Consider the following 60067-nt stretch of genomic DNA (forward strand, 5'->3'; position numbering starts at 1 on the left):
AGCATGCAATGGAGCTTGGAGTGATCGTACGAGAAAAATCAGAATTAAGTGGAGAAAACATTTAATGATTTTAGGTATGTCGAACATCCCTCATTTCTGAGGCTATAGCAGGTGAATTGTTATTAAACAGTTTTAAATGCCTTTCAATTTTTGTCAAAATTTGTCAAAATTAGACATAAACTTTACACTAAAACAGCTTGTTGAAAATATATTGATTTCAAGTTGGTAAGAGTGAAAATGCATTGATTACGTGCCTGTTGTGACTTATTGTATTCCATAAATACTAAGTTCTTGTTAAAAATTACTTAACTTCTCGAATAGTCGAAATAGGTTGAAGTTAGTAAATGTAACTGCTGTTCAGAAAAGGGAAAGAGAAAAGGTGAGAGGCATTTTCTTAAAATTCACTTTGAGGAAGTGGGTAACACTGGCCAGTATTTTATTGCCCGTTCCTAGTTGCCCTTGAAAAAGTGGTGATGAGCTGCCATTTTGAACTACAGTCTATGCTGTAGGTTATCCTGCAATACCCTCAGGGAGGGATTTCTAGGATTTTGAGCCAGGAGCAGTGATATATTTCCAAGTCAGGGTGGTGAGAGGCTTGGGGTACTTGCAGTGGTGGTGTTTCCATGCATCCTTGTCCTTCTAGAAGAAAGTGGTCGCTGGTTTGAAAGGTCCTCCCTAAGGATCTTTGGTGAATTTATGCAGTGCATCTTGTAGACAGTACACACTGCTAATGAGCATTGATGGCGGAGTGAGTAGATGCTTGTGAATGTGGTGCCAATCAAATGGGCTGCATTGTTGTGGATGGTGTTCAAGCTTCTTGAGTGTTGGAGATACATTCAACCAGGCAAGTGAGGAGTATTCTGTCACACTCCTGACTCGTGCCTTGTATATGATGGACAGGCTTTGGTGAGTCAGGAGGTATGTTGCTCACCACAGTCTCTGATCTGCAGTTGTTGCCATTGTGTTTATGTGGCGAGTCCAGTTAACCTAGCATCAGTGATTGAAAACACTGGAATCTATTCTTGAGAGTCTCAATTTTCTGAAATCATAATATGGTCAAAGTCATCATAGTTTTTTGAAAAGGATATTAAGATTAACAAATTTATCAGAATATTGTGGATGTATCCAGTAGGATAGCAAAATGGGACTAGCGGCATTTGATAAGGTGCCGCATAAGTATCACTTATACAAGGCAAGGGTGTGCGCAGTTGGTGGCATGTGTTAGCATAGCTGGAAGGTTCTTTTCGCATACAAGAAGCAGAGTAGTGATGATCGATCATTTTCAGCTATTTGTGGTGTGTGACAAGGATTATTGTTAGGGTTTCAGCTACTTACAAATGATATTACTTGATTAACGAGACCAAGAGTAATGTCGCTAAACTTTTTGATGATACAAAGCTGGGTGGGAATGTAAGCTGAGAGAGGACACAAAGAAGCTGTGAAAAGATACAAGAGAAAAATTTAACTTTGCAGTGGCCTGAGAGTATCAATTTTGGACCATGATTAATCCTGCAAAGGTGTTAGCGAGTCGCTGTTCTGACTCACTCTTCAAAATGAGTTAAGAAGGAAGCTCCAGGATTTTGACTCCATTACAGTGTAGTATCAACAATATACTTGCACATCAGCTTGGTGCGTGACCTGGAGGGGAAACTGCATGGATAGTGTTTCAATTATTTAGCTGGTGGAAGTTCTCGGTAGTTCGAGGCTTTGGAATGTGCTGTTAAAGTAACCTTGGAATTTTGCTGCACTGCATCTTTCAGATGGTTAACACTTCTGCCACTGTGCATTGGTGATGGAGAGAGTGAATAGTTAAATCGAGCAGGTTGCTTTAAAGGCAGACTTGCATAGTGTCATACAGCACGGAAACAGACCCTTTGGTCCAGCTCATTCGTGCCGACTGGACATCCCAATCTGACATAGCCCCATTTGCCAGCATTTGGCCCGTATCCCCCTCAACCCTTCCTATTCATACACCTATCCAGATGCCTTTTATACATTGTAATTATACCCACTTCCTCTGGCAGCTTGTTCCATACACAATATCTTCTGCATGAAAATGTTGTCCCTCAGGTCATTTTTAAATCTTTCCCTTCTCACTTTAAACCTATGTCCTCTAGTTTTGGATGCCCCCACCATAGGAAAAAGATCTTGTCTATTCAGTCTATCCACGCCCCTCAAGATTTTATAAACCTCTATAAGGTCACCCCTCAGTTCTCAGATGCTCCAGGGTAAAAAAAAAGCCCTAGCCTATTACCTTTCCCTTTAGCTCCAACACTCCAGCTCCAACAACATCCATTGTAAGTCTTTTCTGTTATACAGAAGTTAAAGTCTAACAGCATCCTTCCTTTAGAAAGGTGGCCAGAATTGTACGCAGTATTCTCAAAGTAATTTTGCCAATGCCCTTTAAAGCTGCAACATGACATCCCAACTCCTATAAGTCTAGGGCGTGAATTTGCATTTGCAGAATTGTATTTGTAGATGCATTGTTTTTTCTCAAAAAGTGCACAACCTGCAGGCAGTCAATCCAAATAACATTTTATAAATTCCTACTTTGGAAAAGGAACCAGTCTGTTTCAAGGTTGGGATGCAGACAGACTCTAACTTCAGACCTTTTAATATATTGAGCTGCCACCTTTGCTTTGTTATAAAACCTTAAGTTATCTTGAGAATGTGACTTAAAAGAAGTTCTGGGATTTACATACTAATGAACCGAAACCTGCAACCTATTCTAAAAGTTGAAAGACTTAATAGCAATTTAGATTTGTTAATATATCATTTTAATTGCATGACACTAATCTTTTGCTATAAATTGTGTCTTATGATGCTGCCCCACTAGTGAAGGAGCAGCACTCTGAAATGTAGTACTTCTAAATAAACCTGTTAGACTATAACCTGGTGTGGTGTGATTTTCAACTTCGTTCACCCAAGTCACTGGTACCTCCACATCACAATCTTAGGACAAATGGTGGACCAAGGCACTCTTGTTCTTTCAAACAGTTTGAATTTTTAAAAATTCTCTCTGCCAGAGGATTGTGGAAGCTCCATCACTAAATATAGACATAACTGCTATAAACAGATTTTTAATTTTGGGGATTAAGGGATATGGGCAGTGGGACAAACTAACATTGAGGAAGGACACCAATCACAATCCTACTGAATAGCAGAGTAGGCTTGAGAGTGTAAGTAATCTACTCCTATTTCTTCTGTTCTTAAACTGACTGTCTTCACTTTAGTTTGTATTTCTAAACAAAAAGTTGAATATTGAAGGAACGAAAAGCTGAATTAATAGTGATTGACAAAATGAAAAAATTCCAAGTGACAAATGAGATACATGGATAAAAGAGTTCCTCACCCTAATCTGATTGCATTTTTTAAACATTGGTGAAAACGTTAAAGAATGTCAGAGGAATGTGTTGGAGCAGCAGCAAGCAGGAAAATTGGTTGTGCTGGACAGGTTTCTTACCTTGCTGCACCAGCCTTTGGGAGAATGACAGAATAGATACAAAAGTTGTTAAGGTGGGGTGAGGTGGGAGTGTAAGCCAATCAGTCTCTATCTGCATCTACTGGTTCTACAGTCTTTCACATTGTCTGTTGTTTTCTCCTACTCTCTGTTCCATCGTAATGCCTGGAAACTTTTCTTGTGAATTTTGCTGCCTGCCCACCCTTAATCCATGTCTGCCCTGTCTCCCTGCATAAAAGTTGTTCTTCCTTTACTTGATGCAGTGCATCAGTTTGATATTTTGAAGTTTCTGTTTCTGCCTTGAGTTTTGCTGAGAGTTGCATCACATCTCTGCCTAATTTCTACACTCTTTTTGCTTGTATCCTCTGCACATCAGCTATCCTGTCGGTGCCATTTCTCCTTACTGCTTCAGCAAATCCTTCACAGTTTTTTGAATTTCGATTAAATCTCCCCCTTAATCATCTCTGTTTTAAGGATAACAACTCCAGTTTTCTCGTCTCAACAAAACTGAAGTATTTGTATAATCCTGGTAAATACCTTCTCAAATACCTTGACATCCTTCCAGAAGTGTGGTGCCCAGAATTCAATGTATTATTCTGAGGCCTAACTAACATTTTTAAAAGATTTGGCAAAACCTCCTTGCTTTTATACTTGGTTTTTATCTACAGATTCAAGGGGCCAGTGATATCCATCTTCTTGATTTTTGTTTTGAAAATCTCTGGTGTCTCTTGTACATTTTAAAATTGTACAGTATAATTTGTTTTATCTCTTTTTCCATCTTGGGTATATCACTTCGCAAATCCCTGCATTAAATTTCATTTGCCACAGTCTCTACATTTTGATAATTAATATATGTGCACCTGCTGATATTATTTTCATTGCTTGCTGTATTTCCAAGATTTGTGTAATCTCTAAGCTCTGAGATTAATTTTTCCACTCCCGTACTCCAGTTCAGGATATAAATAATACCAAAAAGAACAGTGCTCCTTAATATTGATCCATAGTGGTACAATATAGGTTGTCACACACCTTTTGACTTTTGGCCAATTTCATATCTACACTGCTATTGCTCCTCAAATCCTTGGACCTGAAATTTATTCAAGTTTTAATGTGGTACTTTATTAAATCCCTGCTGAGAGCTTGTGCACACAACCCTAACTACTTCAACCCTCTTCACGATTCATGTTGCCAAATACCTTTGTTAATTGTTAGTCATTTTATTTCTTGATTATGGTATGTCATCTTTTCTATATCATCGACAACAGTGATTGGCCTGTAGTTCCTGGTTTATATTTCAATTTCTTGAACAGAATTGAGACATTTACTGTTGGCCAGTTCTCTAGTACCACAGCCAATGAAGGGATAGATGCATGTTGTGGAATTTTGCTTCCCCTCATTAAAAAGCAACAGTGGCACATCAAATTAAACAAGTGAGATAAAGGAAATGTTAGAATACATTGCACATTGTGAACAGAGCAAATTAAATGGCTTTTTTTCCCACTTCATGCTGTCTTGCAGTCTTAATTGACTTACAGCAATATTGACTGCTCTAATTTATTGACAAAATGTCCTAGAAATTATTTGGGGTAATGAAATATGCCAGCTTATTCCCTTGATAGAAAATTGTTTAAGATTGTCCTTCTTTTCTGTCATCCCTAAGAGAGCTGACCATGTATATGATCGTAATGTTGCAGCGCTTGGAGTCTGTCAACAGAAATCTCTCATGTTCCTCGTACTGAAGCTTGAAATGATTACTGAATAGTTTTGCGAATTAGTATTGCCATACATTATGGAGCATGTTGGAACAAGTAATTATACAGTGCCAAGTCAGCAAAAATGTTTTCAAAAATATCATGGGCACAAACTGAAGTCAAAGAAGTTGTTTACTGAAACTGTAAGACATTTTGTTTTTAATAGAAACTGCAAATTGGGTTTAGGGCCTCATTATTAAAGTGTGAAATTCAAAATTACATCATCCAAAATGTTGAGCCTATTCCACAATGAGAGATCCCACAATGCAATCCAATGATAAGTGCACATCCTCTTCTGTCGTGTGTATTTAGTCTCAATCACTAACAGTGCCCCATTTCTCTCGATCCTGTTGATAGGCTGCATTTTAATAAGTGAAAACTAAGACTGCATCTGAGCTTAGTTTTGCACATGGCATTGGAATGATTACTGTAGACTGTGGGACTGGTGATTCTCTGACTAGAATAAATTTGATGCAACACCATTGATGTACAGATCACCCTTAAGCGACGATCTGAAAGCGTGGAATGTAAAGAACATACAAATGAAGGAGCCTCCTCTTTGGAGGAATGTACTTTTGTGGAAAGAGGCAGGTTTGATGGATCCCAGGCATGTCTAAGATGGGATATGTCTAAGAATTTTCTTTCTTAGACATGTCCCGTCCTGAACTATGGTTTGGTGCAGAATTAAAAAGGCTTATTTATTGACATACCGCTATTTAAGATGGTTATTACTGTACCTTTCATGGAAGAAAAGTTATACAGCTCATCCACCCGAGAGAATCAAACTACTTCAATTAAAATAGTCAAAAAGAGCTCTGAAGAAGTTGATTTTTTCTTAGAAACTCAGGGCAATCATCATAGTCTGAAAACCAAATGTTTTTTCATTGATCTTTTCTCATTTTAAGCAGTTTACCTTGAAATAGGGAACAGGATGTTCTCTCCGAACTCCAGACTTGGGTCTCTACTCCTCCCTGTAACTGGAATCTCGACTTCTTGACCAGCAGACAACAGCCAGTAAGGATAGGCGACACACCTCCACAATGATCCTAAACTCGGGGGGGCCCAGCAAGACTTCATATTCAACTCTCATACACACATACAAAACTGTCACCAAGTTGCGCACCAACTGCATTTACAAGATTGCTGACAACGAATTAGATCAGTGCTGCGGTTATTAGCCTAAGGTGCTTTACAGTTATACCAGATGGTTTTCTTGTGTCCCACTTTACTGGAATAAAGTATTGGATTTGAATAACTGCATTCCAGTTTTGTTTTCTGAAAAATTAGGCTGGATTTGATTTGTGCACTTGTAGTACAGTTCCCCAGAGGTCGCTGTTGGACCATGCTCTTGCTCAAATATAGACTTTGCTGTACAGAACACAGTCAAGACATGAAATCTGTGAATTTCAATTGATTGCAAGGAGTTTGGAATAGGTGGACAAGTGGAAGATGAAATTTAACCAAGAGAAGTATGAAGTATGGCAGGGAGAATGTGAAAAGGGAATGTAAAATTCTAAATCTGTTACAGGAACAGATGCACTTAGGCATATATTCGCAAATCATTATAATGGCAGAATAGCTGAAAGGGCATTTATAGAGTCATCGAGATGTACAGCACGGAAACAGACCCTTCGGTCCAACTCACCCATGTTTACCAGGTATCCTAACCTAATCTAGTCCCATTTGGTAGTACCTGGACCATAACCCTCTAAACCCTTCCTATTCATATACCCATCCAAATGCCTTTTAAATGCTGTAATTGTACCAGCCTCCTCCAGTTCCTCTGGCAGCTCATTCTATACATGCACCACCCTCTGCATGAAAACATTGCCCCACAGGTCCCTTTTAAATCTTTCCCCTCTCACCCTAAACCTATGCCCTCTAGTTCTGGACTCCTCCACCCCAGGGAAGAGACTTTGTCTATTTATCCTATCCATGCCCCTCATGATTTTATAAACCTTAAGGTCAGCCCTCGGTCTCCGATGCTCCAGGGAAAACAGCTCCAGCCTATCAAGCGCCTCTCAAGCTCAAATCCTCCAACCCTGACAACATCCTTGTAAATCTTTTCTGAACCCTTCCAAGTTTCAGAACATCTTTCCAATAGGAAGGAGATCAGAATTGCACGCAATATTCCAACAGTGGCCTAACCAATGTCCTGTACAGCCGCAACATGACCTCCCAACTCCTATACTCAATGCTCTGACCAATAAAGGAAAGCATACAAAACGCCGCCTTTAGTATCCTATCTACGTGCAAATACTTTCAAGGAACTGTGAACCTGCACTCCAAGGTCTCTTTGTTCAGCAACACTCGGCCTTACCATTAAGAGTAGAAGTCCTGGTCTGATTGCTTTTCCAAAATGCAGCACCTCACATTTATGTAAATTAAACTCCATCTGCCATTCCTTAGCCCATCTGAGGTAACCTTCGCTGTTCACTACACCTCCAATTTTGGTGTCATCTGCAAACTTACTGTATCTCCTATGTGAACATCAAAATCATTTATATAAATGACGAAAAGTACTGGACCCAGTACTGATCATTGTGGAACACCACAGGCCTCCAGTCTGAAAAGCAACCCTGGGCCACCATCCTCTGTCTTCTACCTTTGAGCCAGTTCTGTATCCAAATGGCTAGTTCTCCTGTATTCCATGAGACCTAACCTTGCTAATCAGTCTCCTGTGAGGAACCTTGTCGAAAGTCTTACTGAACTCCATATGGATCATGGATCAGTGGTGCTGGATAAGCTAGGGGAGGGTGGGGGTGGGGAGAGAGTAGCATAGAGTGCAATGGGGCCACCTCATCCTAGTTTCAAACTTCCAGCTCCGCACTGTCCCCTTGACTTGTCCGACCTGCCTAGCTCCTTTTCCACCTATCCACTCCACCCTCTCCTCCCTGATCTACTCTCTCCCCACCCCCACCCTCCCCTAGCTTATCTCTCCACGCTTCAGGCTCTCTGCCTTTATTCCTGATGAAGGGCTTTTGTCCGAAACGTCGATTTTGCTGCTCGTTGGATGCTGCCTGAATTGCTGTGCTCTTCCAGCACCACTGATCCAGAATCCATATGGATCATGTCTGTCGCTCTGCCCACATCAATCCTCTTTGTTACATATTCAGAAAAACACAATCAAATTCATGAGACATGATTTCCCACGCACAAAGCTGTGCTGACTATCCCTAATCAGTCCTTGCTTTTCCAAATACATGTGAATCCTGTCCCTCAGGATTCCCTCCAACAACTTGCCCACCACTGATGTCAGGCTCACTGGTCTATAGTTCCCTGGCTTGTCCTTACCACCTTCCTTAAATATAGCCAGCATGTTAGCCTACTGCCAGTCGTCCGGCGCCTCACCTGTAACTATCGATGATACAAGTATCTCAGCAAAAGGCCCAGCAATCACTTCCCGAGCTTCCCACAGAGTTCTAGGGTACACCTGATCAGGTTCTGGAGATTTAACCACTTTTGTGCGTTTCAAGAAATCCAACGCCACCACTTATGTAATATGGACATTTTTCACAATGTCACCATCTATTTCCCCATATTCCATATTTTCCATGTCCTTCTCTACAGTAAACACTGATGTAAAATAGTTGTTTAGTGTCTCCTCCTTCTTTTACCGCTCCAAACATTTTAATAAAGCATGCAGGTCTGTGGACTTCTTTAAAGTAGGGAAATAGTTCAAAAGTAACAGTCATGCATGAGATACTGGTTTAACCTCAACGGGAGTGTTATGGATTGTTCTGAACTGTATATTCTCGGTGGAGGTGAAGAGTTAGAGAGGATATTCATGAGAATGGTTCCAGGAATGAAGAACTTCAGTTACGTGGAGAGTTTGTTGAATTTGGAATTGTTCTCCATCTAGAAGATAAGTGTGAAATGACATTTGGTAGAAATATTGAAAATCATGAGGGGACTGGATGGAAGCCCCATCAGAAAGATCGGGAACCACAGGACGCAGATTTTAAGACAATTGGTAAAAACAGCTATGGAGGGTGATTCTACCAGGCATTTGAAAAAGAATTAGCTCATTATTTAAAATGGAAATTATTTGCAGTGCTGTAGGGAAATAACACTGAAGTGACAGTGGCACACTGTTTGAAGAGAGCTAGGCACAACAGGATGAACGATGGCCTCCTGTGCAGCAGTCATGGCTCAAACATTTTAAACTGCCCTTGTTATCTTTAAATATATCCCTTGTAAATATGAGATAATAAGGCTGCCAGCGACCTACAAAGTTAGGGTTTTTATTTCAAATTGGAACTGTGAAGATTAAAGTTGTGCTGTTGATAAGATTAGGCAAATATTAGGCAAATAGGCTGATTAAGCAAATATTGGTGCGATTTGCCACATTGTCGAACAGATGTCAGTATTGTAGATGTACTGGATTTGTGTGGCTTGAGATATCACTTGTGCTATCTTCACTACAGCCAACTGTGGTTGGGCCATAATGTTTACACCATCCAGTGCTTTGTCATTTTCTTCATCTCATGACACCAAAATAGAACATCTATTTGGGACTACTTGCAGCTGCAAACCATGCTTCAGTCTTTTGCGCTCACTTGCTGAGTTCCATCATTGAGGTTAGGGATGCTTGCAGAGATCCCTTTTCCCCTTTTATTATTGAATTGTCCACCACCATTCATGACTAAGCATGGCCATGTTACAGAGCTCAGACATGATCCATTGTGGCCTCACTTGGCTCTCCCTATAGCGTGCTGCTTCTGCTTATTGGAATTGATGTAGTTCTATGTTGTAACTTGACATGGTCATTACCTCATTTTCATTTCCTTTCTAGTGCCGATACTGATACAAAGTATTGTTGCTTTAAGCTTCCTTTTAGACTGCAAGTCTGTCCGAATGTTAGGATAAGGTTCAGGGTCAGCAAACTGAAAATTGCATGGGCAGTGTGAGAATCTGCGACCTGGTGGTTTTGCTGGAGGTTACTTTGAGTTACAACGAGCAGAAGTTTGTCTGTAGATGTAGGATGCTATGATACCCTTTTTGCTGTTGCCTCCAGAGGCTATTATAATAATAGCTTTTATCAATCTAGTGTCTAGCTTAAAATGAAATTTAATCACTAAATCAATAAGGAAGGAGCAAATACAGTATAAAATGTGTTCGTAGATAAGTAATTTTTTTTTGCCTTGCATATTTGGCAAAGTATTGTTTAACCTGAGTGTCGGGGAAACTGAGTTAGAAGAATGATTGAGAGACTTGATCAGCCTTGACAACACAAACTGCAGCACCTGTGAGCTGGTGAGCTTCAATTTAATTAGCAATTCCGTATTGGATTTTAAAACTTCTGTGTTGTCCTAACATGCATTCTAACTTGAATTTGCAGGCTCCTGGTGGGATAGCAACACCGCAAGTTTATGGTCAACTGCTTGCTTTATATCTCCTACACAATGATATGTGAGTATGGAGTGAAGAGGTAATAACACGGCAAATCTGTATAACTTATTTATATGTATCCACTGGGAGTAAATGCTTGAGCAAGATTTGGTGCCATTAAGGTTTCAATAAAATATGGTGAATAGTGAAAAGATTTTGTGTTGCGTCTAATTGCACATTGTATTTGACTGGGAATTGTTAACTTCCTGTTTTTAAATTTGGTGTGTGTAATTCACCAATCAGTCCTTATATCTAGTGTTATATGGCACGACGATATTATCTGCAAACAAAACCAAAAGTGCTGATGGTTAACAGGTCATTTAGTTGTGACTGTTTGAGGTGAGAACAGCATAACGATCATCATTAACATTTATGATTCTTAGTGGAATGTTTCTCTGTACCATGTTCTTGCTGATACTAGAAATAAATTTAGTGCCATTTAAAAATAAAATCTCTTGGGATGTGAGTGTCACTGGTTAGGCCAGCATTTGTTGCCCATTCCCAATAACCTTTGAGAAGGTGATAATGAGCCATCTCTTAGACTGCAGTAATTGTTCTGCTTTAAAACTGCTCTTATTACCCTTTGGTTCAGCTATCCTAATATTTTGGATTTCAATTTTTTTTCTGTGTGCCAGATTTTACTATATTAAAGTTATTATAACAAATACACACAGGTTCTCCACCCAAGCTTTGCAAACTTTCACTTCTTTGTAGCTGCAGGATTTTGTTGATGCCTAATGTCAACAGACATTATTGTGCCTAATGACACAATTGTGATCCATTCCAAAGGCAAGTAATTGTATTAAGAGATGTTTAAAGGTAAAGTTAAAACTGCATCAATAATACTTAGCACCCTGGCACCACAAAATTCCAAGAATATTATTGTTTGGATTTTGAACTTGCACAACTTTGAAAGTATATAGAATTGATAGTCAGTTCTGCATGTTTGTAATTGGTGTCCAGTGCCAAAAGCCATATTGGAATTTTCAGGTATATCAAATTTTAGCTCCTGAGTTCATAATAAGGAGAGCAATTACACTTGATTTTCAGTATTGGTGTTTCCAATGCTCAATTTTTCAGTCTTTTTAATTGCTGATGATAGCAGCAATTATTGGTGTTGGATGTAAAGTGAATGACTTGCGAGTCCAGCATGTGATTTGCAAAGTTTGTTTATAGTTGTAGTTATATGTCAAAAGCTAACTGTTACGACACGGTGTAAACCCCCATGCTTAATTTAACCCAGCAGCAGAAAAGATTTATCCTGTGTAGTAACCTGTGAAAATTCGAGAGTCCAAGAACTATTTGAAGTAAAAATTAACAACTTTATTTCTTCAAGTATAACAGAGAATAATTAACTAACAACTGTTTACAACTCCTTCCTCTAACATATCTTTTACTTGCCCCTCTACAATACTGGGATGGAAATGTGTTGCTGGAAAAGCGCAGCAGGTCAGGCAGCATCTAGGGAACAGGAGAATCGACGTTTCGGGCATTAGCCCTTCTTCAGGAATGAGGAAAGTTGGTCCAGCAGGCTAAGATAAAAGATAGGGAGGAGGGACTTGGGGGAGCTCTCCCCAGCCTGTCTCAGTCAAATCCATCAAATTCAGCACCGCCTTCCTAACCTGCAATCTTCTTCCCGACCTCTCCGCCCCCACCCCAGTCTGACCTATCACCCTCACCTTGACCTCTTTCCACCTATCACATTTCCGACGCCCCTCCCCCAAGTCCCTCCTCCCTATCTTTTATCTTAGCCTGCTGGACCAACTTTCCTTATTCCTGAAGAAGGACTAATGCCCGAAACGTCGATTCTCCTGTTCCCTGGATGCTGCCTGACCTGCTGCGCTTTTCCAGCAACACATTTCCATCTCTGATCTCCAGCATCTGCAGACCTCACTTTCTCCTCTACAATACTGGTCTGATAAAAATCCCGATTAAGATTTAAACAACAAAGCTGCTTATCTCAAAACCAGGCAGCTTTCGGTTCTCCTCTGTATTCCTGTCTTTTCTTGGGGATTCTGCTTCACAGGTTACTGATTGATAAAGGTACCTTTAAGAGAGCTATATTTCAGGCAGTCTTTTTACATGCTGGTGGCTTGGCAGTTCTCATCTCAACTGTTCCATTTTCCCCAGTCTTATACCCCCAAAGTATCGGATTGAGTCGTTGGCTTTTAAGATTGTCAATATAATAAATTCAAACTTGATTAGAATCTGGGTTTTTTGGGGGGTATAATTTAAACTGATTGGCTGAATTCAAATTTGTTTTGTCTCATAGCAACTCAGCAGTGCTATCTGTTTTGAACCAAATGTTACATTGTAAAGTCTCCAGCACTTGGTGTGCTTGCCAAGTCCTTCACTCTCTCAAAGGTACAGTACACTTCTACACCTTCATAACATAATCTTGTTAATTATTATTTCAAGGATACTGTGAAGATGTTGCTGTTGTAGGCCAAAAGTGTATAGGCAACTGCAATTGTCCATTATGCAATTGGCTCGATATTATCAGGGATCCCCTTGGCTTAACTTCTTAAAAAATTCAGATATAGTGTTCTGTTCTCTGTACACTTCTTTGGTATTCCTGGCTACAAAAAACCCGTTAACATTTTAAGAGTAAAATCATTATGTAATTCAGCTGGCTGTTATTGATAGTGCTGATCATTTGGGAGAGTGGGACTTCTATCAAAATTTTCTCTGAGGGAGAGTGGTACTATCCCATATAGCCAGAGATTTTGACTTTTCACCCTTTCTCTTCTAAAGTATTACATTGGCGGAATCTTTCAGTGGCTGTGCTACATATTCTTTTTAATCAAATTAGACAAATAGTCCCAAGTGAATGGTACTTTGCACTTATGCAAGATCAAGATCTTTTTTTTTTGGAACAGTGAGTTTCTTCCCCATATTATTTCCTTAATCCTGACCAAGCTGTACTCCTTTCTGTTTTTTTTTTAAATTCCTTCCCTGACCCCTCAAGATTAGCCAACTGCATTTAAGATTCATTGACATTTTGTGTCTGTTAGGTAATGAATTGATGTTGAACCTGTTCCAGGCTTCCATTATACAACCTGGCCAAAAGGCATGAGAGTTTTTATTAGCAATAATAATAATATTGGTTCTTGCAATACCATTTTTCAAGCAGTAGATTTTCAAAAATGTTCCACAATTGTACAATGTTTAAAAAGGCTATAGGATTGTGAACTGGCATAGATAAGTCTGGAAACCCCTAAGGTAACTTTGATCTCTTCAAAAGATAATAACTCGTGAAACTCCATCAGTAACCTCTCTTGCCTATGTTTTGATGGACTGTTTCCATTTTACAGTTCACTAATTTGTGCTGAGGTTATGTCCATATTAAATAGCTGCCAGCAAAATAAAACTATGCTGAAATGCCAAATGGAGAAATATATTTATTGTTCTCTTGTATTTTAGAATATGGACATTCAGTAAAACTGTCCTCAGTCTGAATCCTAATGGGGGTGTCTCGGGACTGAGGGAACTAGGTGGGAACCTTTGATTTAGGTTCATTCTGTGTTCTGGAAAATAATGCTTTGTCGGTGCAGAAAAGTCTGCACAAGTAAATATTTCCAGATGAAGCTTTTGGGAAATGTATTCTTCATCTGAAGCTATGGGGAAATTTGCACATACACCCCCACAGAAACAGAAAACATCTACATTTTAATATTTTATCTGTCACCATAAGTTGTGTTCACACTTCAATTAATTTAAAAGTACACTTTAAATATCTCATGGAGGCCACTGTCCTGATTGATGCACAGTTAAGGCCACTGAAATGTTATACCGCATAACCTCCATTTATAACATGAAGCTGCTTGGAACTTACCTTGAAATAATGATTAATTAGTTAAACATCTGAATATGAAAACCCATTAGTAGGGTTGTGGGGGAAGGTCAGGGGTAAAGGCAAATGAGTTGTCTTGCTGAATGCTTGCATGGATACTATGGTTTGGATGGGTTCTGTCTGTATTGTAAACATATTCTGCTATTGGTTCAGAACACTCCATTACCTTGTTGGTCTGCTCTATATAAAGGGATAATGTTGATTCTAATACAGAAAGGTGAAATTCAGATCTGCAACTAACTCTCAGCTTTCAGGGGTTTTGAAATCTCAGCTAGGTGCCATCTCTGTTGACTCAACAAGTTATCTTCGTTTCTCCCACCCTGAACCTCTGAATTTTGGTGATTTTAAGCACCATTCTCAGCTTGCCTTTTTTTTGCTGTCTGCCCTACTACTTTACCTCTCTTTCATGTAAACTTCACAGCCTATATTCACTTAACCTTACTATCTTATGTGGCCTCACTTCTCCAAGTATTGATCACATGTGAGGCTGTCTGTAAATATTTCTTTTGTATCATTCGAGCATAATCTGCATCTGTCTCCAAACCCTTTCGCTGCTGTGTTTGCCTCAAGAAATGTTTCACCCAGTTCAATTTGTTCTGCATTCCAGATTTTTGTTTGTCTAGCCTTTGGCTGTTCATTCTTGACACTATTTCTGCAGCTGCTGGTCTGTTCAACCTCACTTACACAACCACCGTTAATGCCCCATTTCCCATTTAAGCCAGTCTTCTCAGCCTAATCCACTCGTGTGGCCGCACTGGTCTCGCTCAGTCAACCAGTCACCTATTCATCTACTTCCCCACTTAAACATTCAGACTGGACTTTGTAGCTTGCTACATGGCAGCTCACAATACAAAAGGAGGCATGTCTTGACTCTTTCCCCCAGCTCCACTGCACTCCATCTAATTCCCCAATGGATTCTGTGCATTTTTGTGACAGACCAGATCAAAAGAAATGAGGAACGAAATGTCTGCAAGGGTAATTCAATTGGTCCCACTCGCTTGCCCCATCTATGTAGCCCTGTAGGTTTTTTTCCTTCAGAAAGTGAACTTTCTTTTGAACACCTCAGTTGAATATGTCATCTTCAAACTCTCAAGGCACTGTATTCCTGGTTCTAAACATCCATTATGTGAAAAAGATTTTTCTCTTGTTGCTTTTGTCATTTAAAAAGTGTTCCATTGCTGTTGACCCTTACACCAGTGGGAGCGGTTTCTCCTTATCTACTCTGTCCAGACCCCTCTCCACCTATCCAGTCTCGTTTACATTCTCCAAGGGTAATAGCCCAGTATTTGCCAATCTGACCACATACCTGATGTGCTTCAATATTTTTAGAGAATATGGTTGCTTTCTGTGAATTCAAAGTATTTTTATACTCTTGGAAATTCTCTAAAAATGAAGTTTGCAAGGCTCTGTTAGTCATTGACTTTTCACCACTGATACATGAATTCCAGCTCTTTGTCCAGAAATTTCATCCGTTTGCTTGAATGAGTCCATTTAAAAGCATCTATATGCCCTTGTAAAACCACTTTATAGTGGTCTTGGGTTCAGAGCAGAACTACATGATTCACAATGCATGCGTAGTCTTCAGTTTTTGTTTCCTGCTGATAATCTCATTTTGCTTCTGAATCTGAAATGGCTCTTAAACCAAAATGAAATAACTATGCCTTTATTTGGATAATTAGATAATCTTTGGATGTAAGAATTTCAGTCATTAAAGAAATTATTTCCATTAATTATTGCAGGAATACTGCACGGTACCTCTGGAAGAGGATACCTCAAGCCATCAAAACTGTGAGTAAATAGTTTTAAGAACATTGCTTTCTATATTGTTTCCTTCGGAAGCGTGAGATGTTGAGTGTTAAATTGGGTGTTGCAAGTGTTGAAAAGAATGGTAATAGATTATTTTATCCATTTGGGAAATGTGGGTTTTTCTGGTAAGGGTATTTATTGAGGAGAGAGTGAGGTCTGCAGATGCTGGAGATCAGAGCTGAAAATGTGTTGCTGGAAAAGCGCAGCAGGAAACTGGTGAAATCTGAGTTAATCTCTTGTGGTTGGAGGGTTCCTCGGCGGAAGATGAGGCGCTCTTCCTCCAATTGTCGTGTTGTTGTGGGGTATTTATTGCCCATGCCTAATTCCGTTGAGGAAGTAGTGATGAGCCATCATGTTGAATACAACTGAATAACTTATTGGACGTTTCAGAGGTCAGTTGTGAATTAGCCACATTACTGTATAACTGAAGGCACAGTTTGCCCAGATGAGGTAAGGACATCAGATTTTCCTGAAAATACATGTGAATCAATTGGGTTTTTATAACAATCATATTTGGACAACAGTACTGATACTAGATTTTTGTTCCAGTTTTATTTCATTAATTGGATTTCAAATCCCTGGCTACTGTGGTGGGATTTCAACTTGTGCTTTTTTCTCAGTAGTCCAATCATCTGAATTAATAGTTCTGTAATATAAACCCCTGTGGGATTGTATCAACTTCTATATAATATCTCATTTCAACCAGAACAAAGTTGCCTTTGCGACATGTTAAACCTAAAGTATTGACTGGAATTGGATCAGTCCAATCAATTGGATTGCGTCAAGTTACAACATTAATTTAGCTTGAAAGTGCATTTATGTTTTGCTTGAAACATTACACAGAATGTTACTATGCAGTTAACATTCTATTTATTCCTGTATTTTCCATTCCATCTCTTTATTTCCCCCAGTTGGTGTTTCATTTACTCAAATTTCAAATTCAATCATTTCAGAGTAAAACATCTAAAATGTGCAAGCAATGCAATATCTGAACCAACTAAGTCATTCGAATATTTTTAACTAATTTTGACCACAGTCCATTGTTGCACAATAATGAAAAGTAATGGGGAAAAAAGGGCAAGTAATGGTGGGAGGAATACTCTAGTATGTGGGGCTCACGGCAGCTTGTGGCACAGTGAGGGCATTTGTGAGGAAGCAAAGCATCATGGAGCCTTAATATCTGTGGCATCACCTTAAAGCTGATTATATAGTCTCGATGTGGTACCTAGCCTTGATACAGATGAGTTTTCATGAAAACACTTTAAGCTGAGGAGTCATAAGATCATAAAATAAAATAGCAGAATGAGGCCATTCAATCCATCGAACCTACTCTGCCACTTGACCATGGCTGATGTGTTTCTCAACTGTTTTCCTGCCTTCTCCTGGTAACCCTTGATCTGCTAGTCAAGAACCTATCTTTCTCTGTCTCAGATGCACTCAATGGCTTGGCCTCCACATCCTTCTGCAGCAGTGAGTTCTAAAGAGTCAATCCTTGTATTTCGTTGTTAAAACCTTTATACTGTAGGTGTGATTTTTATAAAGTGTATCATGGAATAATTCCTGAGCTGTCTCTACTCGTGATTCTGCATCCTTAAGACCTCCCCCTGCCCAATCCAGACACAACTTACTACTTCCACCACTGACTGTCATAAACTCAGTTACGCCATACGGGAGGTTTATGTTCAGAATATGCCAACTGATCCTGTCAGGTGCTGGAATTATATCATCATCACATCCATGCCTAGGATTTCCCCTCTGTGCTCATAGATCCCAGGATCCCTACTCATCTCAGATTTCTGAAGGGCCTATACCATGCTCACAGACAGCGAGTTCTCTGTATCAGTGATCTTCCCCAGTGCGTTCACCTTCTTCTGCTGTTTTCTGCCTCGTGTGATTCTGCATGTCCACAATGTCCTTTCTGGTCCAACCCATTTCTGGAGCTCTTTACATGAGTGATCTCCAATACTTCTAGATCATTGATTCCCCACTACTCAGCGCACCTGGATCTTGGGGTGCCCCTGTTGTTCTCTCACTCTCGTCTCCAAAGGTGTTGGGGGGGAAAAAGACAAACCTTCACTTCTGTCACACTATAGACTCCTCTGTCTTTTAGTTTAGCCAGTACTCAGGTCCTGTAGTAGTACTATCTGAATCTTAATACTTTGAACTGAAAACAAAATTTGACATCAATCATTTGTGAATCAATTCCCTTAATAAATAGTGAAAAAGTAGAATATAGAGTAAATTGGCAAGAATATAAAAATGGTTTGTAAGAATATTTGCCAATATATAAAAATTAGACTAGGTAAGATAAATATGGATCCTTTAGAGGGAGAAAGAGGTGCAATACCTATGGGCCATGTGGAAATGACAATGATATTGAATGCAGAAAAAAGTATTTTTCTCAATGAAAAGCAAACCTAATATATCCAAAATAAATGATAACCTATAAACTAGTAACAGAGTAATTAAGGTAATTTTACCAACAGAGAAAATGTATTGCAGCAGTTTAAATACTACAAGACAATTTAGCACAGCCAATTCACCTAACCTGCATATCTTTGGAATGTGGGAGGAAATCTGAGCACCTGATGGAAACACATGCAGACCAGGCGAGAACATTCGCCCAAAGCTGGCATTGATCCCAGGTTCTTGACCCTGTGAGGCAGCAGTGCTCAGCACTGAGCCACCATGTCACTCTGAGCATGCACTTCTTCAGAGAATTGCTCTTCTACGTAGTTTCCATCTTGAACATCACCATTGGTTTGTCTTTTGTCATAGGACGTGTATGATTGTGCAACATTAAATCTATTGTTACTGGCTTGTTGTCTTCACTGATGTTATTTGCTGTCCAACTTTCGTCACGGTTTGGCTGGGATGACAATATTGACAGCAATTTATTCATGTTTCCGATACAGGCTAATCTCTAACTCTTAGCAATTTATAATCGAATATAAATGAAATTGCAAAGCCATCGGGTTGCGCTGGGAAATGCTGTGAAATCTTTGTCTTCTGTTTCAGTATAAAATGATTTCACTTTATAAACATGTTACCACCATTCACTGCTAGCTTTGAAATTTGCAACACCTAATTATTTTTTTCTTCTCTCAGGGCTAAGGTTCTGATCGACTTGAGAGAAAAATAATGTATTTGTTATTGATCTATTTTACCACTTCATTTTCCAACTATGGTCACATTGCTAAGCTTTTCTCTGTTTGCCAAGATTAATCTTGGGCATGTGCCTAGTTTGCTTTCAGACCTTCTTTGAATCTCTAATGTAGCTGTCGTTTATTTTGAATTCCTAGCTGCAACACAGTTGTCTGCTCTACAATCTCAATTTTTAAGTTTGAACAGGGTTCTATCTGTTGTTCTTTCATGGTAGTGTTACCATATTACAGGGTGGAATTCCATGTACCTCTGAGGTGATAGCCTTGATAATGAATGTTGACATACACAGATGTGAGGAATTGAAGAATCATCAACAATGGTGTGCTATTCAATGAATGAGAATGCTGGTTCCAAGGCAAAATTGGTTTCAATAATGAGCAAGTTGTAAGAAGAAAGAGTTTGGATTTTCTTTGGTTCCAAAGTCAATGTTCATCTAATACATATAACCTGAACAAGTATCTAAGTTATTATGGAAAGAGGCAGAGAGTAAAGTCTTGAAAGATTGCTGGTGATGCAAAACTAGGTAGAAATGTTGGCCACAATGAGGACACAGAGGCCACAAAAGAATATAGACATTAAGTGAGTAGACAACAAGGTTGTACATGGATTATAATGTGGAAGTAAGAGGTTTTTCACCTAGATCCTACTAGAGGCTACCCAGTCTGATTTGTTTTATTTATAATTTCTTTAAATACAGTGAAAAATTGCAAAATCTTTTAAAAAAGGTATGCAGTTTGTAGATGTTGACTTTCAGGGAGACTATCTACAGGGAACACACACAGCATACGGGAACACCACGCAATTAGAAAGGCAAGTTAATGGTATGTTAGTCTTTATTGTCAGATGATTAGAATACAAGATTAAAGGAGTTTGCTCCTGCTCCTAAATCATATGCTCATATCTAGAGTCCCAGAGATCCTTGTCAGGCCTATTAAACCGTCTATCTTAATGCTTAATACTTGGCCATCCCTGTGGTCAATCTAAGCGACATCGGTGGTTAAAGGGATGGCTCCAGCAACTATCCCCCAGACCTGAAGAACAAAGATTCTACCATTCTGGGATGGTTTCTGCAGCAAACCACAGAATTTCTTAATTGACGCTAACTGCCTTGGGAGCAAAAAATCAAGGCTAATGCACAGAACTCAGGTCTGACTTCAAGCATCACTTATTTTCTGTAGCTATCTGAGCCACTGTAGGAAGCCAGAAAGAATTAACTGTTGCAGTAACCCATGTTCTAATGATAGGCTGCAATGGCGAGTTTTCCCATCATTTCTAATGGAGCATTAGCTTAGAATCATCGTACTTTCAAAGTATCCTTCCTGAATTGGTGAGAGGCATTTAAGTACAAAATGTGGTCATTTTAATTCATCCCTAACGTTGGTCAGCACTGTACCTGCTATTTCATAAACTGTCAGCTTGTGGAGTGGCTTCATGCAATACTGTCAATCTCAAACGCCTTCTCAACTTGACGAGGTTTCAGGCCAACTTATTTTCCCACATATCGCAAACAAAGCACTCCACGTTATGTCACCTTGGTATTTATTTTTGTCCTTTGCTTATGTTGCAGGCTAATCCTGAGCTTGGTGCAATTTGGTCTGTGGGACAGCGTATTTGGCAAAGGGATTTTCCTGGCATTTACACTGTCATTAGCTCTCATCAATGGTCTGACACCATCCAGCCTATCATGGAGGAATTGAGAGGTAAGATCCTTATCATTGCTTCAGAATTGAAGTGTTTTCAGCAGGGACTAGGAGATGAGAAATTTAAGGAAGGAGGAAATGTGCATTCCACTGAGGAAGGATAGAGAATATGAAATCCATAAACTGAACTTTGATACAACCGGTTCTGCTATAACGCACGTTTCTTCAACGCGAATTGGCTACAATGTGATTGAAGAATTTAGACCACTATTTGTAGAACGTAAACTTTGCTTACTTGTCTTAGCTATTCTGGTCCCCTTGGTTTAAAGGATGCTGTTATTACGCCATGCGGGAACAGAACTACCACGTTATATCAGAACAGACTGTAGTTTTATTTTTGCATATCAGATCTGGTTTTGTGGAACCAAAAAACAAACTAGCTGCTCAATGTTTTGTTGAATCATAGGTGATTCCTGGCAGTTTGTGGAATGACTTCATTTTGTGCTGTTAGTGGACTTATAATGTAGAGTAGCTTTTGTGTGGGATGTGGACTGGATAAAAACAGAGTAGGAGAAGGCCATTTGGCCCTTTTGAGCCTGTTCTGCCATTCATTGCTATCATGGCTGATCATCCAACTCAATAACCAACTCCTGTTATTCCCCCATATGCATTGATCCCTTTAGTCCTAAGTGCTCTATCCAACTCTTTCTTGAAATTATGCAATATTTTGGGCTCTTAAAGTAAACGCAAGAACTGCAGGTTCTTGTGATCTGAAAACAGAAATAGAAAGTACTGGAGAAAGTCAGAAGGTCCAGTAGCATCTGTGGAGAGAAAGCAGAGCGAACATTTCAGTGACCCTTCAGACTAGAAGTAGCTAGGAAAAGGCTGGTTACATATATATTGAGGATGGATGTGGGTGGTAAATGAGGACCAAGAGGATCCTATCAGTGTTATGGGAGGGAAGAGAAGAGGTGAGGACAGAAGTGTGGAAGTGGATTGGACCCAGCTGAGAGCTCTCAACCAAAATGCTGGGGAATCCTTGATTGAGGAAAAAGGTGGACATTTCTGAGACAGAAGGTAGTGTCATCAGAACAGATGTGAGAAAAATTGAGAAGTTGGGGGAATGAAATGGAGTCCTTACACAAAATGAACTTTGAGGATGTATAGTGCAGGTGACTTTGAGACTCAATAGGTTTATAATGCATATTGGTAGCCAACCTATCCCCAGAAATGGAAACAGCGATGTCCAGGAAGGGAAGAGTCAGATGTACCAGGTGAAGGTGAGAGCAGGGTGGAAATCGGAAGTGACATTGGCCAATTTTTCCAAACCTGTATGAGAGAGGGAAGCAGCACCGATGATGCCGTTGATGTGCCAAAGAAAGAATTGTGGGGAGGATTTCATGACCCATTCAACCATAACTGGAGTCCACACCAGCACCCATGGCCACGTGTTTGATATGTGGAAAGAGACAGGAATTGAAGAAGAGATTGTTCAAAGTTAGGGCGAACTCAGCAAGGTGGGGGCAGGTGATGGTCAATGGGTTTGGTTTAGGTCTTTTTCCCAGGAAAATGTAAAGAGACTCAAGACCATCCTGATTGTGTGTATGGGTGTGTGTGTGTGTGGGTGGGTGGGGGGAGCATGTAAAGAGAGTGCTTTGGTAGCAAATTCCACAGGCTCACACTCTGGGTGAAGAAATTTCTCCTCATCTCTGACTGAAATTGCCCTATCCTGAATCTTTAGCTGTGACCTCTTGTCCTGGACTCCCCCACTCTTGGGAACATCTAACCTGTCTAGTCAGGCTAGAATTTCAGACCTTTCTATATAGGAAGTGGTGCTGCTCAGTTATTCCTCTGTACAATGCGAGATGGATCCAACATTGCTTGAGGTGGACTTATGTTATGGAGGCGATCGCATGCTGGTGGGGGAGTTCCGTGTGCTGCGGAGTGCCTGATTCACTGTTGGGAGTGGGTTTGATGTGCTGTAGAATGGCTGATAAGCTGTACTGGCTGGGTGTGATGTGTTGGGGAGTGGCTGATGCATTGCTGGGAATGGGCTTGCTGTGCTATCAAATGGAACTGAAGGTGTGAATCAGCAATATAAGCAAATGCTGTAGCGGTTTGTGTAGGGATACACAACGAGAAATGTTTGTCTGGCCTATCGGTCTATCATTTGATGCTATCAATTAGCATTTAATCGATCTTCCAAGGGAAATGGTAGCTGCATTTTATTCTTAATCCCTAGAGTTAATGAAACTAAACTGTCATTCTGTATCACAACTGGTAGGTATATGGGCTTTTGTTGCAGTTACGTAATTCATTCTCTCTTCATCTCCCTCTTCCCCTGCCCCGGCCACCGTCCTACACACTCCCTCCTTGCCCTTAAAGTAAACCATGTGTTTGTTCTGCTTAGTGTTGTATTAGCTTAGTCAGGAGTTTTTGAGGAAATTCCATCATTTTTTTCTAATACCTTAAATGCAATCTGAAGTGACTAAATATACTCTAGCCGTAATGAATGATTTCCATATCTTTGCATAATGTTTACTCACACTCTGGTTACATCTCCAGCAGCTGACAGCATGATGTGCTGCAAGTACCAAAAAAAATCTTACTCATGCTGATTTTTAATTGATTTGTTTGCTCCCTTCCTTGTGAGATTCTGATCATCCAGTGTAGTTTTTCAGCCGTTGGGGACATGTAAGTCAAACATATAAACTCAACACGCATATAACGTCTTGCACCACCTGTTGAAAACCATGACCTATTTGTCTGTGTTTAGTGACCCCAGAGCATGCATGTTGTGCGCTGCTTAAATTTGTGTTTGGTTTAAAAATCCATTGCATTATCCCTCCCCCATTGCCATTTCCCCTCCACAATCATCATTCCCCTCACTCAGTTTTGCACTTCATCCCAACACATATGCAATGCAGCTCTTATGTCATGTTGCATTGGGTCTGGATTTGTGCACGTGTGCATTTCTAGACAGCAAGCAGTTGCCTGTGCTTGTGTGTGTGGTCAGACACTGCCTTATCCCCTAGGTGTTTTACCACCTTCTTGTTTGAGGAGAGTGTCGTGTTTTGTTAAAATCTCAGGATGCTGTTAACTGTACAAGTTCCATTGACTTTATGGTCTGTATGTTGAGTGGTCTTGGATAAATATGTCTCCACATGACCTTTGCCTCCTGGATCATTTTGGATTACTTTTGAGAGTGGAGAGAAATTCCCCAGAAAATTTTATTTTTCAAAATTATTTCAAGGTTTATTTCCATGCGTGTCTGGTTGGTTAGTGATAGGTGTCAAAAATTGTAACATTGCAATGTGGAACTGGCTTGATGATTCATTTTGTTTTAAACTTGTATATAGCCTCCCGGGTTATCCCCAGGTTTTTTTCTTCTCTATAATTCAGGTCCAGCTGCCAACATAATTTGGGTATTGTGGCCACCAGACTGCAGGCCAGAATGTTTGAATTTCATGATGCAACCAGACTGAATATGTCTGCTCTAGTGTGTGTTTGACCTAGAGTCTGTGTCAAGGATTCGGGCATGAGTCCTTCATCAGGATTCCTGAAGAAAGGCTCATGCCCGAAACGTCGATTCTCCTGTTCCTTGGATGCTGCCTGGCCTGCTGCGCTTTTCCAGCAACACATTTTCAGCTCTGATCTCCAGCATCTGCAGTCCTCACTTCTATATCAAGGATTGACATGTTTTATGGAGTGCACAAGTATGCATCAAGCAGTCAAAGGTTATTACATAAGTATAGGTTTTAGTTTAAACAGGGTAGTGCAACAATGAGTCCTGTTTCAGGTCCATACTTCCAATTTTGACAGTTTGTTGCACAGGTCACCACCACCTCAGGCCTGAGATAATAAATGTGGCCTTGCTCATGTCACTCACACCAAAGAAACTAATGCAGCACCTTCACTGACCTCTTTGGGCATATTAATTCAAGATTAATTCATCAGTCCAGGGCTGAGGGAGTACTTCACTGTGGGAAATGTCCTATTTAAAGTCTGTTAAATCACAGCAGATTAAAAACAAAAGACATAAAAGATCCTGTAGCATCAAAAAAATTCAACTAGCTCAAGGAAGAGTGAGGGAGTTAACCGTAGTGTCTTGATCATTGTTTACCTCCCTCTGTGTCAAGAAAACATAGACTATCTGATCAACATCATAGTTCTGGTTGTGGGAGAGTGCTGTGTGCAAATTGGCTGCCATGATTACTGTTAAAAAGTACTTTATTGGCTGTAAACTGCTTAGGTCCTGAGAATATGAATGGCATTATATAAATTCAAGCCCATGTTTGTTTGATAGCACAATCTAAGCAATATTGGAAGTTTAACTGATTAAAAAAAAAATGAAATGTGCTTTGGCAAAGGTATGAGAACAGCTAAAAGTCAAACCTTTTGTTTTGTGTCCTCTCAACTGTGTCCCAAAAATGACAAAGTTAAAAATCACACAACACCAGGTTGTAATCCAACAGGTTTAATTGGAAGCACACTAGCTTTCGGAGCAACGCTCCTTCATCAGGTGATTGTGGAGGGCTCGGTCGTAACACAGAATTTATAGCAAAAATTTGCAGTGTGATGTAACTGAAATTATACATTGAAAAATTGATTGTCTGTTAAGCCTTTCATCTGTTAGAATACAGTGATAGTTTCACTTCTTTCATGTGTAAATCACAAAACCATTTTTTTTAAAAGTTGCATTCTCGGGGCTCAGCTGCGGGCATTACCACTGCACCACAAGAGCTCTGCCATTGTAAATGTACATAAAGACTAAATTACAATAGTCCAGTGCTAAAGTTTTTGTTTGTGAGATGCAGGTCACTTGCATACTACGTGTAAGTTTGCATGCATTTCATGCAAATGCTGTTGAGAGAAGCCTTTGAGATATGTTAGATAGTTGTTAATTTTCTTGTGTGACATTTAAGTATACTAATGTTGGCAATAGTGCATACCATCTGCAAGTTGTATTGGCTCTTGCCAAAGACTTTTTGACAGCACTTTTCAAACCCACAATCTTTATCACCTGGAAAGACACGGGCAGCAGATCCTTGAAAAGCACCATCTGAAAGTTTCCCTGCAAGTCTCTCACTATCCTGAGTTTGGAACTGACAGTGTGCCTTCATTGTCGGTCAACATCAGCATTGTGGGTGCACCAGGGACTACAGTGGCTCAAGAATAGAGCTCATTGCCACCTGCCCTAGGCTAATTAGAAACGTGCAATAAACACTAGTCTACCCAATAATTTGAACATGCTATGAATGAATTTCTTTTAAAAAAGAAAGAACTATTGTTCTCAGATCTGTTCATTCTGTTGATCAGCAATGGAATGAACACAGAGTCTGCCTCTGGACATTGTGATGATAATGGAACGAAAGAATCAGTCACTCCTTTCAAAGCCTTCCCAAGTATTTTTCACTTGAGTGGATAAGTTGCGTCATGACGTTTGCGTAACATTTCTTTGGTGTTTTACATTCATAGGATTTTATTTAAAGGTGGGCAGTCTAGATTGAAGCTGATTATGCAAGTTTCACAACTATTCAATCAATTTTATTTTTGAAGATGCTACAAGACGACGTGCCTTTGGTCTTGTTGCCCAAGCGTACACATCAATTAGTGCTGACGATCTTGCTGCTTTTGTGGGACTTCCTGTGGAAGATGCTGTTAAAGGTAGTGTTTTTGCTAGTATCTCAGATTACCAAGTAAACCAAGTATTTTGTATTGGTTATTTTGGATTTGCAGCTTATTGCGAACTCCAGTTTTATAAGAACTGTGGCATATGTCTGGGCTCTCTCCCTAAATATCGTGTGATAGGTTCAGTGTTTTAAATTATTTTAAGTGTAAATGTTTAAGCTCCAGATGTTTTGTATTAACAATATTTATTTAATATAAATTGTTTATCAAATGTAACTTTCTGTTAAGGATATAATTAAATCATATTATGATCATCATAAATACACATCGGACTATTTGACCCATTGAGCCTCCTCTACTGTTCAGTAAGATCATGGTTGATCTGATTGTGGCCACAACTCCACTTTCCTGCACAACCTTTGACTGACTTGTTGGTCAAAAATCTGACTAACTCAACCTTGAATATCTATATTGACTCAAACTCTGCTGCTCTTTGTAGAAAGGAATTCTAAAATCTAATAATCTCCTGAGAGAAGAACTCCTCTACAACTCTGTTCAAAAGGGAGCAATCTCTTATTTTAAAATAAGTCCCCTAGTTCTCGATTCCCTCATGAGAAACACCCTTGATGCACCTACCATGTCAAGCCCCCTAATATCTTATGTTTAAATAAACTAACTCCAATAAATATACACATGATATGCTTAACTATTCTTGATAAGGCAACCTTTGCATTCTGGAATTAGCCAGGTGAAACTTCTTTGAATTGCCTCATTGCTAGATGTGCAGGAATTGTCACCAATTTCAGGAGCTTGAGCAGTGACTACAGTGTATCTGCAAGGCTGAGAACTGATGGATTGTTTCTTCAAAGAGGTGGTCCCATTGCAGCCCAGGAACATGGAGGTAGAAAGGGAATTGGTAACTACCAGGCTGTCCAGGAGAATCAGAGTTTGTAGTTTGTGTCGGTTCCAACAATTTGGAAAGTAGGAGTGATGAGAGCTATAAAACAGCTCTATAGACTCAAACTGCACAAAAAATGCACATTGAGTCTGCATTGACAATGGCTACCACTAATGGTGTGCTAATCCCAATTCCCTGCACTCGTCCCATTTAAATATTTTTTAAAGATTGTAAGGAAGGAGATTGAAAGGCAAGACCTCTGAAGCGGAATCTTTGGATTATTTCCATTCCCAAGTGCTGATGAGCATTATTGAAAAAAAAGAGAATAGAGTGGTTGAACCCATAGCTAAAGCAATGGTATACCGAGGGACGAGTCAGATTTCTGAGACAAATGAATCTGTTCTGGGATGGGTCAGACCTCAGCAAAATGGATGGATGTATCTCAGCCTGACTGCAACAAACATCTTTCCAGGGAGGTTTGCTAGTACTGATGAAGCAGGTTAAAACTAGATTGGCAGGGGCTTGGTAACTTGAGAGGGGGCTCATATTCAAGGCAAATCAAAATTGATAAAAGGGAGTAGAAAAGTAGAAAGCTAAAATAAGATCAGAATAAAGAATGCTAAAACAAAGTGTTAAAGGCACACTACCTGAGCACTTGTAACATTGGCAAACAAAGTTGTTAATTAAAGGCCAAACTATGGTGGTAATGTTGGACATGGTATAAATCAGAAAATTTGACGTGCAAGTGATCTGGGTAATAGAGTGGTAATGGGTGACTTAAATTTACTTGTGCACTGGGGTAAACAAATTAGCACAGATGCTGTGGGGGTAAAATGCTGGCCTGTATGAGATGGGTTTCTGGAGAGGTATATTGAGGAACTAGTAGAGATTGAGCTATTTTGAATGTAGAGTTATATAGTGAGATAAGGAGAGTGTGGATGCATCAGTGGTTACCTTTCAACATTCCATAGCTTTGAGAGAATGCTTTCTCTGGATTGGAAAGTAATTTTAACTCTGCTATTTAAGAAAGGCGGGTGATGGAGAATGTTATACTTAACATTATAAAGGATGTGAATACTGGGCATTTATTTTGAAAAGAATGCTAAAATTGGGCAGAGTAAATTTGGATTTATGAAAGGGATATCATGTTTAACAAATTCATTAGACTTATTTTTTTGAGGGTGTTACCTGTGGCCCTTGATAGAGATGGAAATGTGTTGCTGGAAAAGCGCAGCAGGTCAGGCAGCATCTAGGGAACAGGAGAATCGACGTTTTGGGCATTAGCCCTTCTTCAGGAATGAGGAAAGTTGGCCCTTGATAGAGGGTAACCATCGTTGCACGTATTTGCATTTTCAGAAAGCTTTTAATGAGGTTCCACAGAGCATATGGAATTGGGAAAAATGTATATGTATAGATCTTGAATTGTTAACAGATAGAAAGCAGAGTACAAATAACTCATTCTTGTGATGGTGACTGTTATAATTGCAGTACTGCAAGTGCCAGTGCTAAATCCACAACTGTTCACAATCTACAGAAATTATTTGGATGTAGGGGCCAATTGCAATCTTGTTGCTAACCCGTAACTGGATGTGGGCAACGTTCACTGTAAGCTGAGCAGCTACTAGCAAGCTCTGTGCACATTGATTGGTGTGCCCATTTGTAACCTCTGGTTCTGGAAGTTGCTACCATGCTGGTGGCAAGAAAAAGGGAATATTAGTTCTGAGAAGAGTACAGAAGGTTCAAGCTATTGAATGGGTTCGAGCATAGCAGATGGAATAACTGAAGTTACTCACTTCTGTGGAAAAACAGAAATGTGGAATGTTTCTTAAATGGTGAAAGGCCAGGGAATGTGGAGATGCTCAATGAGATTCAGGTGTTTGTGTTCATGAGTTACTTAAATTTAACATGAAGGCAAATGATATGTTGATTCCTATTAGAATGGGATTTGAATAATAGAATAAAAGCATCTTGGTGCAGTTGTATAGAGATTTGGTGAGACTTAACCAAAAGTATTGCGTCTAGTTTTGATCCCTATATCTAAGAATATACAGAGAAAATGCAGTGGAGGTTCACCAGCTAGAACCATGGGGGATGGAATTGTCTTATGAGGAAAGATTGAAGAGACTGGGTTATATTTCCTGTAATCTTCATGTTCATTGTATCTCAGAGTTTTTATAGAGCGTGACGAGGGAACATTGATAAAGTCTGGCTTTTTAAGACTATGATAGGGAGGAATTTCTTCACTCTCATCATGGTGCCAGTGCTTCAATGTTTCCCTCCTGGTTGCATCATTTTGAGGTGCTAGATTAGTTTGAAACTTATTCCATTAAAGTCGTACATCATGAGGAAGGGAATCCTCAATGTGCAGGTGGTACTTTGTTTCCGCAGGGTGGTCACATCAATCCTACTGCAACACACAGTTGCATCTGCAACAGATAGATTAGTGATGATGAATTCAAGCAGGTTTTGCCTGTTATTCTCCCCACAGCACCTGCTGCAGACCCAGTCTAGCCATTATGTCCTTTGGGCTCGGCCTGCTAAGCCAGCTTTCTCAGTAGAGCCACTCTTAGTGATGCGCAATGAAGAATGCCAAGAATATCAAGTCCTGACCCAGAGTACATGCTGTGCCCTTGACATTCTCAGTATTTCTTCCAGCTGGTGTTCAACCTGAAGTATGATTCCTCAGCCAAAGGAAGCAGGCAGCAGGAGATTTACTTGCCCTATTTGATCCAATGACTACAGACTCTAAGAAGCCTCACAGCAATGTTCAGGAGTCCCAGACTAACTCTCTCCTGACTGTATATCGCTGTGGCACCATCTCGAGTGAACCTGTCCTGCCAGTGGAACCAGATATACCCAGGGATGGTGAATTCTGAAACATAGTCTCACTCTCAAAATCATAATTTACATGGTCAGGTAGTTGTTTTACTAACCTGTTGGACATGTCTGGCAAATCTCCCCAGATGTTGGTAAGGAGGACTCTGCAGGGTCAATATAGCTGAGTTTGATGTCTTTTCATTCCCTTTTCTTAGACCTTGTGGCAGTTTGATACTACAGAGTGGCCTTTTAGGTTCATTCAAAGGCCATTTAGGAGTCAGCCAAAATTCTGTGGGCCTGAAGTCGCATGTGGTCTGTCCAGGAAAGGCTGGTAGATTTCCTTTCCGAAAGATCATCAGGGAATCTGGATGTATTTTCATAAAAATTGGCAATGTTTCATGGTAGCCATTAGACAGTTGTGGTGGGATTTGAACTCTTACCGCTAGGCCATTAGCCTGAGCCTCGGAATTTCTAGACGGCTACCTCTCCTCAACTGGGACACCGACTGAATATCTCCACACTTCAGCTCCTATGTGTTGTAGTTTCTAGATTCCTTTCTTGGAACCCGGGTTTCTTTTTATAAAATGCCAGAGCACCCCCCTCCTCATCCCTGCACCAAATTCACTAATTTCAGCACTTGCCTCACTTCACTAGCCATCATGAAACTTACTTGAGTTAAAATCAAGTTACAGTTCAGTTTTTTTCAAGATAATTGTTTAGGTGTAGATTGGAGCTGGTTTTCAACTCAAGTGTATGTAAGTATAAGGTAACTGTTCCGTGGTTTGTGGATTTTCAACTCTGCAAACTAATTGTGAAGTAGTGTACTGTGAGCTAGATTGTGAGGCATAAAAGCAAGCTGTGCCAGATAAATGGTCTCTGGGTTTATAGAGTTTGAGACTTTGATAAAAACTACAGTACCTCAGGCCAAATGTGGCATTACATCAAGTGTTGGTGCAAACAGTATGTCATGTCCATGCAGGGGAACATGAGGGTCTGGAAATTAGGCAGTGTCAATTAAATTATTCAACACCAGAATTTAGATTTTACTGAGCTGTGACCATTTAGCGCTTTATAGATGTTTTAAAAGCTATTAATTTTAAATGTATGGGAATTGCTCATTTACTCGTAATACAACATAATTTTCAGACTTAATTACAGGAATTTTGATTTTTTGTTACAACTCATCAGTACGATGTTGAAACCATGTAATCCTTTACCTTAGGCTATTATCAGATTATGCAATTGCACAACTCCAGATTTTATTCTGATTTGCTTTTGTAAATCTTAGCTTCTCATTCAGATGGACAGCCTTTCCCTGTCCCATCTTCCTTGTTCCCTACCTCATAAACTCCCTTCTCTCTCTGCCCTCTGCTCCCACCCCTCCCAATCTCTTCCCCCTTCCACTCTTGCCTGCTTGAATTCCCTGGGCTTCTCCATCATCCATTCTCTCTGCTTCTACTCTCCTCCCTGTTTATCAATGCAAGGAAGGTTCTTGTGCAGCCAAGTGGAGAAGGATTGCATATAAATCATTGCCAGTCTTCTCCAGAGCTTCACTTATGTTCCCCCTCCAGCGATCTAAGTGAGGAGCCCTGCAGCTGAGCAAAATGGTCTATTAGTAGTCATTTTTCTGAGCAAGGTATCCGTTTCTCCAGGAATTTGTAGCACAATATTGCTGATATAATCCAGGATTTGATTTCCATTGGACCACTTGCTTTGGGTGGGTGCTATTTGAAAACAGTCCTCAAGTCAGTATTTACCCATTAGCGTTATTGGAGGAACATTACGTGTGTTCGTCCCCAGTGAACTAATGGAAGCATGGAAACCTAGTTGGCAGGAGAGTTATATTAAGGGTGGTCTCATTGATATTAGAGTCTGGACTTCCAAAAGATATTTGATAAAGTGGGCTTATTAACAAAATTGAAACCTGAAGATTAAAGGGTCATTGGTAGTGTGGATGAAAAGGTTTCTGGACCAAAAAAATAGCTTTAATTAGTTGTGTTTCAAACTTGAAGGAAACTGCATATTGCAAATCCCCAACCCCCTGCCACTTGCTGAAACATTTCAGGATCTTTAGATTTGCTAATAGAAACATAGTAAGTATAAAAGTGACAATGTTATGCTGAATCTTTATTCACTTGCAGAGTCTTCATGGACTCAAGACACTAAATGGCTGTCTCCTATGTTATAATTGTTCTGTGTATAATAGAACATAGGAAAGTACAAAGCAGAACAGGCCCTTCGGCCCACGATGTTATGCCGAGGATTATTTCTAATCTAAGATAAAATAACCTAACCTACGCACCCCTCAATTCACTGCAGTCCTTGTGCATGTCCAGCAGTTGCTTAAATGTCCCTAATGACTCTGTTTCCACCACCACTGCTGGCAACGCATTCCATGCATTTACAGCTGTCTGCGTAAAGAACCTACCTCTGACGTCTCCTCTATACCTTCCTCCTAATACCTTAAAATGATGACCTCTCATGCCAGTCAATCCTGCCCAGGGGAAAAGTCTCTTTGCTATTAACTCTATCCAAGCCCCTCATTACCTTGTATACCTTGATCAGGTCGCCTCTGTTCTTCCTTCTCTCCAGAGAGAAAAGTCTGAGCTTAGTCAATCTCTCTTCGAAAGACAAGCCCTCCAGTCCAGGCAGCGTCCTGGTAAACCTTCTTTGCATCCTGTCCAAAGCCCCTCTATCTTTCCTATAACATGGAGGAACAACTGGAACTAAATTATATGTTTGAGACTTTAAAACACAATACAGTTGCTTATAAAAATGTCCTTTTTTTATGGTATTTTTCCATCTGTCCAGTGTTCAATCTAGTTTCCCTTTTATTCTACTTGCAGCTGTATTAGAACAGGGGTGGCAGGCAGATCCATCCACACGAATGGTTGTACCCAAAAAGGCAGGTAGGTGGTGCTGTTGCTCAACTTTTTTAAGAAAAGCATGTTGCAGTGTAAAAAAACTCACCTTTCAGCAAACGGAAAGATTTCTTTCAACTTTGCATGTAAATCATTTTCCCCTAAAGCAAGCTTTGACAGAAATCGTCTGGTTTAGCTTAAAAAGCCTTTTAAGTTCCATCTGCATCTGATTGCATCTCCAAACAGCATTTTTTTTGTTTGCCTTGCTTCCTGGAGTCACATTTCATGGGTTGGCTGTAAAGAAATCCAATGAGAAAGCCACTGTCTCCAGTTTACATAGTGACTGTAGTGCAACTTTTGAAAGTAGCCTTCTATCAAATGGTTTTAATTGTATTGATGGATTTTCTTTCTGCATCCGTGTGAGTGCAGTTGACCAGATGTTTTGCACGTGTAATTACATTAATGATTGCGTCGGGATACTTTCCCCCAGGATAAAGCAAAACAAATGACAACCAACATGGAAGTCAAAGGAATTTTGTTGTGCTTGATTTGCCTTTTCCCATTTATCCTGAGCATCTGCTGCTCCATGAGCTTGGACTATTTAAGCTGAACACCTGGGGGAGAAAAAAGTGTCCTATTGCATTAATTTAAACCACACATTGTAAATCGTAATATTCGCATCAATGTGTAAGGTGATTCATTTGCTTTTCTCTTTGTAATTTTTACAGAGCCTCCCCCAGTACCACAGATTCCTAATGAACAACAGTTGGCCAGACTGACTGACTACGTGGCCTTCCTTGAGAACTGACAAACTACCACCAAGTGAGAGAGAGACAAAACTCAGGCTGTCAGTTTCTTGTTCTGCGAATGACAGAGACCAGCGGAATTTTGCTGTCTGCTAGCCTTGACTAAAAGGAAACTTTTAAAGTTGTTCTTGAATGTTCGTGTAAATATCAATGTCACTAAATTAAAAAGAAAACCCTCTCCAGGGACATGTAGTATTTTCCACAAAGTATTTTTATTTTACTCTCACTGACCTTCGGAAAAGTCAACTGAATTCCACCCACATTATGGATCCTAAAACATCCTGCTTTGCTTTGAGTTTATCCAGTGATTTTGGATTGTTTATTCATAAGCAAACATAAGTCTGCATAACGCAGCTGTGCACAGGATCTTTTGTTAGCTTCCTTTCTTCAGGCAGTTTGAGCTTTTAGCAATGTATAATAGTAATTCGTAAGGGTTGTCTTTTCCATGGCTGCTAGCATTGGTTTCAGGGTAATATGTTTCCCTGAACACTAATGAGTGGGCCTTAAGTTCGGGAAAAAGAAATCGAGAGTTGAGTTCTGATTTATATCTTTTGTGAAGGTTTTAAAGGGAATGCAGAAATGGTTCATGGGAATGCTAGCAGAGTTGTGAAACTTAATTTGTGTACTTAGATTAAAGAAACAGGGATTATTTTCTTTAGACGAGAAAAGATTTGGAGGAGATTCTTTAACAGAATTCAAATTTGCGAATTTGAAAGCTGTTACTGGTGGCAGAACAGAGAACAGGGGCCACGGTTTTAAGCTAATTGGCGTAAGAAGCGAGGAGGACATGAGTAAAAAAACATTTTCATAAATTAAGTGGTTAGAATCAGGAATGCACTTCCTGAGAGTCTGCTGGAGGCAGGTTGAGTCAAAGTATTCAGGAAGGGAATAGAATTGTTATCTGAAAAGGAAGAAAAAGCAAGGCTGCAGGGAGAAGGCTGGGAATGGCACAAGATAACTCGTTGTTATGGTGCTGGGTCCGTTTTGTGATTAGCAATAGGTTGTGTGTGCGTAAATGAAGCTTAAATCTTAAGAAAGGGAGGTAGTATTGAAATGTTACTTCAAAATGTGTAAGAGATGTGATTAAAACAAAAGCAAGGTACTGCAGGCGGTCAAAATCTGAAATAAAATAGAGAATGCTGGAAGCATTCAGGTTAGGCATAATCTTGTGAGAGAAACAGAATTACTGTTTCAGTTTAATGAACTCTCATTGGGCAATGTTAGAGGAGACAAGGTCATATTCTCCATTGAGAGCACTGGATTGTGAACAACAAGCCCCAAATCTGTGAATCATATATAAATGCTGTAGCAATGAACACTCCGCTCCCAGTTTAGAATGAATTAGGGCACCATTGATATCGTTGGAGGCGTTTGGACGGTTTAAACAAAAGAGGATGACAATAAAACCCAGATAATAGAACCCAGAAACCAAGCCATCTATACCCTGGAAGAATGGAGAGAGGTTGACAATGCAGTAGACATGGCGAGTAAACCATTGCATTCTATATCTGAATGAGGAACTTCCTGGTGAGATTTATATGTTGTTTTGCTAAAGAGATGGGGCTGTTATTGTATATTCAAAAAGAATTAGGGGCTATATTGTTATACACCTCACTCACTGTGCACTGTACAGTGTGCTGGGCAACGTTATACCAGTCCTTCACCCACATGGAGAGCTGCAAGAACTACACTCCCTGAAACCCCAACATTTTACTCTATAAGTCATAGTCACAGAAGCAGACCTTTCAGTCCAACTTGTCCATGCTGACCAGATATCCAAACCTAATCTAGTCCCATTTGCCTGCACTTGGTTCATATCCCTCTAAAACCTTCCTATTCACAGATCCATCCAGATGCCTTTTAAATGCTGTAATTGTACCAGCCTCCACCACTTCGTCTGACAGCTCATTCTATACACACACCACGCTCTACATGAAGGCGTTGTTCGTTGGGTCCCTTTTATATTTTTCCCCCTCGCCCTAAACCTATGCTCTCCGGTTCTGGACTCCCTGGCCCCAGGGAAAAGACTTTGCCCCTCATGATTTTATAAAACTTCGCCTTCGCTCCAGGGAAAACAGCCCCAGCTTATTCAGCCTCTCCCTATATTTCACATCCTCCAACCCTGGCAACATCCTTGTAAATCTGTTCTGAACCCTTTCAAGTTTCACAACGTCCTTCCGATATGAAAGAGATCAGAATTGCACACAATATTCCAAAGGTGGCCTAACCAACGTCCTGGACAGCCACAACATGACCTCAAAATTCCTGTATTCAATGCACTGACCAATGAAGGAAAGCATACCAAATGTCACCTTCACTATCCTATCTATCTGCAACTCTACTTTCAAGGAACGATGAGCCTGCACTCCAAGGTCTTTGTTCAGCAACAAAGGTTCCCTAGGACCTTTCAGACATCTGGGAGCCACAAGTCATTCTTTTGCCATTCATATATTTACAGAATATCTTCAGCAAATAAAATCAATGAAAATCCAAAATAAAATCTGTGCTGTATTCATCCGTGACTCTATAGCAAGAACCGTTAAAACATCTCGGGAGCATTGTTGTAGCTTTACTTTCAAATTGGGTGTGGTGTGGGGCTAGAGAACCAGTTTAATAATTTGTCTACATTAAGGTGAGGAATGTCAACACTTGTGACAAATCTACACTCAAAATGGCATTGGACAAATTATTGGGAAATGTTTTGTGACCGTTGATTATCATTTAGATTAGATTCCCTACAGTGTGGAAACAGGCCCTTCAACCCAACCAGTCCACACCTTACCCTCCGAAGAATAACTCACCCAGACCCATTTCCCTCTGACTGATGCACCTAACAATTCCCCTGACCTGCACATCTTTGAACTGTGGAAGGAAACCGGAGCACCCGGAGGAAACCCACGCAGACACGGGGGGGAATGTGCAAACTTTACACACACGGTTGACCAAGGCTGGGATTGAACCTGAGGCCCTGGTGCTGTGAGGCAGCAGTGCTAACCACTGAGCCACTGTGCTACCCCAAAGGGCATTTGGCACATATTCGTAAAGGGTGGATTGTATCTGATTAACTTATTGCCTCCTTTCAGAAATTAACACTCAACACTGATATTAGATGTAGTCTGCATGGATTTTACCAAGAACTTTGACACGGTCCCATGTGATTAGTCAGTAAGTTTTAAAAACACATGGATCAAAGGAAAAATAGTCCATTAAGTCTAAAATTAGTTCAGTGGCAGAAAGCAAAGAGTACGTGTAATCGTAAGAATAATACAAGTATTATTTTTCTGACTGGAAAGCTGTGTTCAGTGGGGTTCTGCAGCCTTAGCATTGAATCCCTTTACTTTTTATGGTTTATGTCAATAATTTACACTGTAATGTAAGGGATGATTAGGAGGTTTGCACATGGCCATGTGGTTAATGAGGTAGAAAGCTTAGATTATAAGTTTGCTCGCTGAGCTGGCAGGTTTGTTTTCAGATGTTGCATCACCATGCTAGGTAACATTATCAGTGAGCCTCCGGTGAAGCACTGGTGTTCTGTCCTGCTTTCTATTTAAGTTCTTGGTCTGTTACGGTGGGTGAGATCATTCCCGGTTCTTTATTTAGAGGTTGGTAAATGGGGTCCAAATCGATGTGTTTGTTGCTGGAGTTCTGGTTTGAATGCCACGCCTCTAGGAATTTTCGTGCATGTCTCTGTTTAGCCAATCCTAGGATGGATGTGTTGGCCCAGTCGAGGGGCTGTCCTTCTTTGTCTGTATGTAAGGATGTTACCCAGCGTGTAGTGACAAAACGTCGGAGAACAAACCTACCCCCAGCTCACCGAGCAAACTTATAAGCTGAACCTCAACCTGAGCTACAAATCTTCTCAAAAATCACGTAGAAATCTGTTCACTGTAGGGAGCTATCAATGTTCAGGTCAATTGAAAAGAATTCAATTCAAACCAAAAGTGCCCCAGTGCATTTAGGGAAGAAAAACAAGGCAGAGATAACACAGTAAATAGGGTACTGAGAAGTGAGGAGCAGCAGAACTTGAGTGCATTTTCACAGATCCCTAATGTTACCAGGATAGGTGGGTAAACTGACTTAGAAGGCATATTGAATACTTCATTGGCTAAAGTGCACAGTTTAAGAGCCAAAGTGATTATGGTAGACCCCTACGAAATACAATTTATACCACAGCTTGATTACTGCTGTGTACAGTTCCGGTCATAACATTCCAGAGGGGTTGGGAGCCCTGAGAGAATACAGAGGTTCATGACGATGTTGCCAAGAATAAAGAACTTTGCTCTTTAGGATAGGCTGGTTTCCTGGAATAGGGGAGACTGCAAAGAAATTGAATTTTACAAAATTGGGCTGAGGTGGGACGGGTAAGAAGGATCTAAAAGTCTATCAATAACCAAAGTTTGTTTAGTCATAGAGATATACCGTACAGACCACCTATTGGGTCCAACTCATCCAGCCGACCACATATTCTAAATAAATCTAGTCCTAAATGCCAGCATTTGGCCCGTATCCCTCTCAACCCTTCTTATTTGTTTACCCATCCAGGAGCCTTTTATACTAGTTTCCACCACTTCCTCTGGCACCTCAATCTATATACACACCCTCTGCATGAAAAAAATTGTCCCCTTATAAAGTTTTACCCTCTCTCCTTAAACCTATACCTTCTAATTTTGGACCCCCCCCATTCCCACTCCCCATTCCCACCCCAAGGAAACGACCTTGTCTATTTACCCTATCCATATCTCTTCATGATTTTATAAACCTCTATAAGGTCACACCTCAATTCTGATACTCCAGTGAAATAGCCCCAGTCTATTCAGCCTTTCCCTATCACCCAACCCCTCTGACCCTCACAACATCCTTGTAAATCTTTTCTGAACCCTTTCAATTTTCACAACATCCTTCCTATAGCAGGGAGACAAGAATTGTATGCAGTATTCCAATAGTGGCCTAACAAATGTCTTGTACAGCTGCAACATGACCTCCCAACTTCAATACTCCATGCACTGACCAATAAAGGCAAGCATACCAAACACTGCCTTCACTATCCTATCTACTTGTGACTCCACTTTCAAGTAACTATGAACCTGCACTCCAAGGTTTTTTTTTAGCAACACTCACAGGACCTTACCTTAAGTGTATAAGTCCTGCATGGATTTGCCTTTCCAAAATACAGCACCTCACATTTATCTAAATTAAACTCCATCTGCCACTCCTCATTGGCCTATCTGATCAAGTCCCGTTGTACTCTGAGGTAACCACCTTCGATGTCCATTATGCCTCCAATTTTGGTGTTATCTGCAAACTTACTAACCATACCTCCTATGTTCACTTCCAAATCATTTTGTATAAATGATGAAAAGCAGTGGAGCCCAGCACCGATCTTTGTGACCCACCACTGGTCACATGCCTATTGTCTGAAAAGCAACCCTGCTCCACATATTTAATGTAATTGGAAGAAGAATTAGAGGGAAGTTTTTTAAAAAAGTTTTCACCCAAAGGATGGTGTTGATCAAGAACTCAATTCCTGAAGACTTGGATACATACTTGAAGTGTCATAACCTATCGGACTATGAACCAAGAGCTAGAAAATGGGTGGTGAGCCAGAAGACAACATTTGGCATAGCTTTTGTACGTAAGGAGCTTACTTTGCTTATTATATCCCTGCCTGATCATTTTTCTGATCAACCTGTTCAGGGATATTACTACACACCTCTGACGCAGGTGGGACTTGACCCAAGCTTCCTAGCCCAGAGGTAGAGACACTACTACTGCACCACAACAGCCATCCTCTTTTGTACAGCTGTCTAATGAATCCCATTCGCTTGTTCTTTTCCTGACATACTTTTTCCCTCCAAATATTTATCAGATTCTCATTCAAATGTTAATATTGAATCTGCTTTCAGGCAATGCAATCCAGAAAATGATAATTGGCTGCCTTTTTAACACATTTGCCCATGTTACTTATGTTTTATTTCCCTTCTCAATGATAATAGTTCATCAACTTAATGAAAACTATTCATGGTTTAGAACACCAGCTCAGCTCTGGTGTACCTGATTGAGGGCAACTTTCCATATAATAAAGCTTAGTTTCCTAGGCTTTGTTAATAGACTGCAAGATGTTTTGAAGCATAGGAAAAGGACAGGAAAGATGAATGAAAATAGTTCCAAAGATGGAGAACCTCACTTACAAAGAGAGTTTGGAGACGGTGGCTTTTTTTTCTTGGAGCAGAGAAGATTGAGAGGAGATTTGATTGGGATATTCAAAATCATGAAGGGTCTGAACAGGGTACTAGGCAGAAAATGTCTCCACTCCAGTGACGATTGAGAAAAGAGAACACAAATTTAAGGTCATCAGTGAACGAAACAATGGCGACATGAAGAAAAACCTATGCAGTGAGTAGCCTGGATTTGGAATGCACTGCCTGAGAGGGAGTTGAAGGCAGGTTCAACTGAAGCATTCAAAAAGCAATTTGCTAGTTTTATGAACAGGAAGAATGTGGAGAAAGCAGGGCAATGGCAATTAAATCGCTCATTCCAATTGCAAGTGCAGACATGAGCCAATTGCCACTTCTTTTGTTGTAAGAATTCTGTGAAGATCAAGTCCAGCTCCTCTAGTCTCCCCAAACAACTTACATGCCTCTTTTCCAGTAGCATTCTAGAATTCTCTTTTGCCCCCCTCCAAGTCCTTGACAATCTTCCTGAAGTGCAGTTCCCAGAACTTAAGACAGTAGTCCAACTGAGGCGCAACCAGTAAACAAAGATTCCGTGCAGTTTGCTTTTCTTAATAAAACAAAAGATCTATTTTTTAAAGAGACTTCTCAATTTTTTAATTTTGTGTATGTAGACATAATTTACTGTTCCTGCTTAATCATTGTACTTTTTGGGGTATAATGGCATATATTAAAGGACTAGTAATCTAGAGGCCCAAACTATTGAATTAGAGACGCAAGTTAAAATCTCTCAGAAACTGGGGAATTTAAATCTATTTATCTAACTGAATTCTGCAATTAAAGGCTACAATCAGTAATAGTATCTATGATACTAATGCATTGTTGTGAGAAACAGAAACTAAAATAGTGAAAGAACCTTGCTTTCTTTACCTGATCTGGGGCCTATGTATCCAGGCCCAAGCAATATGGTTAACTCTAAACTGTTTTCTGGACTAGCCCAGAATATTACACCCGTAATATTCAGAATGACTGATGTACCATGTTTTCTACGGCAATTCTAAATGTACTAATTAGGAACAGTAAGGTCAGAGCTGATCTGATTGCTTCACATTCTTGCTTGTACTCATAAATTTCACTTCCTAACCCTAACTCCCTTTGCTTATTAAGTAATTCTCCATATCTGTTTTAAGTATTTTTGAAGAACTCTGCTTTCATTGTCACTTTGCTTGAGCTTCTCTGTCTAACAGCTCCACCCGCCCACCCCCCCCACCCCATTCAATTAGACCATAGCTGATCTTAATGTAACCTCAACTCCACATTCCCCTCTACCCTTGATAACTCTTCATACCGTTGATTTTCCAGATTCTACATGTCTAACCCTTAAAAATATGCAAAGACTATGCTTTTCAAAAAAACGATATTGAGGAAAAAGAGTTCCAAAGACTCAACTCTCTGAGGAGGAGAAAATAATTCTCATTACGGTCTTAAATCATCAGTCTTTATTTTTAAACAGTGGCTTCTATATTATCTCACAACAGGAAATATCCTTTCCATATGCATCTTAAATCTCTCAGCTGAATGTTTAAAGCACGTTGTCTGTTGCTGTTCCAAACTCCAGTATGTACAAACCTACCTGTCCAACTTTCCCTGATAGACAACCTGCTTTCTGTCTCCCTCTTTGAATAAATGAGTTTTATCAAGCAATCTCCAATCTAATGGGACTTTCTTTGAATGTGGGGAGTTTTGAAAACTTAAACCCAGTGTATTAATTATCTGAGATGGGCAATAAATTCTGGCCATGTCAAAAATGTCCATTCTCTGAATCATAAAACGAAAACCGGTCTCTCTTCATTCTTTGTTCTTCCTCCAGGATTCTCTTTATTAAACTTCCTTTGCAACGTATCTCCCTGTTTTGTCTCAGTGCTGCTGCTGCTATCTACGTCATTGTGCATTTCTGAGTTTTGTATGACCATTGTATATACCTAATGCACAAAGAACAATAATTCTACTATCCATTCCCTGAGATGCACCAGTGTATAATTCTCTCCAATCTGAAAAATAACTATTCAGCACTACATTCTGCTTTGTATCCCCAAAGGAGTTTGTATCCACATTGCTACATTCTTTTTTATGGGTTTTATCAATTCTAACAATTTTAGTTTCTGGTATGTTAGCAAATGCCTTTTGGAGATCCAAATGCATGACATTAATTGCACAAATTTCATCAACCTTTATTACTGTTTCATCATAGGGTTCAATCAAGATGGTCAAATGCAAATTGCCTTTGGCCAATCCATGCTGATGTTCAGTCATTAGCTTACACACATTGGAATGCTCATGGAATGTTATACTCCATCTTTAATTGCCCTTGACAAAGTGGTGGTGAGCTGCTTTTTTGATTTGCCTAAGCATGTATAATGCATATACGTCCACATTGCTGTAATGAAACAAATTCCGAGATACTGACCCAGAATCTGTAAAGGAATGCTGATAGCTTTCCAAGTCAGGATGGCCTGGGGTTTGGTCCGGGCTGGCCTGGGAGAATGGAGTTGGAATGGGCTTGAATTTTTGAAATTGCAGGTAGTGGTGTTCCCATATACATGATATGCCAGTTCTTCGACATGTTGGAGATCGCTGGTCAGAAGTGATGCAGATGCTGCAACTGCACTGGTGGAAACTCCTGCAGAGATGTCCTGGGGCTGAGACGATTGACCTTCAACAACCACAACCATCTTCCTATGTGCCAGGTATGACTCCAACCAGCAGAGAATTTGCCCTCTGATATTCTTTGATTCCAGTTTTGCTAGGGTTTCTTGCTGTCACTCTCATGCTACCTCTGGCATTCAGGTCTTTTGTTCATATTTGAATCAAGGTTGTAAAGAGGACAGGAACTGAGTGGCCCTGGCAGAACCCAATCTGAGCATCACTGAGCAAGTTATTGCTGAGCAAGTACTGCTTGATAGCACTTCTGAGACACCTTCCGTCACTTTACTGATGATCGAGAGTACACTAACAGGGCGGTAATTGGTTGATTTGGATTTGTTGGGGTTTTTGTGTACAGGGCAGACATGGGCAATTGACACATTCTTGAGTAGATGTCAGTATTGTAACGGTACTGGAGGAGCTTAGCTAGGGGAGCAGCAAGTCTTCAGTACTATTGCTAAAATGTTATAGTCATACAACATGGAAATAGACCCTTCGGTCCAACTCATCCATGCTGACCAGACATCTCAATCTGACCTAGTCCCACATGTCAACATTTAGCCCACATCTCTCCAAACTCTCACTAATCGTGTACCCATCCAGATGCCTTTTTTTTTGTAAATATTTTTATTGAAAAGAAAATAAATTGAGCTTTTTTTACAACATTACAAAATTAATACAAAATAGTGTATCCACTTTACAATATAATAACAGCACCAATATAAAATTAAGAAAACTAACTACTAATCTATTCTACAAACTACTGAAACACAAAATAAGATATAAGAAAGAAAACTCTATATATAAAAAAAGTGTCATACATTATTGACAAGAAAAAAAGGTAAATAAATAAATACACATTCAAAATAGAATTATATCAAGTCACAACAAAACCCGTATTTATACAGGATTCTTCCTCCCAGGGGCCCCCGAACCAACAAACATCATCCTCATGGCTAAACAAAGGCCCTAAACAGTATGGCCGATTCATCTGCATCGGTGTCATTCAAAAACGGTTGCCATGTTCTGTAAAATAATTATATTTTTTGGTGCACCATATTATTAAGGAAGTCCAGGGGAATATATTCCATAATAACCCTATGCCAATTCGAAAGTCCCCGGGGGCTTTCCAATACCCAACTTATTAAAATATTTTTCCTCGCACAAAAGGAAAGGATAGTAAATAATTTCTTCCCGTATGCATCTAGAGAAGGAAAATTTGGAAAGCTCAAAAGGAGAGACACTGGGTCCAACCCAATCTCCATTCCCAAACTCTTCACCAAGGCATTCGCTACACTGTCCCAATATCTGCGAATCTTATGGCATGTCCACAGACACTGAGTGAGAGTACCAACTTCTATTTTATATTTAGGGCACATTAGGGATGCTCCTGCCTTGAAATTTGCAGGCTGCTCTGATGCCATGTGAGCCCTATGAGGTATATCTTCAATTGAATAGCCTGAGCTTTATTACAGATAGAAATCTTCCTGGCATTTTCCCAAATATCCTCCCACATCGCTAAGGAGATTTCCATCCCTAATTCTTGATTCCAGGTTTTATATAACCGTTCTGTGTCCTTCGATACTTTATTACCTAGCAAGTGGTAGAGAGTACTGACCGAGGGTGCACCCATCAGCCGAAGCACACTCCTTTCCATTTCTGATTTGTATGGATTAGTCATCATTGTGGGGTTTTTTTGTATGAAATCTCATACTTGAAAATATCAAAAAAGTTCTTTCTTAGGCAACCCGAACTTCTAGATGCATCATGACCTCCCCATCGAACAGATCTCCCAAACAGGAGATGCCTCTCGACTCTCAAATTTTGAATCCAGCGTCAGTCAAGCCTGCCTGAAATCCCAACATTCCCACTATAGAGGGAAAGTTTTTTTTGTGAATTACCCTCATCCTGTCGCATCATCCTCCAAGCTTTGATTGTATTTAATACAATTGGGTATTTACAATGATCCATAGTAACTCTCATCTTATCCATAAATAATAGATTGATGAGGGGGCATTCTGCTTGGGAAACCTCAATATCCAACCAAATTGATTGGGGTCATAAGCGACCCAATCAGCCACATATGATAACAGAGAACTCAGTTGGTACTTCCTGAAATCTGGAAAATCCTGCCTTTTAAATGCTATAATTGTACCAGCCTCCACAACTTACTTTGGCTGCTCATTTTCATACATGCATCACCCTTTGCATGAAAATGTTACCCCTCAGATCCTTTATTAAATCTTTCCCTTCTCACTTGAGACCTATGTCCTCTTGTTTTGGACTCCCCTACTCTGGGATAAAGACCATGGCTATTCACCCTATCCACACGCTTCATGATTTTATAAATCTCTACAAGGTCACCGCTCAGCCTCCAATACTCCAGGAAAAAAGGCCCCAGCCTTTTCACCCTTTCCCTACAGCTCAAACCCTCCAGTCTAAATCTTTTCTGTAGCACCCCATCCCAAGTTTAACAACATACTTCCGATAGAAGGCCGACCAGAATTGTACATAGTATTTTAAAAGTGGCCTCACCAATGTCCTATACAACTGCAACATAATGTTCCAACTCCTATGCTCAATGTTTTGATCAATGAAGGCCAACATGCCTGACTACCTGGCAACTCAACTTTCAAGGAACTATCTACTTCTTTGCTCGGCAACACTGCTGAGGCCCTATCATTAACTGGATAAGTCCTGCCATGGTTTGCCTTACCAAAATGCAGCACCTTATGTTTATCTAAATTAAACTTCATCTGCCACTCTTTGGCCCATTGGCTTATCTGATCAAGATCCCGTTGTACTCTGAGATAATCATCTTTACTGTTGTCAGGGCCCATAGCCTTTGCACTATCCAGTCTCTCCAATTATTTCTCAATATGTCACACAATGACTGAAGGTTAGTATCTGGGCATCACTACTGGAGGCCGATATGGATCATCCACTTGGCACTTCTGACTGAAGACAGCTGCAAATGCTTCAGCCTTATCTTTGGCTGATGTGTTGGATAGGGATAATTGTGGAGCCTTCTCTTCCAGTGAGTTGTTCAATTGTCCACTACCATTCATGACTGAATGTGACAAGACAGCAGAGCTTACGTTTTATCCATTGGTGGTCGGATCAGTTAGCTCTATCACTTTTATGTTGTTTATGCTGTTTGGCAGTAGTCCTGTTTGGTAGTTTCACCAGGTTAACATCTCATTTTTAGTATGGCTCGTGCTGCTCCTGGCATGTCCTCCTATAGTTTCCATTGAAAGTGATCCCCGGCTTTATGGTAATAATTGTGTCGGGGATATGCTGGGCCGTGAGGTTACAGATTGTGCTAGAGTACAATTTTGCTGCTGTTGATAGCCCACAGTACTTCATGGGTGCCTGTTCTTGAGTTGTTAGATCTGTTTGAAGTCTGTTACATTTAGCACGGTGATAGTGCCACACAACACAATGGAAGTTATTCTCAACGTGAATGGGTCCAAGATCTCTATAAGGATTGTGCACTGATCGCTCTTACCAATGCTGTCATAGACAGATGCATTTGCAGCTGGCAGATTGGCATGGACGAGGTCAAATTAGTTTTTCCCTTTCAGTTCCCTCATCATCCGCTGCAGACCCAGTCTAGCACCTATGTCCTTTAGGACCCAACCATCACAGTCAGTCAGTACTGCTGCCAAACCACTCTTGGTGATGGACATTGAAATCCTGCCCAGAGTACATTTTACACTCTTTTCAATCTCTGAGCTTCCTTCAAGTGTTGTTCAACATGGAGGAGTACTGATTCATCGGTCAAGGGAAGATAGTATGTGATAATCAGCAGGAGGTTTCCTTCCCAATATTTAACCTGAAGCCATGAGACTTCATGGAGTCTGGAGTCAATGTTAAGGACTTCCAGGATGACTCTCTCCCAACTGTATACCACTGTTCCACCACCCCTGTTGGGTCTGTGCTGCCAGATGGACAGGACATATCCAAGGATGATGATGGTTGTGTCTGGGACACTGTCTATAAGATATGTTTCTGTGGGTATGACTGTATCAGGCTGTTGCCTGTGAGACAGCTCTCCCAGTTTTTGTGCTAGCCTCCATATTTTGGTAAGGATGACTTTGCAGTGTTGACAGGGCTTTTGTGCCATTGTCTTTCCAGTGTCTAAGTTGATGCCAAGTGGTCCATCTGATTTCATTTCTGTGTTGAGACTTTGTAAGGATTGATACAATTGAATGGCTTGCTAGGCCATTTCAGAGGGCTGTTAAGAGTCAAACACATTGCTGTGGGTCTCCAGAACTTTATTTACCATTTTGTTAGATTCAAGATTGTTATATACAAGATCTGAAATCAAAGTTCTAAGCACAGGGGAGGCTGATTTTAATCAGATATGATTTGGGCAGAGTGGATTTAGGTGAATCTGTGTCAGAGCACTGGGACATATTCAAGAAAGAAATTAAGGAGAGTATGGGGTGAACATATTCCAATACAGATAAAGGGTGAGACTGATAAATCGAGTGAGTCCTGGATATCGAGATATATACAAGATTGGATAACGAGAAAAGGAGAAGCTAAGATCAAGGGCTCAAAACACAGAAGCCCTAGTGAAGCCCTAGAATATACAAGGGGGAACCGAGAAAGGAAACTTGGAGAGCTAAAAAGGGGCATGAAAAGAAAATTGCCTGTGAAATAAAGAAAAATCCCAAGTTATTTTACATTACCCCTATTTTCCATTAGGGATCAAGGAATAACCAGGGCCTTTAAAGGCCACAGTGATAATTTGAACATGGAGCCAAAGGACATAGGGTTCTAAATGAATGCCTTGTATTCGTGAGTGAGTGGGATGATGTGCGTATAGTGAAGGACTGTGATATAATTAAAGAAATAAGCATAAATAGGCGGCTCTGAGTCATAAACCTAGAACATAGAACTGTACAGCACATTAACGGGCCCTTCAGCCTATGATGTTGTGCCAAAGATAGCGCCAAATGAAATGAATCCCTTTTGCCTGCCCTTGCTCCATTTCCCTAGATCCTTGCATATTCATGAGCTTATCTAAAAGTTCCTTAAATGCCCCTATCATATCTGCCTCCACCACCACCCCTGGCAGTTCCAACCACTGTGCCTAAAAGAATTGCCCCTCACATCATCTTTGAACTTGCCTCCTCTCACCTTAAATACATACCCCCTAGTATTAGACATTTCAACTCTGGGAGCAAAGACTCTGACTATTAACCCTACCTATGCATTACATAATTTTGCAGATTTCTATCAAGTCTCCTGTCAGTCTCCACTGCTCAAGAGAAAGCAACCCAAGTTTTTCCAGCCTCTCCTTATAGCTCATATCCTCTAATCCAGGCAGCATCCTGGTAAACCTCTTCTACACCTTCTCCAAAGCCTCCACATCCTTCCTGTAATTGGGTGACCAGAATTGAAAGTAAGTGTGGCCAAACTAAAGTCTTTTAAAGTCAAGGTTAGAGTGGTGCTGGAAAAGCACAGCAGGTCAGGCAGCATCCAAGGAGCAGGAAAATTGACATTTTGGGCAAAAGCCTTTCATCAGGATGAAGGCCATTCCTGATGAAGGGCTTTTGCCCGAAACGTTGATTTTCCTGCTCCTTGGATGCTACCTGACCTGCTGTGTTTTTCCAGCACCACTCTAGTCTTGACTCTAATCTCCAGCATCTGCAGTACCCATTTCTGCCTAGGAAAGTCTTTTCAAGCTAACTGGTGGGCTTAAAAGTAGATTAATTTCCAAGGGTGTTTGAGTTGTATCCTAGTACGTCGGGTGAAGTGAGTGAGGAAATAGGGGTGCTGGTAATAATTTTCAATTTTTGTTTTTGGTCACCAGAGAAGTGCCAGAGGACTGGAGGACTGTCAGTCTGGTACTGTCATGACTATGAGTTGAAGAGAAAGGAGGAAGGGATAAACCAGGAAACTACAGACCATTCAGTCTAACTTTAGTGGTGGAGAAACTATTAGAAGCAGTTCTGAATGACAGAATTAATCTGCACTTAGAGAGGCAGGGATTAATCAAGTCATAGTCATAGTCATAGAGATGTACAACATGGAAACAGACCCTTCGGTCCAACCCGTTCATGCCGACCAGATATCCCAACCCAATCAAGTCCCACCTGCGAGCACCTGGCCCATACCCGCCAAACCCTTCCTATTCATATACTCATCCAGATGCCTTTTAAATGTTGCAATTGAACCAGCCTCCACCACTTCCTCCGGAGGCTCATTCCATACACATACCACCCTCTGTGTGAAACAGTTGCCCCTTAAGTCCCTTTTATATCTTTCCCCTCTCACCCTAAACCTATGCCCTCTAGTTCTGGACTCCCCCACCCCAGGAAAACCTATCCATGCCCCTCATAATTTTGTAAACCATTATAAGGTCACCTCTCAGCCTCTGACGCTCCAGGGAAAACAGCCCCAGACTATTCAGCCTCTCCCCAAAGCTCAAATCCTCCAACCCTGGCAACATCCTTGTAAATCTTTTCTGAACCCTTTCAAGTTTCACAACAACTTTCTGATTGGAAGGAGACCAGAATTGCACAGTGGCCTAATCAATGTCTTGTACAGCTGCAACATGACCTCTCAACTCCTGTACTCAATACTCTGACCAATAAAGGAAAGCATACCAAACGCCTTCTTCACTATCCTATCTACCTGTGAATCCACTTTTAAGGAGCTATGAACCTGCACTCCAAGGTCTCTTTGTTCAGCAACATTCTCTAGGACCTTACCATTAAGTGTATAAGTCCTGCTAATATTTGCTTTCCCAAAATGCAGCACCGTGCATTTATCCGAATTAAACTCCATCTGCCACTTCTCAGCCCATTGGCCCATCTGATCAAGATCCTATTGTAATTAGCATGGTTTTGTTAAGGAGAGGTCACGTCTTACCATCTTGACTAAATTTTTTCACTAGGTGTGTAGATAAGGGCAATGCATTCAATGTAGTCCACTTGACCTTCAGCAAGATTTTGATAAGGTCCCACATGGGAGACTGTTAGCAAAGGTAAGGGCCCAAGGACTCGAAATAAATTTGTCTAATTGCCATTGTCAGTACTGGATCCATAGGGTGATGCTCGAGGGGTGTTTTGTGACTGGAAGGCTGTCTCCAAAGGGTTCTGCAGAGATCAGTGTTGGATCCTTGCTGTTTGAGATATACGAAAATGATTTACACTTGAATGTAGGAGTTTCAATCCATAACTTCACAGATGAAATGAAAACAGAGTAAAGGGAAGATCTTTCTTGAGTAAGGGGAAGACCAAACAGAGTGGGGATAAGAGGAACTTCTTCAGCCAGAGAATAGAGAATTTATGGAATTCATTGCCACAGAAGGCTATGGAGGCCAGGTCATTGAGTATATTTAAAACTGAGATAGATAGGTTCTTGAGTATCAAGGGGATCAAGGGTTACAGGTAGAAAGCAGAAGAATGGGGTTGAGAAACTTATTAGCCATGAATGGTAGAGCAGACTCGATGGGCCAAATAGCCTAATGTCTGCTCCTGTGTCTTATGGTCTATGGCCTTATGAAAATTGCTGGGGTAATAAGTAGTGAGGAGTGTAGCCTTGGATTAGGGAGGAATATAAATATGCTGGTCAGAGGGACTGATCAGTGGCAAATGAAATTCAGTCCAGATTGAGGTGATGCTCTTGGGCAGGACTGACAAGGCAAGGGATTGCCTGATGAATGGTCAGGCCCTGGGAAGCCTGACGATCAGAGAGACTTTGGTGTACATGTGCACCAGTCACATAAGGATCAGAACAGGTAGATAAAGTGAAGAAGACAAATGAATCCATGCAGTTATTAGCAGCATAAAAAACGGGGAGGTTTTGCTGGAACTGTACAAAATGTTGTTTAAGTCACGTTGAGAGTATTGTTTACAGTTCTGGAATCCATGCTATAGGGAGATGTGATTGCACTGGACAGGGTGCAAGGGAAATGTACCAGCATATTGTCTGGTCTAGAGGATTTAGTTATGGGTGGAGATTGGACAGATCAGGATTATTTTCCTTATAGCAGATGAAATTTAATGGGGGCATGACTGAGACGTATAACATGAGTAGGGGTATACAAAGGAAAGCACTTTCATCTTAGTGGAAGAATCAATGACTGGGGGTATGGATTTAAGGTAAAGGCAGGAAATCTAGAGAGCATGAAAGGCAAAAAAAACCCATCATCCAGTGGTTGGAGGGAATTTGCAACTCACTGGCTGCAAAGCTGATTGAAGCAGAAACCGTCACAACATTTAAGGAGTAGATAGATGTAAACTTGCAGTGCCAAGGCATACAAGACTATGGGTCAAGTGCTGGGATTAGAATAATTAGCTGGATGTTTTAACTGGCAGAGACTCAATGGGCTGAAGGGCATTTTTCTGTCCTATAGACCTCTCTGATACTATGACACATTGGATGCTGGAAATCTGAAATAAAAACACAGTATTTTGCTTTAATTATTATATCGTAAGTTTTTTGACTCAAAGCTACTATTTGAAAAGTCCAAGATCTGGTTTTGTTTTATCAATCACTTTCTCAACCTGCAATGCTCCCTACAATAATTCATTGTATATCCCTCTGCTACTCAACTTTCTTTAAATATAGACGTTTTATTGCCTCCCACACCTCCCCACCAAAATGAATTGCTTCAGATTTCTATGCATTGGGATTCATCTGCCTCTTGTCCAACTATTGCAGCAGCCTGTTTATGTCCAGCTGAGGTATATTCTAAGTTCACTATACTTTAAAGCATTGAAAATTTTGAAATTGTTCCTTGGACGGCCAAGTTGGCTACAGGGTGCCTCTCTTCAACTCGAGGTTGCCTCCCTCCCTTCCACTGTTCCCTGCCACCAATCATATTCATTCCTTCCACTGACCAACCAGGTCATACCCTCTACCTGTCTTCACCTATCCCTACTTCACCACCCTGCCCCCACCACCCCTCTATCTGCAGCTCCCCCCCACACCCACCCCCTCGTCCAGAAGAAGGGTTACACCTGAAACGTCGACTTCTCCACCTCCTGATGCTGCCTGGCTTATTGTGTTCTTCCAGCCTCCTGCCTGTGTATTTTAGATTCCAGCATCTTCAGTTTTTTTGTCTCACTCCTGCATCCAGCTGCAAAGTCAAGCAACCTCTTCTCTCAGCTGACCAGAGTGCTACACGTTTTGTCTGAGATATTCATTGACTTATAGGGAAGCCTCTAACTTGACCTCAAAATGACTTCCTTTGTTCTCTTTCCACATCAAGATGAAATAAATTAATCTTATATCCAGGTATGAAGGTTTTTTCACTACATTTAATCTCAATTCTGACATCTTAAAAATAACTGAGCCACTTACAACACAACTGTTTACAATCTTGTACCTTCAACACTTTCTGGTCTTTGGGAGACTGAGACTGTTTTATTGCAAACCCAGAGACTGATACCATTGCTTCCAAACGGAAATACCTTCTCAGTAAAAACGATCTCATGTTTTCTTTGATCTTTCAGAATGAAACCGCCCAGACTTACTGTCAGGCAGACTTCACAATAAGCCATATGACACCCTTCATTTACCCTAAACATAGCACTACAGTGCTAAAATACAATTTTACAAACTTTATTGTAACCATCCCCACTAAATATTTTCCTCCAGGCTCAAAAACAGCCAATTACCACTATTCACTGTTGCTTGTCACTCGGCCAATTTTGCATCATGCTGCTACTGCCTCTTTTACTCCTGGTCTCTAATTTTGCTGACAAGCTTGTTATGTCATACTTTATCAAGTTACATTTCCCCAGGTTTGTCTGGGTGACTGTACTTGTAGAATGACAGTCACTTTTAGCATCTATTTTATGTGTAAGTCATCAGGAACTGAGCTGTGTCTTCGTCTGTGGAAACATACATGAAGACTGGAAAGATTTACATATTGTATGGAGTAAACCTTACTACTAAGTTAGAAAAATATTAAGAATAAAATGAAAGATGACAAAAAGAACATTTCATCAACAAAGTTTCAGTTATTGGATCTGAACAGAGTTGTGTATGGGTTATGTTTGGGCAGGAATTTATGATCAGTGTGCACAGGTGCGTGAAATGGGTAGAAGATTTTGTTGATCTTCCCAGACAGTGCAAAAAGAAGAAGGAATCTATTGAAATCATCTACATTACCACAAGAAAATTGTTTCATACTATCAGCAGACTTCACAGGACTGCAGGGAAGTGTTTCCCAATCTGCCAGCATCAAAGAAGATCCAAAATTTGAAACTTCTGCAAAGTTAGCCATGAGAAGCAAATGCTGAGAACAAAAATGAGCAGTGTGACCAACCTGAGGTCATTGGCAAATCTTGAGCTGAGGTTGTGGGGTCAGCAGAACAGGCCACTGAACAGACTGATGCAGCAGGTTTGACTTTGATTCCAGTTGATGAGACAACACAAGTTCAAAAACTCAAATTCAAAACTTTGAGTTCAATCCTTTTATCTTTCAATAAATAATCAGCAATGACAATGATGATAATACGTAGAGAATTTGGGGTATTGTGCATAGTTTTGGGCCCCATATCTCAGGAAGGATGTACTGGCCCTGGAGTGTGTTCAGAGGAGATTCATGTGAATGGTCCCAGGAATGAAAAGCTTAACATATGAGGAAGGTTTAAGGACTCTGGGTCTATGGAGTTTAGAAGGTTGAAGGGATTCTAATTGAAACTTACAGAATCCTGAATGGCCTGGACAGAGTGGATGTTGGAAAGATGCTTCCATTGGTAGGAGAGACTAGGACCCAAGGACACAGCCTTAAAGTAAAGGGAAGACCTTTTAGAGTGGAGATAAGGAGAAACTTCTTCAGCCAGAGAGTGGTGAATCTATGGAATTCATTGCCACAGAAGGCTGTAGAGGCCAGGTAATTGAGTGTATTTAAGACTGAGATGGATAGATTCTTGATTTTCAAGGGATCAAGGGTTACAAAGAATAGGCAGGAGAATGGGGATGAGAAACTTATCAGTCACGATTGAATGGCAGAGCAGACTCAATGGGCCAAATGGCCTAATTTCTGCTCCTGTGCCTTATGGTCTTATGTAACAAGCACTTCTACACGATCATGACCATGGAATGTCAAGCTCATCAGGAAGATATCCACAGAGAGCGAATGAATGAAGATACCTAACCTACTGAATAGGGTGATAATAAGAGCTTACATGCATCAACACAGGTGAGTCAGCAGACCAAGAATAATGATTCACCTGAACATAATGGAGATGAGCTACATGCTATTCCATGGAGGCCAGACCAACATCAGAGTTTAGGATAAAGTTAGAAACAAGAAATTGCCTGGTCTGAAAATCCAGGAAACTACAAGGAAAATGGTATTTGTTTTAATGGAGCAGTCATCTTCCATGATTAGGGCTGGTGTGGTAGTGGTAAATGTTTATATAGTTCCGTACCTGAAAGAATATGGGGGAGGTGGTGATTTGGGGCGGTGAGGTGAGAAAATGTTGGGGGGAGTGTTGTATAATGTAATAGTTTTTAATTATTAATATTGCAGAATGTATTAGGCTCCACCTGATCTAATGAAGTCCCATTATGCTGAATGGCAAAAGCGGAAGTTCAGCTCTACAGGGATATGTTGTAATCACTCTGTTCAGGGAGTAGGTGGTCTTGAAATCAGGCCTCCTGCCACTGCATCACAAGAACCCTGTGTTCAACTCTAGATCATGCTGTGTCATCCCTGGTTCCTGATAGGCTTACTCTTAGTTATTATGTCTAACTAACTCAATGCAGCTTGTGCGTATTGCTTTAAGCAATGAATTACATCTTGTTGTTAAGGCAAGTGCCTCTTGCTTCAATCCATTTTTGGTTTAACCTTGACCAGTGTTGATAAGACATTGGTTAGGACACTTTTGGAATATTGCGTGCAATTCTGGTCTCCGTCCTATGAGAAGGATATTGTGATACTTGAAAGGGTTCAGAAAAGATTTACAAGGATGTTGCCAGGGTTGGAGGATTTGAGCTATGGACAGACTGGGGCTGTTTTCCCTGGAGTGTCGGAGGCTGAGGGGTGACCTTATAGAGATTGATAAAATCATGAGGGGCATGGATATGATAAATAGAAAATGTCTCTTCCCGGGGATGGGGGAGTCCAGAACTAGAGGGCATAGGTTTAGGGTAAGATGGGAAAGATATAAAAGAGACCTGAGGTGCAATTTTCATGCAGAGGGTGGTGCGTGTATGGAATGAGCTGCCAGAGGAAGTGGTGGAGTGCAACATTTAAAAGGCATTGGGATGGTTATATGAATAGGAGGGATTTAGGGGGATATGGGCAAGTGCTGGCAGGTGGGACGAGATTGGATTAGGATATCTGGTCAGCATGGACAGGTTGGACCAAAGGGTCTGTTTCCGTGCCATACATCTCTGTGACTCTATGACCTACTGGAAGTCCGTCTCCAACATGTCACTGAAGTACCTGTTGTCTGGAATGGAAGGTTTGAGTCGCAAAAATAGACTGGGATTTTTTTTCACTGCAGCATAGGAGGTTGAGGGGTGACCCTATCCAGGTTTATAAAATCATGAGAGGTGTGGATGAGATGACTAGCAAAGGTCTTACACCCTGGAGTTGTTCAGGGAGAGGTGGGTGCCGCAGGGAGTGGAGTGCATTATTTCCCCCTCTAACTCTATTTTAATTTAGTCCCTGCCCTCCCCTTCACTGTTTGATCACACAGAATTGCCCTTTGATGTGAAGGGCACTGCTTGTCACTGGCCACTCGGGTGTTTCCTTTCTTCCTGGTGCACACACACACCATGGGTGCTGGGGAAAAAAATAAGCACTACCATGGTTAGGCGGTAGTGAGGGTAAAATCAATAAGAAAGAGAAAAAAATGTGGAAAAAACAAAAAAGAGAAGAAAAAAAAATCAGGACATTGTCTCCACTGACACCCTGGAGTTGTTCAGGGAGAGGTGGGCGCCGCAGGGAGTGGAGTGCATTATTTCCCCCTCCAACTCTATTTTGATTTAATCGCTGCCCTCCCCTTCACTAAGAAATAAAAAAAATCAGGACATTCAGAAGGTCTCCTAAATCTAGGTCCTGGCCCTGAGCTGGCTGGGCACAGTCCATGTATAGGGCACATGTAAATAAAGGGTGACTTGGTCACATGACACCAGCCGTTGTGCAGTTTTTTCACGAGGACAGACTAAAATCTGTTCAGAAAAGTCCAATCTTGTCAGGTTTCCACAAGCTCTTGGTTGTGTGCAAATGTGTAGATGTTAGGTGAATCCAAGATTGATCACATGCACGTGCAATATTTTCAGTGATTGAATAACCCAGCAACAATCTGATGTCAAAAATGATGAATGACCTGTTGGGTCATTTACTGGTGGCCTGGTAGCTTGAATATAGAACAAATCTGCATCCTTAAAAAGTGAGGGGGGGAGAAATTGCATGGACAAAATAAGTGATACACTGCCAGTGTGCACATATGCTATTTCAACAGTGTGTCAATGTTTATATTCATTACCTTCAGCGTTTAGTAATGCTGCCTCACAGCACCAGTGACCCAAGTTTGATTCCAGCCTCAGGCGACTATCTGTATAGAGTTGAACATTCTCCCCATGTCTGTGTGTTTTCCCTGGACGCTCCGGTTCCGTCCCACAGTCCAAATGTGCCATGCTAAATTGTCCATAGTGTCCAGGATGTGTAAGCTAGGTGGATTAGCCATAGGAAATGCAGGGTCACAGGAGTAAAGTGGGTGTGGGTGGAATGCTCTTCGGAGGATCAGGGTGGACCTGATGGGCCAAATGGCCTTTTTCCACACTGTAGGAATTCTATGATCCTTGTCTGCCAAGATTGTCAGCAAGGAAGTACATGACATGGTTTCCCAATGGTACTAGACTAGCAATTCAGATGTTGTAAGTTTAAATCCCATCATAGCAAATTGTGCAATTAAATAATTATGGCTAGTTATGGACTGAACAATGACAATAGAAATTACTGGATTGTGGGAAAAGCCCACTTAAGGACATTCTCTAATGTCCTTAAGTGATGCTTGTCCAATATTACATTGTCCTTCAATGCCTAAGGATAGGTACTAAACATTGCCATATTCCAAAAACAAATGGGATTTTAAAAATGAACTTCCTGACAACAGATAATGGTCGCAATAAAAACTGGGAAGCTGGTCACTCATGCACACATGTATTTTCAGAAGGAAAGATAGAATCAAAAGAAAATAAAATAAAATAATTCAACAGATGTTTCATGCTCATTTCTTGTGCTTGTGTTAACTATCGGAATGAGCATGAAACATCTGTTGAATTAATGCATTTATTTGCCATAGAAATGGTTAAAATGAAAGTGCTATTCTAGCAAACCAGTGCAATGCAGGACACTGGGTGAAATTATCTAAAACTGAACAATATTGTTAAAAAATGGCAATTTTTAAAATTACAAATTGGCTTTCATACATAATATTTTTGCACTTTAGGAGTGCTGTACATAACCACACAGAAGTATTTAAATTCAAATCCTGTTGTTCAGAAATGCTTTGGGAAATAAAATTCTGACTTGAACCACTTGGGAGAACACTTGCCTTTGAGAGCTTTTCCTTTTCAATGTACTTCTGGTGAAGTGAAACATAACTTTTTTTTGAATAGCCATACTGTAATCTATTGAAGTGGTACCTGGATTTGATCCAACTATATTTCTGGACACTGCTTCCCAGGTTTATGCTCCTTACTGAGCAGCCCTCTAGATGGAAGGCTGAGGAAAGAAGCAGCCTAAGGATTTCTAAAGTATGCAAATAGTGTCACTGGAAATAGTTTTTGTAAGTCAAAATCTTAATAGAATCCACATTTCCCCCCTCAGGTGAACTGGTGTTGGCTGAGTGTAGAAAATAGAAAAGAGCACCTCGCGTAAGAACTTAATGCTCTCAAACAGTTCAAATGCAATTATCTTGGCAATTATCTTGGCTGCAAAACATTGAGGTTGAGGGACTTGTTGGCCAGACTCCATGATAAGAGAAGCTGTATGTAGAAGGAAGAGTCGACCATCCCCTTCCTCCCCACTGTGGGACCTGTTTTGTTATTCAGTTGCATGGTATCTAATCTGTACCTCAAATTTGCTTCCCCATCTTTGTTTCAAATCACTTGATACCTTTAATTAATGAAATTGTTTTAGCTGAATTCTGCAAGCATTAAAGGTGGCACAGTGGTTAGTACTGCTGCCTCACAACGCCAGAGACTTGGGTTCAATTCCTGCCTGGGGCAACTATCTGTGTGGAGTTTGCACATCCGTGTCTATGTGGGTTTTCTCCAGGTGCTCCGGTTTCCTGCCGCAGTCCAAAAATGTGCAGGTTAGGTGAATTGGCCGTGCTAAATCACCCGTAGTGTTAGGTGAAGGGGTAAATATAGGAGAATGGATCTGGGTGGGTTGCTCTTCAGAGGGTAGGTGTGGACTTGTTGGACCGAAGGGCCTGTTTCCACGCTGTAAGTAATCTAAACTCAGTATGCACAGCTTTTTTGGGAAGAGGATTGCAGAATTATTTTGTGCTCAGCTTGAAAAACATTTACCACTTAATTTCTGAACGTCATGATTAATCTTTCAGAGTTGCGACTGAATTTGCCTCTATGATACTTTCAAGAAGTGCATTTCAGTTTATGGCTCATGTAGCAGAAAATATTTCCATATGTTGCCTTCAGATCTGTAGTCGAACAACTTAAATCCGTGTTCTTACCAACTCGACTGCTACTGGAAAGAATTTCTTTAGTTTATCCTCACCAAAATTGTACATGATTTTTAAACACACCTCTGTCAAACTCCTCTTGAGCTTCTCTCTGCTGTAAGGAAAACAGTTTCTCCAGCCTCTCCACATCACTGAAGTTTCTATCCTTGGTATCATTTCATTAAAACTCTTCTACGGTCTTGACTTAAGTGCCAATAATGAATCATTGCACTCAAAGTGAGGCCAGACCAGTTTAAATCATTTCATGGGATCTGATCAATGCAGTTGAGTACAATATTTGTTATCCATCTCTAATTGCTTTTGAACTGAATGGCTTGCTCGGCCATTTCAAAGGGTAGTTAAGAGTGAACTACATTGCCTTGTCACCTGAAGGCCAACTGAGGTCCTTGAGTGATCACTTAAGGATTCTCCCTCGTTCATGAGCACTCTTTCCAAACTAGGGACCGAACATCAGGTAGTGGCATAAATCACAGGAATCCAAACCCTCTCCTTGTTTCTAATATCTGCTTCTCATCTGTGACAGCCCCAGCCCAACAGCTCATCTCATTATCCAATCAAGCCGTATTGCAAGTGGTCACTATTCCCAGTGGCACTGTTGGTACTGGAGAACTGCCAGCACCTGGTCAACAGCTCTCAAACACAGGACCTCTGCCATGCTAAGGGTTTTATCAGTTTGGGGGTGTGATACTGTCTGTGGAAGTGCCCAATTAGAATGAAGTAGCATCGGGCCTCCCAGAGAAAGGTGATGTGGGGCTTCTTTTGGTTCTCCAGCTAATGGGTAAGATGGCTTTCATCTCATATTAAAGCCTGGTCAACATATGGAATGATGTAATTGGCGTCAGCAGACTGATGTAAAGGGGAAGGCAAACTGGTCAATGAGCATGTTGGCTACATCTTCGGGTTTTAGGCATGACAAGTGTTGAGTATAAAGATCTTGGGGCCATTTAGAGGATTATTTAAGTTGCAGACAAGACATATTGCTGGCTCTCGGGCAGAGTTGATGGAAGCCGTCTGATGATTTGCTGGAAGTGGTTGGAGGTTGAGAGAACTCAAAGGCTGAGAGAATTACATCCTTGTTATTCTCGAATATCCTTGAATTACAGTGAAGGCTGCTGGGAAGTTTGTGTTTAAGTGGGTGAGATCTAAACCTGAGACCCTACACCAGAGGACCTCCTTCCCAATCACCTCCTCTAACCTTACTAAGAGTCTATAAACTCGGTAAGTTTTCAGGATTTCTCATTTTTTTCCTTTTCTTCTCTTCCTTGTTTAGTCCTGCAAGGGCTTTCAGATTAGCGGGGTATGGCTGATAGAGCAGTTGCACGTTCCTCCTGAAGAATGTGGCAGGTGAGAGACACGACACATGTCTCTGCCGACCACGTCTGCGTGAAGTGCACCCAACCCCAGCTCCCTGAAAACTTAA

The 60067-nt window shown here is 40.7% G+C and overlaps 1 protein-coding gene across 1 annotated transcript; it reads left to right on the top strand.

The window, feature by feature from the left end:
• The first annotated feature begins 10513 nt into the window (after nt 1-10513).
• Nucleotides 10514-34271, top strand: cops8 (COP9 signalosome subunit 8). The gene is made up of 6 exons (XM_043693067.1): nt 10514-10623; nt 16195-16243; nt 20994-21126; nt 26626-26733; nt 33259-33321; nt 34002-34271. The coding sequence occupies exons 1-6, from the start codon at nt 10529-10531 to the stop codon at nt 34079-34081; spliced, it is 528 nt and encodes a 175-aa protein (XP_043549002.1). The 5' UTR covers nt 10514-10528; the 3' UTR covers nt 34082-34271.
• The last annotated feature ends 25796 nt before the right edge of the window (nt 34272-60067 follow it).

This window comes from Chiloscyllium plagiosum, chromosome 7 (assembly GCF_004010195.1).
Source record: "Chiloscyllium plagiosum isolate BGI_BamShark_2017 chromosome 7, ASM401019v2, whole genome shotgun sequence".
Lineage (NCBI taxonomy): Eukaryota > Metazoa > Chordata > Chondrichthyes > Orectolobiformes > Hemiscylliidae > Chiloscyllium > Chiloscyllium plagiosum.

Bases quoted from the DNA above. Each gene is read 5' to 3' on its own strand.
- cops8 (XM_043693067.1), top strand. From the start codon at position 10,529: ATGCATTCTAACTTGAATTTGCAGGCTCCTGGTGGGATAGCAACACCG. The intron at 16,244-20,993 runs GTGAGTAAATAG...CTTATGTTGCAG, and splicing joins TACCTCAAGCCATCAAAACT to GCTAATCCTGAGCTTGGTGC. The intron at 33,322-34,001 runs GTAGGTGGTGCT...TAATTTTTACAG, and splicing joins GGTTGTACCCAAAAAGGCAG to AGCCTCCCCCAGTACCACAG.